This window comes from Panulirus ornatus, chromosome 52 (assembly GCF_036320965.1).
Source record: "Panulirus ornatus isolate Po-2019 chromosome 52, ASM3632096v1, whole genome shotgun sequence".
Lineage (NCBI taxonomy): Eukaryota > Metazoa > Arthropoda > Malacostraca > Decapoda > Palinuridae > Panulirus > Panulirus ornatus.
Genome location: NC_092275.1, coordinates 2,049,106 through 2,121,194, shown reverse-complemented (window position 1 = coordinate 2,121,194; position 72,089 = coordinate 2,049,106). Strand labels below are relative to the sequence as shown.

General features: G+C 40.3%; 1 protein-coding gene and 1 long non-coding RNA gene across 2 annotated transcripts in view; one reads left to right on the top strand and one right to left on the bottom strand.

Annotated features, from left to right (window-relative positions):
- The window catches only part of LOC139764995 (uncharacterized), a 26,450-nt gene extending 9,096 nt beyond the window's left edge, over positions 1-17,354 (top strand). The window contains exons 2-4 of the long non-coding RNA XR_011716539.1: positions 1,627-1,684; positions 5,497-5,899; positions 16,127-17,354. This is a non-coding gene — a long non-coding RNA (uncharacterized lncRNA). The remainder of the gene's footprint in view (positions 1-1,626; positions 1,685-5,496; positions 5,900-16,126) is intronic.
- Positions 17,355-22,906: 5,552 nt separating this feature from the next.
- LOC139764959 (uncharacterized) lies at positions 22,907-57,346 on the bottom strand. The gene is made up of 5 exons (XM_071692017.1): positions 57,249-57,346; positions 46,077-46,134; positions 42,119-42,530; positions 23,294-23,386; positions 22,907-23,049 (listed from the first exon to the last, which is right to left on the bottom strand). The coding sequence occupies exons 1-5, from the start codon at positions 57,251-57,253 to the stop codon at positions 22,907-22,909; spliced, it is 711 nt and encodes a 236-aa protein (XP_071548118.1). The 5' UTR covers positions 57,254-57,346.
- Positions 57,347-72,089: the final 14,743 nt, after the last annotated feature.

The following is a 72,089-nucleotide window of genomic DNA, read 5'->3' as shown; positions in this document are numbered from 1 at the left end:
TACAACATTGTTGGAACCACTATTCCTTCAAACATACCCATTTTTGCTTTCCGAGATAATGTTCTCAACTTCCAAACATTCTTCAAGGCTCCCAGGATTTTCGCCCCCTCCCCCACCCTATGATCCACTTCCGCTTCCATGGTTCCATCCGCTGCCAGATCCACTCCCAGATATCTAAATCACTTTACTTCCTCCGGTTTTTCTCCATTCAAACTTACCTCCCAATTGACTTGACCCTCAACCCTACTGTACCTAATAACCTTGCTCTTATTCACATTTACTCTTAACTTTCTTCTTTCACACACTTTACCAAACTCAGTCACCAGCTTCTGCAGTTTCTCACGTGAATCAGCCACCAGCGCTGTATCATCAGCGAACAACAACTGACTCACTTCCCAAGCTCTCTCATCCACAACAGACTGCATACTTGCCCCTCTTTCCAAAACTCTTATATATATATATATATATATATATATATATATATATATATATATATATATATATATATATATATATATATATATATATATATATATTCCTATGAGTCCACGGGGAAAATGAAACACGATAAGTTCCCAAGTGCACTTTCGTGTAATAATCACATCTTCAGGCGAGACACAAGAGAGAAATATATCAGTCAGTTGATATACATCGAAGAGACGAAGCCAACAACTGACTGTTATATTTCTCTCTTGTGTCTCCCTTGATGATGTGATTATTACACGAAAGTGCACCTGGGAACTTATCGTGTTTCATTTTCCGCGAGGACTCATAGGAATATCTTGATCACGCGGAAGATTGTGATATCTGGGAGTGGATCTGGCAGCGGATGGAACCATGGAAGCGGAAGTGGATCATAGGGTGGGGGAGGGGGCGAAAATTCTGGGAGCCTTGAAGAATGTGTGGAAGTCGAGAACATTATCTCGGAAAGCAAAAATGGGTATGTTTGAAGGAATAGTGGTTCCAACAATGTTGTATGGTTGCGAGGCGTGGACTATGGATAGAGTTGTGCGCAGGAGGATGGATGTGCTGGAAATGAGATGTTTGAGGACAATGTGTGGTGTGAGGTGGTTTGATCGAGTAAGTAACGTAAGGGTAAGAGAGATGTGTGGAAATAAAAAGAGCGTGGTTGAGAGAGCAGAAGAGGGTGTTTTGAAATGGTTTGGTCACATGGAGAGAATGAGTGAGGAAAGATTGACCAAGACGATATATATGTCGGAGGTGGAGGGAACGAGGAGAAGTGGGAGACCAAATTGGAGGTGGAAAGATGGAGTGAAAAAGATTTTGTGTGATCGGGGCCTGAACATGCAGGAGGGTGAAAGGAGGGCAAAGTATAGAGTGAATTGGAGCGATGTGGTATACCGGGGTTGACGTGCTGTCAGTGGATTGAATCAAGGCATGTGTATGGGGGTGGGTTGGGCCATTTCTTTCGTCTGTTTCCTTGCGCTACCTCGCAAACGCGGGAGACAGCGACAAAGCAAAAAAAAAAAAAAAATATATATATATATATATATATATATATATATATATATATATATATATATATATATATATATATATATGTAAATTTTATGAGTTTGGACATAAATAAAGGCCACAATGAAATGAGATATCATCTTCCTGCAGGATGAAGACATCTGTTGTGGCAATGTTGAAGATGATGTTCCTCCTGGTGGTGACGATGGTAAGTGAACGGTAAGGTCCTGTGACACAGAACCCTTCACTCACCACCATACATCTCACGTACTGAATGTTGTGTGACACAGAACCCTTCACTCACCACCATACATCTCACGTACTGAATGTTGTGTGACACAGAACCCTTCACTCACCACCATACATCTCACGTACTGAATGTTGTGTGACACAGAACCCTTCACTCACCACCATACATCTCACGTACTGAATGTTGTGTGACACAGAACCCTTCACTCACCACCATACATCTCACGTACTGAATGTTGTGTGACACAGAACCCTTCACTCACCACCATACATCTCTCTCTCTCTCTCTCTCTCTCTCTCTCTCTCTCTCTCTCTCTCTCTCTCTCTCTCTCTCTCTCTCTCTCTCTCTCTCTCTCTCTCTCTCTCTCTCTCTCTCATTACTGTAGAGTCTAACCCCTATTCTATCTTTCTCCAATAGAGTCTAACACCCATGCTATCTTGGTCAAGTAGAGTCCGACTCCCATACTGTCTTGCTCCTGAAAAATCTTGCTCCTATGATATTTTCCCCCAGTAGAGGCCACCTCCCATACTATGTTACTCCAGAAGAGTCCAAACCCTATGCTATCTTTCTCCAGTAGAGCCAATTCGTATACTATCTTGCTCCAGTAGAGTTCAAAGCCTATGATATCTTACTCCAGTAGAGTCCAACTCCTATACTATCTTGCTCCAGTAGAGTCCATCTATTCTATCTTGCTCCAGTCGAGTCCATTTCCTATACTACCTTGTTCCAGTAGAGTCCATCTATTCTATCTTGCTCCAGTAGAGTCCATTTCCTGTACTATCTTTCTCCAGTAGAGTCCATCTCCTACCCTATCTTGTTCATGTAGAGTCCATCTCCTACCCTATCTTGTTCATGTAGAGCCCATCTCCTATACTCTCGCTTCTCTGTATGAAGATATTCTCTTCATTCAGTTTTCCCATAATATTCTCGATCTGTAATGTTCATTCTAGCGCCCACTCATTTCTTGGAAGTTATTTCCTCAATGTCTATTTCTCAATCTATTAATTGTTAATGTGAATATATATATCTCAGAACATTATCCCTATCGTCTGTAGCCATGTTGTCGTTTCAGTCCCATGTGTTGCTCCAATATATTGGAATCCAGTAGTCCTCGCTCTTCTTACACTATGTAATCATAAGCCAGTGATACAGAGCTTCTACTTATACACATCAACACAAACTATATAAATTTTTAGGAACTAATATCTCATTGAATTATTCTCCAATGATACTACATCCCTCCTCCACCACTACATCCCTCCTCCACCACTACATTTCCCTTTACCACTACATCCCTCCTCCACCACTACATTTCCCTTTACCACTACATCCCTCCTCCACCACTACATTTCCCTCTACCACTACATCCCTCCTCCACCACTACATTTCCCTTTACCACTACATCCCTCTTCCACCACTACATTTCCCTTTACCACTACATCCCTCCTCTAACACTACATTTCCCTCTACAACTACGTCCCTCCTCCACTACTACATTTCCCTTTCACCACTACGTTCCCCTCTACCACTACATTCCCCCTCCACCATCATATTCTTCCTTCACCATTACATTCCCCCTCCACCATCATATTCTTCCTTCCACCACTACATTCCCCCTCCACCACAACATTTCCCCTCCACCACTACATTCCCCCCCCACCACTACATTCCCCACTTACGACTTCATTATCCCTACACCATTATATTTCCATGTAACACTACATTTCCCCTTCACCACTACATTTCCCTCTACCACTATATTTCCCCTCCACCACTACATTTCCCTCCATCACTACATTCCCCCCTTCACCACTACATTTTCCTCCACCACTACATTCCCCCTCCACCACTACATCCTCCCTCCACCACTACATTCCCCCTCCACCACTACATTCCCCCTCCACCACTCCATTCCCCTTCATCACTACATTTCACTCCACCATTACATTTGCCTCCACCACTACATTCCCCATTTACGACTTCATTATCCCTACACCATTATATTTCCCTGTAACACTACATTTGCCCCTCACCACTACATTTCCCCTCTACCACTCCATTCCCCTCAACAATTACATTCTCCCCTCATCACTACATTTCACTCCACCATTACATTTGCCTCCACCACTACATTCCCATCCACCACTACATTCCCCATTTACGACTTCATTATCCCTACACCATTATATTTCCCTGTAACACTACATTCCCCTTCACCACTACATTCCCCCTCTACCACTATATTTCCCTCCACCACTACATTTCCCTCCACCACTACATTCCCCCCTTCACCACTACATTTTCCTCCACCACTACATTCCCATCCACCACTACATCCCCCCTCCACCACTACATTTTCCTCCACCACTACATTCCCCATCCACCACTACATCCCCCCTCTACCACTACATTTTCCTCCACCACTACATTCCCCATCCACCACTACATCCCCCCTCCACCACTACATTTTCCTCCACCACTACATTCCCCATCCACCACTACATCCCCCCTCCACCACTACATTCCCATCCACCACTACATTCCCCTCCACCACTACATTCCCCATCCACCACTACACTCCCTTCTACCCGTACGTTCCCACTCCCACATTGCGTTCCCCCTCTACCACTACAGTTCTCCTTCACCACTACATCTCCCACTGCACCACTGCATTTCCTCCCCACCACTACATTTCCCACTGCACCACGATATTTCCCCTCCACCACTACAGTTCCCTCCACTACATCCCTCCTCTACCACTAAATCCCTCTTCCACCGCTACATTTCCAATCCACCGCTATATTTCCCTTCTAAGGCAACATTCTCCCTCCCCCATTACATTCTCCTCCACCACTGTATTACCCTTTACCGCTACATTCTCCCCTCACCACTACGTTCCCCCTCCACCTCTACATTTCCCCTGTACTACTACATTTCCCCCTTCACCACAACATTCCCCTCCACCACTACATTTCCCCTCCGCCACTATATTCCCCTTCCCCCTCTACATTCCCACTCCACCAATATGTTTCCCTCAACCACTACTTTTCCCCACCATTGCTACATTTCCCCTCCACCACTACATTCCCTCTCCACCTCTACATTCCCCTCTACCACTGCCTTCCCCCTTTACCATTCCATCCCCCCTCCACCACTGTATTCCCCTTCTACCGCTACAATCTCCCTCCACCATCACATTCTCCATCCACCACTACATTCCCCTCCACCACTACATCTCCCTTCACCACTATATTCCCCCTCCACCACTACATTCCCCCTCCACCACTACATTTCCCTCAACCACTGCATTGCCCTCCACCACTACATTCCCTCTCCACCACTACATTTCCCCTCCACCACTACATTCCTCCTCCACCACTACATTTTCCCTCCACCACTACAATAGCACAACTCTACAGTGCCAGTTTTACCACATATATCCCTACAGCCAAGCAAGAGCAATATTGATCTCTCGTCCTCAACGTTTTCTTTGAGAAGTTATCAGTAATATATAAGGAATAAGGAGTGTGGTCATCTTCTTCTCTTCATATAGATTTTCCCAGTAGGAAAAGAATGATTCTAATATGTCTGAAACAATATGACTCAAATGATGGCTTTGTATGATAGTGTGTTGTGAGCGACCATGACAAATGTATGTTCTCAGTTACAGTACATCTTCATGTTATTATTTTGTATACAAGATAAAAAAAAGTATATAGTCTAGGATGAAGTGTTCAGGGGCTAACTTGATCATTATTGTGAACACACAGAACACTGACCTCGTCCACGCAGAGGAAGAGAGGAGCCTGAGCGACAACCTCCTGTATGGTAACGGAGTACTTCACCCCAGCTTACTTGGCGTGAAGGATTACCAAGGTTTCTCATATGGTGGAAGCTCTTACACACGCCCCTCACATGGCGGGAGCTCTCACCCAGGAGTCTCATACGGTGGAAGCTCTTACACAGTACGCGACCCATATGGCGGGAGCTCTTACGTTGGTGTCTCACACGGTCGAAACCCTTACCATGGCTACGCATATGGCGGAGGCTCGCACTTAGGCTCCTTGCATGGCGGAAACTCATACTCAGTCTTCCCAGGCCACAGCACCGCAAGTGTCCCCCTCTGCGTGACTGTCGTGTGTAATGATCATACTAGAGCCTGTAGGATTCGCTGTAAGTTACCATTCAATTTGGTCGTCTGAAGTGACACTAGATTACTTTATTAGAATTCTAATCCAAATCGGTGACAAATGAAGAGATTTAGAAATGTCTGTAGGTAGTTTGGACCGTCACTGTTCTCTCCTGTCTTTTTTTTTTTTTCATGTTAGTAGAGACGGCAGGGGCAACTGGAGCCCTAATCGAGGCCGTCTTATTCACCATATTTTATTGACCAACCGCACGGGATGGATAAACAGCTGAGTTCACTGTGGACCGACTGCCACGACCAGGGTTCGAACCCATGCGCTTGTTTCAGGGCGGCCCGTAAACGTGTCATGGTCTGGAATGCTTAGCGTTACACCAAGGAGGTCCATGTATGGCTTTGTGTGCTACCCTCTTGAAATGAGTGCATATACTCTACCATAACCCATTACATTATACCTTACCATGAAGCTATTTACATGAGTTTACTTGAGAAAGACAGACAACAGGAGGTCCACATCTAGGTTATCTGAGAAAAGAAGAAAAACAGGATTCTAACAAGAAAATGTAATTCCGGTCAGCAGATTCTAAAGCTATCACAGACTCCCCGCTGCTGCAACTTATCCGTCTAGTGTCCCCGTTACCGCTGTCGCTTATACAGTTTATTTCTGGCGCTTTTCTCATAGTTTACTTGAATTTATGAAATATTTGTCTAAATATAGTCTTAGCATTCACCATGTCTGACGGTAACTTATTCCAGTGCTCAACACACCTACAGGAAAAAGTTTTTTTCTCCCACGTCTGGACTACATCTTTTAGGTTTGTTTTATTTCGTCTGTCCTGGTAACCGTATTTTCTTGTACTTCGAAAAGATGTTCGTGATTTACTTTATCGAAGTTGCTCAGAATTTTGAACGCTTGGATTAAGTCGCTGCGAAGTCTACGTTTTTGTTTTTTCCTCTTTTAAAGGAGAAGCGATCCAATCGTTTTAGCCTCTCTTCACATGCTAGATTTCTAAGGGATGGGATCAATTTCGTCGTGCGTCTTTGTACTTGCTATAATTTTTCCTCATCTTTTTTGACAGTTTGGGGACCAAATTTGTGTTGCTTGACACTGTTTAGTGTACTTCAGATTGTTGCTAATGACAGCTTCAAGGTCCCTTTCTTCATTTACTTTAGTTAGAGAGTTTCCAAATAGTCTGTAGTCGGAACGTATATTCTTGTCTCCAAAGTGCATAACTTTACACTTGTTTGCATTGAATTTCATTTGTGATCTGTCTGACCACTCTGCTGGTAAGTTAAGATCTCTTTGAATCATTTCGCAGTCCCGCCTGTTTACAGCTCTACCTCTTAGTTTAGATATGAGACTCAGTTCTAGGTCATTATAGATATGAGACCAAGTTCTAGGTCATTAATGTATATTATGAAAGGAATTGGGCCTAGGACCGACCCCTGTGGCACACCACTCATTACGTCTAGCCTATCTGAGGCTTGGCCGTTTAATACTACACGCTGCTTTCTTCCAGTAAGCCAGTTTCTGATCCATGTACAGAGTTCTTCACCGATTCCGTGTGCTTTGAGTTTATATAAAAGTCATTTGTGAGATACTTTATCAAAAGCCTTTTGGAAATCATAATGTACTTTATCAGGCGGTAAGTTTTCGTCCCAATTCCTTTAAAAATCTTGGAGCTAAGTTATCTGGGCCGTTGAATTTGTTAGGATTTAATTGGTCCAGATACGTAAGTACTTCAGAGCTCTTTCTTTCTATAACTTCTAACTCTCCTTCTTGTCTCTTCATCAGATCCTTGAAACATTTTCATTGGTTGCGGTATTCGAGATGTTTCTTCAGTTGTGAAGACGGAGTTAAAAGAATAATTTCGTATGGTAGTCATTTCCTTGTTAGTAAGTTAGTGCGTCATGTTCGTTTCGCAATGGTCCAATTCCTAATTTTACTGTCTTCCTTTGTCTTACATGTTTGAAGAATTCCTTAGGATTATTCATAATTTTCAAGGAAATTCTTTTTCTTCCTCGTGTTTATTCCATCTTATGTCCTTCTTACTCTCTTTGGATTTTGATTGATTCCTGGCGATTTTCATCAGTTCCTATTGATTTGAATTTCTTATATGTTTTCTTCTTTTAGCGAATTAGTCCTTCTCTTCTCCTGTCCATCCACGATGGTTTTGAAATATTGCAAGTTCCTAGTAATTCGTGGAATGTTATTTACGATCTTGAGTGGTATGTTTTTAGAATTATTCCACATTTCCTCTACTGTGTAAATGTCAAGAAGTTTTACCCAACTGGCACTACGAATTTTTCGTCCAATGTTTTCAAAATTTGCTCGCCTGTAACCTGGGATCAAGAGTTTGTCATGTATTTCATGATCTAGATTCATCTCTAATCTAATCCAACAGTGATCGCTGTTTGACAAACTCTCGCCCACTTCGCAAGAGTTGATAAGTTTGTGTCACTGGTGAGGACAAGATCAAGAATGGTCTTACCAAAGTTGTTTTTTTAATTAACTGTTCCAGAAAAGCGTCTTCAATCAGTTCCGTTAGTCTAGTTCCCTCTCGGTCACCTGTTAACGTGTTTATGTTTGGACTGTTGAAGTCTTCCACTATTATAACCTCTTTACTGTAGTTTTGATTTCATTGTATAACATCTTCTCGTCGTCTACTTTTTGCTTAGGAGGTCTGTAAATAACGCCGAGACGTAGTTTACTTTTGAACTTGTCGGTAACGTCAAGTGTCTGTGTCTACTTTGTTGATCTTAATAGCGCTTAGATTGTTATCAACGTAGAACAAAACTCCACCACCTAAGCTGTACAAGCGATCTTTCGTAAGTAGTCTGTATCCGGGTGTTGCTAACTCGGCGATTATTCATTTTCAGAGTTTACGCACGTTTCTGAGATTGCAATAATGTTCGGTTTTTCAGTAACTGCATAGGATGTAAGTTTATCGCGTTTCGTAATAATGCTCCCGGCATTTGTGTATATTAAACTTGTTTTCTTTCGAGTTGATTTCTGGACTGAATTGTCTTTTTTTTTCTTTTTTCTTACTGTGTGTCTGTATTGTCACTGGTAATGTCTGTGTGTGCAGCAGCGGAAAAGAGCGGTTCTCCATCTGTTTTGGGTTCGCCGCCTTACTCTGACCCTCCCCTCACTGGACCCTACCAGAATCGTTTCTAAAAGTTACCTGAGAGTTGACTTGTGCTAACCCGCCGTTCATACCGCCAATGTTGTTCCCAACTGGCCCTACTTGACCTTTCTTTGGTAATTCCTCTGCCTGTGAGGTTACCGATACTCTCCGAGGATCCCGACCGCCAAGGTGCCATCCACCCTCTACCGCTAACTTTATAGTGGTCAGACTGGACGCCTCGTTCCTCAGATCCCTTTCACACCCAGATTCCCCCCCGCACCGACCCCTCCCACATCTACCTCCTCACTGTCCCCGACTCTTCAAGTTCTTTCGTTAGCTAGACCGTGATTTGTTCTGAGTAGTTTATCGGAAAAATGCCTACTACTTTCATCCAGTACTCTGTAAGGCGGGCTTTCCCAATTCCATTTTAAATGAAGACCACCCCTAGCGTACAGAGATCTATCATGACTAAAATGTTCCCACAGGTCGATACTAAACACACAACCCTCCTCCCTACAAAGAGCTTCGATTCTTCTGTTTATCCTCAGCATTCTACTAAGGGTGCAGAAACCGACGTCATACCTTGGCAACAATCCCGATATTATAAGCATGGGGTGTTCAGTGTTATGGATGGAAATAGTGAAGAGCTTGTGGAGTTGTGTGCCGGAAACAGACAAGTGATTGGGAATACTTGGTGTACTTGTTTATAAGTTTCCCATACCTTGCTAATATTTCATCCGATCTGCCATTAACTGCATCGTTCGTCCTCACCTGAACGACAAAATCACATCCTCGGGATTGTTTGAGAGTGTGTCGTCAAACTTATCTAGGACGTGTTCTATCCTAGCCCTGACATAACACAAATTCTTCCTATTTCTACCCTTCACACAGAACTCCTGGTCCTGATATCTGACTAATAGAGTCCCCGACCAAGATGGCTATAGATTTTCCGACCAGGATGATGCTACGATCATCCTGTACTTCATCATCCAGTACGCTAAACCTATTGTGAGTGGAGAGTTCGTTCGGTTGCTCGGTAATGCGGCGACAAGTCTTCCTCGCAGGTTGGAAGGTGGAAGTATCTTCCATCTTCGTCTCAACAAAAGGAAACAGAAGGAGTCAAGCTGGGAGTGCTCATCCTCCACGAGGGTGTTGGTTGGGATGTCTGAATGTATATGGATGTAACCAAGATGAGAAGAGAGGAGAGATAGGTAGTATGTTTGAGGAAAGAAACCTGGATATTCTGGCTCTAAGTGAAACGAAGCTTAATGGTAAAGGGAAAGAATGGTTAGGAAAAGTCTTGGGAGTTAAGTCATGGATTGGTGATAGGACAAGAGCTAAGGAAGGAGTAGCAAAACTCCTGAAGCAGGAGTTGTGGTAGTTTGTGCTGGAGTGTAAGGAAGTAAATTCTAGATTGATATGGGTGAAACTGAAAGTGGATGGAGAGAGATGGGTGATTATTGGTACTTATGCACCTGGTCATGAGAAGAAAGATCATGAGAGGCAATTGTTTTGGGAGCAGCTGAGAGGGTGTCAACAGATGTGGTGAACGAAACCGGGTACTTGAGATGGGTGATTTAAATACGAAGATAAGCAATGTGGCAGTTGAGATTATATATTTGGGCGCATGGGGTGTTCAGTGTCATGAATGGAAATGGTGAAGAGCTTGTGGAGTTGTTACTGAAGACAGACAAGTGATTAGGTATACTTGCTATAAAAAGAAAGATATACTCAAGGATACGTATGTGAGTAGGAGAGATGGTCAACGGGCATTTAAATATTACGTATTGATTGATAGGCGCGTAAAAAGGAGACTTTTGGATGTATATGTGCTGAGAGGGGCAGCTGGTGGGATGTCTGATCACTATCATGTGGGAGCGAGTAGTCAAGATTTGTAGAGTTTTTCAGAAAAAATGAAACATTGTCGGGGAGAAGAGAGTGGTGAGAATAACTGAGCTTGGAAAGGAAACTTGTGTGGGAAAACACCAGGAGAGATTGAGTGTAAAATGGCAAAAGGTGACAGGAAATGAAGTGAGGGGATTGGGTGAGGAATATGAGGTAATTAGGGAAGCAGTGATGTCATGTGCAAGAGATGCATGTGGCATGAGAAAGGTGGGAGGTGGGCAAATTAGAAAGGGTAGTGAGTGGTGGATTCAAGACGTAAAGTTACTAGTGAAAGAGAAAAGAGAAGCGTGTGGACGGTAATTAAGGAAGGGGTTCATAAAGAGGGCAAATGAGAATTGGGGTGAGAGAGTATAATTAAACTTTAGGGAAAATATAAAGATGCTTTGGAAGGAGTTAAATATGTATGAAAGACAAGAGAACAAATGGGAACATCTGTGAAGGCGCCAAAGGGAAGTGATTATAGGAAATGATGGGTGAGTATTTTGAAGGATTATTGAATGTCTTTGATGATAGGATAGCAGATGTTGAGTGTTTTGCTCGGGATGGTGTGCAAAGTGAAATAGTCAGGGAGAGTGGTTTCGTGAAGAGAGAATAGGCGGTGAAAGCCGCACGGAAGATGATATGAGGCAAGGCTGCAGGAGTGGATCACAGTGAATGACGGTCTGCGGCAGGGGTGCATGATGTCACCATGGTTGTTTAATTTATTCTAGGATGGTGTGGTTAGGGAGGTAAATGCAAGAGTTTTGGAGAGAGGAGCGAGTATGCAGTCTGTTGGGAAGTGAGTCAGTTGTTGTTCGCCGATGACACGGTATGGGTTGCTGATTCAAGTGAGAAACTTCAGACATTGGAAGAGTGTGTGAAAGGAAAAAGTTGAGAGTAAATATAAATAGTGTTGCGAGATAAGTTTCTTGGAATGTAAGTTTGAATGAAGAAAAATTGTGAAGTGTTTTAGATGTTTGGGAGTGGACTTGGCAGCGAATGGAACTATGGAAGCGGAACAGAGCTAATGGGGTTTGGGAGATGGCGACGGTTGTGTGAGCGATGAAGAATATGTGTGAAACAGAGAACGTTATCTCGGAGAGCAAAAATTGGTATGTTTGAAGGAATAGTGGTTCCAACAATATTACATGGTTGTGAGGCATGGGGTAGAGATAAGGATATGCGAAGGAGGGTGGATGTGTTGGAAGATATTTGAGGATACTGTGTGGTCTTAGGTGGTTTGATTGAGTAATTAATGAAGGGGGTAAGAAAGATGTTTGGTAATAAAGAGAGTGTGGTTGAGAGAGCAGAAGAGGGGGTGTTGAAATGGTTTGGACACATGGAGAGAACGAGTTAGGAAAGGTTGACAAAGAGGATACATATATGTCAAAAGTGGAGGGAACAAGAAGAAGCGGGAGACCAAATTGCAAAAGAAAGGATAGAGTGCATTGAAACGATTGGGTATACTGGGGTCAACGTGTCGTCACTTGACTGAACCAGGCCATGTGAAACGCCCGGGGCAAACCATGGAAAGGTCTGTGAGGTTTGGATGTGAATAGAGAGCTGCGGTTTTGATGCATTGCACATGACAGCTAGAGACTGTGTGTGAACGAATGTAGCCTTTTTGTCTTTTCCTGGCGCTACCTCGCTGGAGTGTGTGTGTGTGTGTGTGTGTGTGTGTGTGTGTGTGTGTGTGTGTGTCTGTGTGTGTGGGAGGGGGGGGGGGGGCTATTCCCTGTGTGGTGGGGTAGCAAACTTTACACATCCAGGCCCCACAGACCTTTCCATGGTTTAACCCAGACGCTTCACATGCCCTGGTTCAATCCATTGGCAGCACGTCGACCCCAGTATACCACATCGTTCCAGTTCACTCTATTCCTTGCATTCCTTTCACCCTCCTGTATGTTCAGGTCCCGGTCGCTCAAAATCTTTTTCACTAATCTTTCCATCTCAATTTGGTCTCCCGCTTCTCCTTGTCCCTTCCACCTCTGACACATATATCCTCTTTGTCAATCTTTCCTCACTCATTCCCTCTATCTGTTCAAACCATTTCAACATACCCTCTTCTGCTCTCTCAACCACACTCGTTTCATTACCACACATCCATCATACCCTTACATTACTTACTTGATCAAACCACCTCACACCACATATTGTCCTCAAACATTTCATTTCCAACACATTCACCCTCCTCCGCACAACCCTATCTATAGCCCATGCCTCACAACCATATAACATTGTTGGAACCACTATTCCTTCAAACATTCCTATTTTTGCTCCCCGAGATAACGCTCTCGCCTTCAACACATTCTTCAAAGCTCCCAGAACCTTCGACCAATCCTCCCACACTGTGACTCACTTCCGCTTCCATGGTTTCATCCGCTGCTAAGTCCACTCCCAGCTATCTAACCTTAACCCTGGGGATAGGGGAGAAAGAATACTTCTCTGCGTGTCGTACAAGGCGACTAAAAGGGAAGGGAGCAGGGGGCTAGAAATCCTCTCCTCTCGTTTTTAATTTTCCTAAATAAGGAACAAAGGTGGGGCCAAGTGAAGATATTCCCTCAAAAGCTCAGTCCTCTGTTCTTAACGCTACCTCGCTAACCCAGGAAATGGCGAATAGTGTGATATATGTATATCAACTGGAACTTTAGTGAAAAGTGAGGAAACATCAAAGCTAACTAGTTTTTAGATTGCAAGGAAACAAGTTTAAGTTTAGCATATACAGAAAACCCACCAATGTATGCTCATATATCCATTATTTCTCATCTCAACATGACAGAGTTAAATTATCATCATTTCAATGTATTTTCCTTGGGGCATTACGTATTTGCAGTCCAGAGTTTATTGATGATGAGTTTGAGAGGATATATTCTATTGGATCTAAGTTAAAGTACCCTAGATCTCTCATTGACAAATCCCTTAAGTTAGCAAAGAAATCATTTTATAGAGTTAAGCCCAAACCTCCTATTGACACCAAGAATCTTTTAGTTCTCCCATTTAATAATAATTTCACTTTACTTCCCATGTTGCTTAAATCCTTCAATGTAAATGTTGCCTTTAGTAACACATAATACTATAAAGAATATCTTAATCAGAAATTCACCAGAAAATTCTCTTGGATGCATGTATAAAGTGCCTTGTGGAAATTGTGATAAATTTTATGTTGGTCAGACTGGTAAGGATCTTTCTGTTAGACTTAAGCAACATAGATATAGTATAAGAACGGGACAAGAATCAAATGCCTTGTTTAATCACGTTAAAAACTATGATCATTGTATTGACTGGAGCAATGCCATCTCAGTTATTAACTCTAACTCTATTACCAAGAGAAATATCATTAAATCTTCTATTATCAAATACACATAGAATTGTAATCTTAATATTAGTGATGGTCTATACATTACATTTATGCAATAGTCTAAGAATATGAAACATTCCTCATATAATGGAATGGATCAGATATATACAATATTCTTAATATAATGGGGTGGATCAGGTATATACAACATTCCTTATATAATGGGCCGGGTCAGGTACATACAGCCTCCACAACATCCATCCGTTCCTGGTTGGTGAACGTGAAGCACACTCCTGCACGCTTATGAGTTTTACTGTTTTCCTTTACATACCAAGTTTATTCATTAATTGCGACCAGTCTCGATTCATAACGCTGGCCACCAGAATATCAGGAAGGGACTCTTTAACGGGCTACTGCCTACAAATCACGCTGACGGCGCTTCCTTATGAATGAAACGCAGAGATTGCCATAAGAATCTTCATCCCCAGGTGTAAGCTGAGCAGCCAGACTGTGGCCAGATCAACCACAGACATTAAGTTACTGGCGCTCCTTGAGCTGACTCCTGCAGGGGATGAGACACACAAGACGTGTAGTTCACGGCAGGTGACTCTATGAAGAGTATCAGGTGTCATATACAATGACATCATACACCATGGTGTGGGTACGCGTATGGTGCTTTCACCATGTAGATCTTTATCCCTTCTCTCCACCCTTGAGACTGTAAGATTATGAGGACTTTTTAAGCGACAAGTGATGCTCCACACCACTACAGTGAAAGGTCAAACAATCCGGCTGTTTAGATGATAGACTTGTTTATTTTTCAATATAAGAGAGTCTATTTGTTCTCCTAGGACGTCTACAGTGATCTATATAATGATATTTTATATGTAGTATATTGTGTGTGGCAGCACGGGTACTGTGTGAAGATATTCTTGTCTTCGTAATGAGGTGTCCCATCGAGAGTTGTGTGAATGTTGAAAGTGTGGGAACAATGCTACAGAAGCTGTTGAAACTGACAATGACAATATGTCAGGTGAAGGTGACTGCTGAGTAGGCTGTCATTATTGTAAGTTCGGGAAACATAAATAGACTTTCCTGGGAAAACCTATGAAAATTTGACTGGATTTCTATATGACAGAAAAACTAAATACAGGTCAAAGATTAAGACACTTCAGACCAACTTTAATGTACTTTGTCAACATTAGGGAAAAGTTTCTACCGTTGAAGAATAATCTTGGTTGTAATTGAAACTCAATCTCTCAGAAAATTGAGTGAAACGTATTTCAGATATATTACAGTTACCATTTGATATTGTTAGACTATTGCATAAACGCTTCATTAAACATTAAGGACACAATGATTCTTTCAGTACAGAAAGGTAAACATTTCCGGGTAAAACACTTTACCATGAAATTGTCTTCAGTCAATATATATATAGTAATGTACTGCTCACTATGAGTTTGTTTTGATTCTATGAAGAGTAATGGAGACACAACAACAGATCTTGTGGCACATATCATTGTCATGAATATTGGAATGATTCTCACCAAAATTTGCTCTAAATTGAAACACATTTATTACATACGAATCATGGCCAAGTTGCTCAGTTCAAACAGTCATTCCGTATACACTAAATACCTTTTGTGGTACACGTAGGCCTTCACAGGGCAAGTATATATAGTATCATGGACAACAACATTTCATTAATGTGAAAATGTTCGAGAAACAGGTAAGATTATATGTGCTTTTATAGAAGCCAACAGGAGTTCTCGTTGACCCTTTTAACACTAAATTTGTCAAGATGTTCACATATCTGTATATAATTCAAAATGTACCAGATGCTCTGTGACCTTAGGGTCTTAATACAGTTGATCATAATGCCTTACCTTGTAATATTATCTTGTATCACACTAATCTTAATGAATGTATCTATTGGTAATTTTCAGGAAGACCTATTCCACACGTTGACTAAAAGTTTTAAAACTACTGATGACCATCGCCTCCCACCTCTCCAACAACGATCGCTTGTCAACCAGCCAATCATTGACAAGTAAATTTGTCAGTGTACAATCCACCGACGGCAAAGGCTCTCTACATACTTGCTCCCTCACCTACCACGGCGTCAGAGATTCATCAGTTCAGTGTCTTTCACACTTAACACCATTACCACTGGACTGCCATCATCACACTGCAGTTCAGTGTGTTTCATACTTAACACCTTTACCACTGGGTTACCATCATCTGTTCAGTGTATTTCATACTTAACACCTTTAACACTGGGTTGCCATCATCACACTGCAGTTCAGTTTATTTCACACTTAACACCATCACCACTGGGTTGCCATCATTAGTTCAGTGTGTTTCATACTTAACACCATTACCAATGGGTTGCCATCATCACACTGCAGTTCAGTGTGTTTCATACTGAACACCTTTACCGCTGGGTTGCCATCATCTGTTCAGTGTGTTTCACACTTAACACCATTACCACTGGATTGCCACCTTCAGATCAGTGTGTTTCATCTCAAACTGTTACCACTGGGTAACCATCATCATCTCAGTATCTTTCATACTTAACACCATTACCACTGGGTTTGCCAGCTTTCTCATGTTATAGCGAATGACACTTTTTACTCAAGTCACGATATGCAGTCAGTATCGTGCTTGATCAAATTTGTTGATGCTCAGCTACACCAGGTCATGTTAAGAAAAAAAGCCATGTGAACCAAAACGTCTGGTCAAACAGAGTAACAAAGTAAGCATGATGATATAAAGTAGCAAAGTGATCCTGTTCGTATAAAGTAAATAGGTAAGTCTGCTCATATATAGTGTTGAGTTTACTACATCATGTGGGGAGATAACAGTGGATGTTCTCTGTTCCTATCTTGGAAGATAATATAATACAAGAGATAGCAGTAGATGTTTCTTGTTACTCCTCCTAAATGATATGATAAGCCAGGAAATGTAATAATAACCACATCATGTGAGTTAACAGTGTGTACAATTGTCATGTGAGATGAAATGATACATTATGTCATGTGATGCCGGAGTAACCCGGGCAAGATACTGCAGTGGATGGTCCCAGCATCATACTTCAGTTATATTTGTCCTTCCTTTTGGTTGTACTCGCACTTTGCACTTGTATTTTGCAACATTATAAAGACTGTCGCATCACCAATATTGTCCTTAACCTTTCTACTGGCGGCTGTGGCAAGGTGGCCTCCATGTCATGAAAAACGGCCAAATATAATCAAGGTATCACCAAGATTCTGGGGTGTAAGGTTCAAAATAGTAAAGAATAGAGACTCATCCTGTTTTAGTTATAGCTCTTAACCATGTCTTCATCCTGACTTATCTTCAACAACTTTGGATGGTGATTCACTTGATTCTGTCAACAATATATCCCCCACTGAAAGGGTTTTCCATGAAAAGATCCATAGATGTCTCTTGGAACAATGTTTAGATTGCCACAGAGATATTGCCACTGGAGTTACACACACACACATATATGTATATCTATCTATCTATCTATCTATCTATCTATCTATCTATCTATCTATCTATATATATATATATATATATATATATATATATATATATATATATATATATATATATATATATATATTTATCCCTGGGGATAGGGGAGAAAGAATACTTCCCACGTATTCCCTGCGTGTCGTAGAAGGCGACTAAAAGGGAAGGGAGCGGGTGGCTGGAAATCCTCCCCTCTCGTTTTTTTTTTTTTAATTTTCCAAAAGAAGGAACAGAGAAGGGGGCCAGGTGAGGATATTCCCTCTAAGGCCCAGTCCTCTGTTGATAACGCTACCTCGCTAATGCGGGAAATGGCGAATAGTACGAAAGAAAAAGAAAAGAAATATATATATATATATATATATATATATATATATATATATATATATATATATATATATATATATATATATATATATATATACATATATACATATATATATATATATATATATATATATATATATATATATATATATATATATATATATATATATATATATATATATATGCAAGAGTTTTGGAGAGAGGTGCAAGTATGCAATCTCTTGTGGATGAAAGGGCTTGGGAAGTGAGTGAGTTGTTGTTCGCTGGTGACACAGCCCTGGTGGCTAATTCGGGTGAGAAACTGCCGAAGTTGATGACTGACTTTGGTAAAGTGTATGAAAGACGAAAGCTGAGAGTAAATGTGAATAAGAGCAAGGTTATTATGTTCAGTAGGGTTGAGGGACAAGTAAATTGGGAGATAAATTTGAATGGTGAAAACCTTTAAGTTTTACTCACATTAATCTAGAATTTACTTTCTTACACTGTCAAACACTACCATAACTCTTGCTTCAGGAGTAGTGCTACTCCTTCCTTAGCACCTGTCCTTTCAGTAATCCCTGATTACAACTCCCAAGACGTTTCTTAACCATTCTTCTCCTTTACTCTTGAGCTTCGTTTCACTTAGATCCACAACATCCAGGATTCTTTCCTCAAATATACAACCTTTCTCACCTTTATTCTCATATTAATTACATCCACACACATTCAGCACCCCAGTTTGAGCCTTTGAGGAGAATAAGCACTCCTCGCCGGACTCCTTCTTGTGTTTCATCTTTTAGATATTGATATACAAGAAGGGAAGGGTTTCCAAACCCCCGTTCCTGTCCAATTTATTCGCCTTACACGACACGCGGGGATAGGGAGGTAGAAATCTTTCTCCCCCACCGCAGTGAAAAGCTTTTATCTAGGATGTAAGGCATGTGTACGAGTAGCAAGAGAGGAAGGTTATTGGTTCTCAGTGAATGTTGGTTTGCGGCAGGGGTGCGTGATGTCTCCATGGTTGTCTAATTTGTTTATGGATGGGGTTGTTAGGGAGGTAAATGCAAGAGTTTTGGAGAGAGCGGCAAGTATGCAGTTTGTTGTGGATGAGAGGGCTTGGGAAGTAAGTCAGTTGCTCACTGATGATACAGCGCTGGTGGCTGATTTGGGTGAGAAACTGCAGAAGCTGGTGACTGACTTTGGTAAAGTGCGTGAAAGAAGAAAGCTGAGAGTAAATGTGAATAAGAGCAAGGTTATTAGGTACAGTAGGGTTGAGGGACTAGTCAATTGGGAGGTAAATTTGACGGGAGAAAAACTGAAGGAAGTGAAGTGTATAAGATATCTGGGAATGGATATGGCAGCGGATGAAACCATGGAAGCTGAAGTGAGTCACAGAGTGGGGGAGGGGGCGAAAGTTCTGGGAGCGTTGAAAAATGTGTGGAAGGCGAGAACATTATCTCGGAAAGCAAAAATGGGTATGTTTGAAGGAATAGTGGTACCAATAATGTTATATGGTTGCAAGGCGTGGGATATAGATAGAGTTATGCGGAGGAGAGTGGATGTGTTGGAAGTGAGATGTTTGAGGACAATATGTGGTATGAGGTGGTTTGATCTAGTAAGTAATGAAAGGGTAAGAGAGATGTGTGGTAATAAAAAGGCAGCAGAAGAGGGTGTTTTGAAATGGTTTGGTCACATGGAGAGAATGAGTGAGGAAAGATTGACAAAGAGGATATATGTGTCTGAGGTGGAGGGAACGAGGAGAAGTGGGAGACCAAATTGGAGGTGGAAGGATGAAGTGAAGAAGATTTTGAGCGATCGGAGCCTGAACATGCAGGAGGGTGAAAGGCGTGCAAGGAACAGAGTGAATCGGAACGATGTGGTATACCGGGGTCGACGTGCTGTCAATGGATTGAACTAGGGCAGGTGAAGCGTCTGGGGTGAATCATGGAAAGTTTTGTGGGGGCTGGATGTGGAAAGGGAGCAATGCTTTCGGTGCATTATACATGACAGCTAGAGACTGAGTGAGAACGAATGTGGCCTGTGTTGTCTTTTCTTAGTGCTACCTCTCGCGCATGCGGGGGGAGGAGGGTGTCATTTCATGAGTGGCGGGGTGGCGACGGGAATGAATAAGGGCAGCAAGTATGAATTATGTACATGTGTATATATGTATATGTCAGTGTATGCATATGTATGTATACGTTGAAATGTATAGGTGCGTATATGGGCGTGTGTGGACTGGGGATTGGCGGAATGCTTGCATAGTGCCATTGTACAAAGGCAAAGGGGATACATGTGTATGTAGGTGGGTTGGGCCATTCTTTCGTCTGTTTCCTTGCGCTACCTCGCTAACGCAGGAGACAGCGACAGAGTATGATAAAATAAATAAATGAAAAAAGGTGAGAACAAAGGAGGTAATGAGAGTGGGGGAGGAATTATATGTATTTAGGGAAGCAGTGATGGCTTGTGCAAAAGATGCTTGTGGCATGAGAAGCGTGGAAGGTGGGCAGATTAGAAAGGGTAGTGAGTGGTGGGATGAAGAAGTAAGATTATTAATGAAAGAGAAGAAAGAGGCATTTAGACGATTTTGCAGGGAAATAATGCAAATGACTGAGAGATGTATAAATGAAGTGCGTAAGCCAAGGGAACAAATGGGAACATCAGTGAAGGGGGCTAATGGGGATGTGATAACAGGCAGTGGTGATGTGAATGTTTGATGATAGAGTGGCAAATACAGGGTGTTTTGGTCGAGGTGGTGTGCAAAGTGAGAGGGTTAGGGAGAATGCTATGGTAAACAGAGAAGAGGTAGTAAAAGCTTTGTGGAAGATGAAAGCCAGCAATGGAGCGGGTTTGGATGGTACTGCACCGGAATTTATTAAAAAAAAGGGGGTGACTGTATTGTTGACTGGTTTGTAAGATTATTTAATGTATGTATGACTCATGGTGAGGTGCCTGGGGATTGGCGGAATGCTTGCATAGTGCCATTGTACAAAGGCAAAGGGGATAAAAGTGAGTGCTCAAATTACAGAGGTATAAGTTTGTTGAGTATTCCAGGGAAATTATATGGGAGGGTATTGATTGAGAGGGTGAAGGCATGCTCAGAGCATCAGATTGGGGAAGAGCAGTGTGGTTTCAGAAGTGGTAGAGGATATGTGGATCAGGTGTTTACTTTGAAGAATGTATGTGAGAAATACTTAGAAAAGCAAATGGATTTGTATGTAGCATTTATGGATCTGGAGAAGGCATACGACAGAACTGATAGAGATGCTCTGTGGAAGGTATTAAGAACATATATATATATGGTGTGGGAGGCAAGTTGTTAGAAGCAGTGAAAAGTTTTTATCGAGGATGTAAGTCATGTGTACGTGTAGGAAGAGAGGAAAGTGGTTGGTTCTCAGTGAATGTTGGTTTGCGGCAGGGGTGCGTGATGTCTCCATGGTTGTTTAATTTGTTTATGGATGGGGTTGTTAGGGAGGTGAATGCAAGAGTTTTGGAAAGAGGGGCGAGCATGCTGTCTAATTGGGATAAGAGAGCATGGGAAGTGAGTCAGTTGTTGTTCGCCGATGATACAGCTGTAGTGGCTGATTCGTGTGAAACCTTCAGAAGTTGATGACTGAATTTGGAAAATTTTGTGAAAGGAAAAAGTTGAGAGTAAATGTGAATATGAGCAAGATTATTAGGTTAAGTAGGGTTGAGAGACAAGTAAATTGGGATGTAATTTTGAATAGAGAAAAATTGGAGGAAGTGAAGTGTTTAAGATATCTGGGAGTGGTCATAACAGCGGATGGAACCATGGAAGCGGAAGTGAGTCACAGGGTGGGGGAGGGGGCGAAGGTTGTGGGAGCGATGAAGAATGTGTGGAAGGAGAGAACGTTATCTCGGAAAGCAAAAATGAGTATGTTTGAAGAAATGGTAGTTCCAACAGTGTGTGTGTGTGTGTGTGTGTGTGTGTGTGTGTGTGTGTAAGAGGATAGTATTGTTGAAGAAGGCGAGATTTGATTGTGTGCATAAGTTATCGCAAAACAAACACAGACGGAGTCACTCAACAAGGAAGCAGATGGTTGCCAGTGTTGTCATATCTCTCTAACCTATATAGTATCCTTGACTTCTACTTGTTATTTGATGTTGGGAATATTATATCTTAAAACTAAGAATATACATTATTACTAGAGGAGGGAGATCATATGTTGGTTGATCGGTGCCCCGGGTCAACAGCGAGGGGCCGACACCACCTACTGATCCCCCCCATCCCTCCCGCGGCTGTGGGATAGGGTGGGGGGAAGATGCCAATTATAGGTACTCTTGCACTGATGTTTAGCTAGTAAGGATATTGTAAGAATAATGTGAGAAATTAGCACGTAAAGCAACCGTGGCATGTACCATAAGTATAGCTGTAGGTTGATTATAGAAATTAAGCTGTTCGGGACATGTCCTCGTTCATTGCAGTTTCCATATAGGATTACGCCAAGTGCAAAAGTGTGCTGTTTACCTTGATCAGTTACGAAGATACAGTTTGATACAGTTTCAAATAATGTCACCACGACAATGTATCGAGTGTGGAAAAGTGACAAACCGACATTGTAAAGTAATTAACCAGGGAAACTGAAATGATCGCCTTGGCAACTCAACATGATTTCAAGTCACGCAGTAAGCAGACGAGACGCAGTGTCAGTCGGTTGAATACCCAACCTCCTTGGAGACAGTGACCCATCCCAGGAGGGAATAGCATTCAACATCCACTAAGAAATTCCGGGCAGCTTGTGTGAGGCGAGGAGTGCAGTTTTTGTGGGACGAGCAAGTTGTGGAAGTCGAGGAGTTGTAGTATTAAGGACTTGCTTCTGGCGAGATTGATCCAGCGCCGTTGTAGGAAACGAAAACACGGACCGACCTTACGTGTAGGGCGAAGGTCCATTGCTTGGCCACAGACTCTTCACGCCCAGAGACCTGGCTGCAGTCCAGCTAAGAATCCAACTAAGACCATGTGTTACACACTCAAGTGAACTTTCAGCACCAGAGGACATGAACTCCCTTGCTATTGTGAATTAGGATGTTTAGTTACAATTAGCATTTGTGTTAGGATGTATGCCACAGTATTTCTGATACGGTGAGTTGTCTTAGACTAATATCTAATATTAAGTAAACGTTCTTGGACCCTTGAACAATGATTATGTTAGTAGGGTTGCAACTAGTCAGATAGCAAGATTCTAGTCACCCCATGCTTACACATGTTTGATTGTAAGGTTATGTGTATCCATGTCATTCTATTTAGGTATTACATGTGAAAAGCTTATTGGCTTTTCCTTTGCCCACAGGAATGTGAGTAGTCAAAGTAAGTTTGTCAGTCCATTGGCCAGTTGGGTCATCAATGTCTGAGTTAAGGGGTTTTACTTAAACCATGGCTATGGGCCTCCATGGTAATCTCACTTGAACATCTACTATCAAATGATAATATCTAGTAAGTACTACTAGCAATAATAACGTAATAACGACAGTATCTTCTTGTATCTGTTTCGTATCTCTTTTTTTTTTCCCTATTTTTCGAACCCTTTGTATAATGCACCGAATCCTCCTCTCCTTACTCGAATCCAAGCCCCACAGATCTTTCCATAGTTTTCCCAGACGTTTCACATACCCTGGTTCAGTCCACTGACGGTATGTCGACCCCAGTTTATCTCAAAGTTCCAATTCACTCTTTTCCTTGCTCGTCTTTCACGTTCTTGCATGTTCAGACCCCGATCGTTCAAAATATCTTTCACTCTATCCTTCCACCTCCAATTTGGTCTCCCGCTTCTACTTGTTCCCTCCACCTCTGACACATATATCCTCTTTGTTAACCTTTCCTCAATCATTCTCTCCATATTCAAAAACCATTTAAACACACCCTCTTCTGCTCTCTCAACCACACTCTTTTCATTACACACGTCTTTCTTACTCTTTCATCACTTAATAAAACCACCTCACACCACATATTGTCCTCAAACATTCCGCACAACCCTATCTATGGCCAATGCCTCGCAACCATACGACATTATTGGAACTGCTGTTCCTTCAAGCAAACAGATTTTTGCTTTTAGAGATAAAGTTGCCTCTTTTCACACATACTTCATCGTTCCCAAAACTTTCATCCCCGTCTCCTACCCGAAGACTTACGCTTCTATGGTTCCATTCGCTGCTGAGTCCGCTCCCTGATATCTAAAACACTTCATTTCCTCCAGTTTTTCTCCATTCGAACTTACATCCCAATTAACTTGTCCCTCAACCCTACTGAACCTAATAACCTTGATCTTATATTCACTCTCAACTTTCTCCTTTACTAAGGGTGGAAGGCATGTGCACGAGTAGTCAACGATACAGCGTTGGTGGCTGATTCGAGTGAGATACTGCAGAAGCTGGTGATATATATATATATATATATATATATATATATATATATATATATATATATATATATATATATATATATATATATATATATATATATATATGTATAATGAGAGGCAAGTGCTTTAGGAGCAGCTGAGTGAACGTGTTGGCACCTTTGATGTACGAGACCGGGTTATAGTTATGGGTGATTTGAATGTAAAAGTGAGTAATGTGGCAGTTAAGGGTATAAGTGGCGTACATGGGGTGTTCAGTGCTGTAAATGGAAATGGTGAAGAGCTTGTAGAATTGTGTGCTGGAAAAGGACTGGTGATTGGGAATGCCTGGTTAAAAAAAAGAGATATACATAAGTGTACGTATGTAAGTAGGAGAGATGGTTAGAGAGCGTTATTCGACTACGTGTTAATGGATAGGCACGTGAAAGAGAAACTTTTGGATGTTACTGTGCTGAGAGGTGCAACTGGAGGGATGTCTGATCATTATCTTGTGGCGGCGAAGGTGAAGATTTGTAGAGGTTTTCAGAAAAGAGAGAATGTTGAGGTGAAGAAAGTGGTGAAAGTGAGCTTGGAAAGGAGATTTGTTTGAGGAAGTACCAGGAGAGATTGAGTGCAAAATGGAAAAAGGTGAGAGCAAATGATGTAAGGGGAGTGGGGGAAGAATGGGATGTATTTAGGGAAACAGTGATGGCTTAGGCAAGAGATACCTGTGGCATGAGAAAGGTGGGAGGTGGGCAGATTAGAAAGAGTAGTGAGTGGTGGGATGAAGAAGTAAGATTGTTAGTGAAAGAGAAGAGAGAGAGAGAGGCATTTCGACGACTTTCGCAGAGAAGTAGTGCGAATGACTGGGAGATATATAAAAGAAAGAGGCAGGAGATCAAGAGAAAGGTGTAAGAGGTTAAAATGAGGACAAATGAGAGGTGGGGTGAGAGAGTATCATTAGATTTTAGGGAGAATAAAGAGATGTTTTAGAAGGAGGTAAATAAAGTGCGTAAAACAAGAGAACAAATGGGAACATCGGTGAAGGGGGCTAAGGGGAGGTAATAACAAGTAATGGTGAAATGAGAAGGAGATGGAGTGAGTATTTTGAAAGTTTGTTGAATGTGTTAGATGATAGAGTGGCAGATATAGTGTGTTTTGTTCGAGGTGGTGTGCGAAGTGAGAGGGTCAGGGAGAATGGTTTGGTAAACAAAGAAGAGGTAGTGAAAACTTTGCGGAAGATGAAAGCTGGCAAGGCGGTGGATTTAGAAGGTATTGCTGTGGAATTTATCAAAAAAGTGGGTGACTGTGTTGTTGACTGGTTGGTGAGGATATTCAATGTATGTATGGTTCATGGTGAAGTGTCTGAGGATTGGCGGAATGCGTGCATAGTGCCATTGTACAAAGGCAAAGAGGATAAAGGGGAGTGCTCAAATTACAGAGGTATAAGTTTGTTGACTATTCCTGGGAGATTACATAGGAGGGTATTGACTGAGAGGGTAAAGGCATGTACAGACCATCAGACTGGGGAAGAGCAGTATGGTTTCAGAAGTGGAAAAGGATGTGTGGATCAGGTGTTTGCTTTGAAGAATGTATGTGAGAAATATTTAGAAAAACAGATGGAGTTGTTTGTAGCATATATGGATCTCAAGAAGGCATATGATAGAGTTGATAGAGATGCTCAGTGGAAGGTATTAAGAGTATATGGTGAGGGAGGTAAGTTGCTAATAGAATTGGGAGGTTTTTGTCGAGGATGTAAGGCATGTGTACGAGTAGGAAGAGAGGAAAGTGATTGGTTCCCACTGAATGTCTGTTAGTGGCAGGGGTGCGTGATGTCTCCATGGTTGTTTAATTTGCTTATGGATGGGGTTGTTAGGGATGTGAATGCAAGAGTTTTGGAGAGAGGGGCAAATATGCAGTCTGTTGTGGATGAGAGGACTTGGGAGGTGAGTCAGTTGTTGTCCGCTGGTGGCTAATTCGGGTGAGAAACTGCAGATGTTGGTGACTGAGTTAGGTAAAGTGTGTGAAAGAAAGGTGAGAGTAAATGTGAATAAGAGCAAAGTTATAGGCTTCAGTATCGTTGAGGTGCAAGTAAATTGGAAAGTAGGATTGATTGGAGAAAAACTGGAGGTAGTAAATTGTTTTACATGTCTGGGAGTGGATTTGGCAGCGGATGGAACCATGGAAGCGGACGTCAGTCACAGGGTGAGGGAGGGAGCGAAGGTTCTGGGAGCGTTGAAGAATGTGTCGAAGGCGAGAACGTTATCTCGGAGAGCAAAAATGGGTATGTTTGAAGGAATAGTGGTTCCAACAGTGTTATACGGTTGCGAGGCATGAGTTAGATAGGGTTCTGCGGAGGAGGGTGGACGAGTTGGAAATGAAATGAGTGGTTGAGCGAGCAGAAGAGGGTGTATTGAAATGGTTTGGTGACATGGAGAGAAAGAGCGAGGAAAGATTGACAAAGAGTCTATATGTGTCAGAGGTGGAGGGAACGAGGAGAAGTGGTAGACCAAATTGGAGGCGGAAGGATGGAGTGAAAAAGATTTTAAGTGATCGGGGCCTGAACATACAAGAGGGTGAAAGGCTTGCAAGGAATAGAGTGAATTGGAACGATGTGGTATACCGGAGTCGACGTGCTGTCAATGGATTGAACTAGGGCATGTGAAGCGTCTGGGCTAATCCCATGGAAAGTTTTGTGTGGCGGGTTGGCGACGAGAATGGATGAAAGTAGCAAGTATGGATATGTACATGTGTATATATGTATATGTCTGTGTATGCATTTGTATGTATACGTTGAAATGTAAAGGTATGTATATGTGCGTGTGTAGGCGTTTATGTATATACATGTGTATGTGGGTGGGTTGGGCCATTCTTTCGTCTGTTTCCTTGAGTTACCTCGCTAACGCGGGAGAGCGACAAAGTATAATAGATAAATGAATATTATATATATATATATATATATATATATATATATATATATATATATATATATATATATATATATATATATATATATATATATAAATATATAAGAAAGAAAACGAGAGGGGAGGATTTCCAGCCCCCCGCTCCCCCCCATTTTAGTCGCCTTCTACGACACGCAGGGAATACGTGGGAAGTATTCTTAATCCCCTATCCCCTATCCCCTCGTTTTTTTTTTTTTTTTCCAAAAGAAGGAACAGAGGGGGCCAGGTGAGGATATTCCAAAAAAGGCCCAGTCCTCTGTTCTTAACGCTACCTCGCTAACGCGGGAAATGGCGAATAGTTTAAAAGAAAGAATATATATATATGATACACACACACACACACACACACACACACACACACACACACACACACGAATACAATACTGATGAATGCACATTTTCATGGAACATATAACACCCCCCAAAAATCAAGATTCGAAGACAGGACCTGGATCGTGGTATACGAGAACTCTAATAGGTAGGCTATGATTGCCCCTAATAGTGAAATGACTATTCGATGAGCAACGGGGTCTACTCCAGATAAATCCCATCAGGCTCACATTACCAACAGTTAGCATTTTATAGAACCTTACTGTACAAACGCGGAGATGTATGTACACGAATATAGTGCATATGAACACCACTTTCATAGAACGCATAATACCATCCAAGAAGCCAGGATTCAAACCCAGGACCTTTTGCGTGGTAGACGGGAACTCTAAACGGCTAGGCTATGACCGCCTCTAACAGGAAATGACTATTCGATTACAAGTAATCGAATACCATTCGTCTCACATGCATAAACAACGGGGTCTACACCGGTCGAATCCCATCAGGCTCAAAGTACCAGGAGCTAGCATTTTACAGAACCATACTGTACAAACGCAGAGGTATATGAACAAGTATATGACAAGAATGTAGTGCATATGAACGTGCACTTTCATAGAATACATAATACCTTTCAACAGCCAGCACTCGAAGCCAGGAACTTTGCGTGGTATTCGGGAATGTAACAATTAGGCTATGATCGCCCAGGTATAAACCCATTGCTTATGGATGCGAGACGAAGGGTATTTGAATACTTGTAATCGAACAGTCATATCCTTATAATGGGCGATCATAACCTAACTATTAGCGTTCTCGTCTGCACTGAAATGTCCTGTGTTCGAGTCCAGGCAATTGGAAGGTACTGTGTATTCAATGAAAGTGCGCGTTCATATGCACTATATTCGGGTTCATATACCTCCACGTTTGTACTGTAAGGTTCTGTAAAATGCTAACCGCTGGTAACATGAGCCTGATGGGATTTGACCGATGTAGACCCTGTTTCTCATGAACGTGGGACAAAGGGTATTCGTTTACTTGTATCCTAATCGAATAGTAATTTCCGTATTAGGGGTGATCGTAGCCTTGCCGTTGGCACTCCCGTCTACTACGCAATAGGTCCTGGGTTCGAATTCTGGCAGTTGGAAGGTATCATGTGTTCTATGAAAGTGCATGTTCACATGCGATATCATATTATATTCGTGTTCATGTACCTCCGAGTCTGTACAGTAAGGTTCTGTGAAATGCTGACTGCTGGTAATATGAGCCAGATGGGATTTAACCGCTCTAGATACCGTTGCTCATGGATGTAAGACGAAAGGTATTCGAATAGTCATTTCCCTATTCGGGGCGATCATAGCCTAGTCGGTGCAGGTAAGGCACAACAAAGTAACGCTACAGTGTAATACACCGGAAGCATTCATCGAATCTAATACTGAAAAATATTGATTTTGAAAATATAAAGTTTACAAGCTTCGATATCAAAGCTTTATTTATTAACCTACCGGTGGAAGGAGCTACTGGTATCAAAAACAAACTATGTGGAATTAGTGTCTCTTGTGTGTAAGTCTTTGAGCATTTACGTTCATCGAGGAAGAGTACAGAAAGTACAGCGGCCTAGCCATGGCTTCCCATTTAGTGTTGGCGAAGTATGCCTATATAGAGAAACTTTGGAGATTGACAGTAACCACAAGTTCATGGCAAGGGGTGTCACATGGTACAATACGTGAATGACGCAATGATGATAGTTCTTAAGGAAACCAACAAGGACAGCAAATCAAGAATTGAGCGCAGATTTATAGTTTACAGAAGAAGAGAATGGAGAATTATCCCTCGTGGTTCCGGTAATATGGAGGTCTGACCAGGGTCCATAGTTCGCAGTGCATGATGAAAATACCAGTCAGAATGAGTCTGTTCACTTTATTTTGGCCTATAACGAAAGAACAAAGTCTTGAGTATTGATTGGTTCTTTTCACTGCAGATCAGATAATGCAGTGATGAGCGTATGGAGGGAGAGAATAGATATGTGAGACATTCGTTCAGAGTTGTGTTACCCTAAAGAATTGTTAATCAAACTCAAGAAGAAGGTTAATAGCGCAATGAATATGCGAAGAAGGAATGTTGAGCACAGAAGAGTGGCAAATGTGAGCTTTATCATTGCGCCTATTTCAAGGAAGGCCTCGAATGAAGATAGATACTTATAAAGGATGGAAATAAATGTTCTTCCCTCATCAGGGATGAAGTGAGGTGATGTATTAAAAGAAGTAAAAGTATTAACAACGACATCTTGATATACAGTACACCATGTTCTGGATGTCCGGCCATACACTATTGGGAAACAGGGCGACGTACGGCCAGAAGGATTGGCGGATATAAAGTTAATATTCGTCATTGCAGGATATCGAATACATTAGTTATCTACAAAGGTAAGCTTGGACACCTACCAAGGTGGCAGGAGGTTAAAGAAATTATTTTAAGGCCTATTCAGGCAAGTGAGCATAGCCTTGGAAGCAGCCTACATATGCACAGAAGAATTGATCAACAGTCGTGGGGGCTTTCTACGAGGAGACAGAACAGAGGTAAAAGTGGCGGTCACAGACAGAATGTTTGGGGACACACTGGGGGAAGTGTGGGAGGCGACCGACCGTAGGGAGGAGGGACGCGGTGCGGCGCGCGTCCGGCGAGGAACTCGCTGTTGAGGGGTTGTGCAGACGAGTAGCCTTGTGTCTTATAGGTCATTTGATGAAGACTTCTGCACAAGCGTAAACGTTAGAAGAATGACTTAAAAGCTCTCGTATGTGTTTTACTCACCATCCCATGTCGTAACGAACTGTTCACACACACACACACACACACACACACACACACACACACACACACACACAGGCAAGCATATATCACAGTGGAGGAAGCTATATCCCCAACATAAGGGAGATGGAATAGGAAGGAGGTTACAGCTGCTAACAGAAAGGTTAAGGACAACATTGGAGATGCGGCAGTCTTTATAATGTTGCAAAATACAAGTGCAAAGTGCGAGTACAACCAAAAGGAAGGACAAATATAACTGAAGTATGAAGCTGGGACCATCCACTGCAGTATCTTGCCCGGGTTACTCCGGCATCACATGACACATAATGTATCATTTTATCTCACATGACAATTGTATACACTGTTAACTCACATGATGTGGTTATTACGTACATTTCCTGGCTTATCATATTATCATTTAGGAGGAGTAACAAGAAACATCCAGTGTTATCTCTTGTATTATATTACCTTCCAAGATAGGAATAGAAAACATCCACTGTTATCTCTTGTATTATATTACCTTCCAAGATAGGAATAGAAAACATCCACTGTTATCTCTTGTATTATATTACCTTCCAAGATAGGAATAGAAAACATCCACTGTTATCTCTTGTATTATATTACCTTCCAAGATAGGAATAGAAAACATCCACTGTTATCTCTTGTATTATATTACCTTCCAAGATAGGAATAGAAAACATCCACTGTTATCTCTTGTATTATATTACCTTCCAAGATAGGAATAGAAAACATCCACTGTTATCTCTTGTATTATATTACCTTCCAAGATAGGAATAGAAAACATCCACTGTTATCTCTTGTATTATATTACCTTCCAAGATAGGAATAGAAAACATCCACTGTTATCTCTTGTATTATATTACCTTCCAAGATAGGAATAGAAAACATCCACTGTTATCTCTTGTATTATATTACCTTCCAAGATAGGAATAGAAAACATCCACTGTTATCTCTTGTATTATATTACCTTCCAAGATAGGAATAGAAAACATCCACTGTTATCTCTTGTATTATATTACCTTCCAAGATAGGAATAGAAAACATCCACTGTTATCTCTTGTATTATATTACCTTCCAAGATAGGAATAGAAAACATCCACTGTTATCTCTTGTATTATATTACCTTCCAAGATAGGAATAGAAAACATCCACTGTTATCTCTTGTATTATATTACCTTCCAAGATAGGAATAGAAAACATCCACTGTTATCTCTTGTATTATATTACCTTCCAAGATAGGAATAGAAAACATCCACTGTTATCTCTTGTATTATATTACCTTCCAAGATAGGAATAGAAAACATCCACTGTTATCTCTTGTATTATATTACCTTCCAAGATAGGAATAGAAAACATCCACTGTTATCTCTTGTATTATATTACCTTCCAAGATAGGAATAGAAAACATCCACTGTTATCTCTTGTATTATATTACCTTCCAAGATAGGAATAGAAAACATCCACTGTTATCTCTTGTATTATATTACCTTCCAAGATAGGAATAGAAAACATCCACTGTTATCTCTTGTATTATATTACCTTCCAAGATAGGAATAGAAAACATCCACTGTTATCTCTTGTATTATATTACCTTCCAAGATAGGAATAGAAAACATCCACTGTTATCTCTTGTATTATATTACCTTCCAAGATAGGAATAGAAAACATCCACTGTTATCTCTTGTATTATATTACCTTCCAAGATAGGAATAGAAAACATCCACTGTTATCTCTTGTATTATATTACCTTCCAAGATAGGAATAGAAAACATCCACTGTTATCTCTTGTATTATATTACCTTCCAAGATAGGAATAGAAAACATCCACTGTTATCTCTTGTATTATATTACCTTCCAAGATAGGAATAGAAAACATCCACTGTTATCTCTTGTATTATATTACCTTCCAAGATAGGAATAGAAAACATCCACTGTTATCTCTTGTATTATATTACCTTCCAAGATAGGAATAGAAAACATCCACTGTTATCTCTTGTATTATATTACCTTCCAAGATAGGAATAGAAAACATCCACTGTTATCTCTTGTATTATATTACCTTCCAAGATAGGAATAGAAAACATCCACTGTTATCTCTTGTATTATATTACCTTCCAAGATAGGAATAGAAAACATCCACTGTTATCTCTTGTATTATATTACCTTCCAAGATAGGAATAGAAAACATCCACTGTTATCTCTTGTATTATATTACCTTCCAAGATAGGAATAGAAAACATCCACTGTTATCTCTTGTATTATATTACCTTCCAAGATAGGAATAGAAAACATCCACTGTTATCTCTTGTATTATATTACCTTCCAAGATAGGAATAGAAAACATCCACTGTTATCTCTTGTATTATATTACCTTCCAAGATAGGAATAGAAAACATCCACTGTTATCTCTTGTATTATATTACCTTCCAAGATAGGAATAGAAAACATCCACTGTTATCTCTTGTATTATATTACCTTCCAAGATAGGAATAGAAAACATCCACTGTTATCTCTTGTATTATATTACCTTCCAAGATAGGAATAGAAAACATCCACTGTTATCTCTTGTATTATATTACCTTCCAAGATAGGAATAGAAAACATCCACTGTTATCTCTTGTATTATATTACCTTCCAAGATAGGAATAGAAAACATCCACTGTTATCTCTTGTATTATATTACCTTCCAAGATAGGAATAGAAAACATCCACTGTTATCTCTTGTATTATATTACCTTCCAAGATAGGAATAGAAAACATCCACTGTTATCTCTTGTATTATATTACCTTCCAAGATAGGAATAGAAAACATCCACTGTTATCTCTTGTATTATATTACCTTCCAAGATAGGAATAGAAAACATCCACTGTTATCTCTTGTATTATATTACCTTCCAAGATAGGAATAGAAAACATCCACTGTTATCTCTTGTATTATATTACCTTCCAAGATAGGAATAGAAAACATCCACTGTTATCTCTTGTATTATATTACCTTCCAAGATAGGAATAGAAAACATCCACTGTTATCTCTTGTATTATATTACCTTCCAAGATAGGAATAGAAAACATCCACTGTTATCTCTTGTATTATATTACCTTCCAAGATAGGAATAGAAAACATCCACTGTTATCTCTTGTATTATATTACCTTCCAAGATAGGAATAGAAAACATCCACTGTTATCTCTTGTATTATATTACCTTCCAAGATAGGAATAGAAAACATCCACTGTTATCTCTTGTATTATATTACCTTCCAAGATAGGAATAGAAAACATCCACTGTTATCTCTTGTATTATATTACCTTCCAAGATAGGAATAGAAAACATCCACTGTTATCTCTTGTATTATATTACCTTCCAAGATAGGAATAGAAAACATCCACTGTTATCTCTTGTATTATATTACCTTCCAAGATAGGAATAGAAAACATCCACTGTTATCTCTTGTATTATATTACCTTCCAAGATAGGAATAGAAAACATCCACTGTTATCTCTTGTATTATATTACCTTCCAAGATAGGAATAGAAAACATCCACTGTTATCTCTTGTATTATATTACCTTCCAAGATAGGAATAGAAAACATCCACTGTTATCTCTTGTATTATATTACCTTCCAAGATAGGAATAGAAAACATCCACTGTTATCTCTTGTATTATATTACCTTCCAAGATAGGAATAGAAAACATCCACTGTTATCTCTTGTATTATATTACCTTCCAAGATAGGAATAGAAAACATCCACTGTTATCTCTTGTATTATATTACCTTCCAAGATAGGAATAGAAAACATCCACTGTTATCTCTTGTATTATATTACCTTCCAAGATAGGAATAGAAAACATCCACTGTTATCTCTTGTATTATATTACCTTCCAAGATAGGAATAGAAAACATCCACTGTTATCTCTTGTATTATATTACCTTCCAAGATAGGAATAGAAAACATCCACTGTTATCTCTTGTATTATATTACCTTCCAAGATAGGAATAGAAAACATCCACTGTTATCTCTTGTATTATATTACCTTCCAAGATAGGAATAGAAAACATCCACTGTTATCTCTTGTATTATATTACCTTCCAAGATAGGAATAGAAAACATCCACTGTTATCTCTTGTATTATATTACCTTCCAAGATAGGAATAGAAAACATCCACTGTTATCTCTTGTATTATATTACCTTCCAAGATAGGAATAGAAAACATCCACTGTTATCTCTTGTATTATATTACCTTCCAAGATAGGAATAGAAAACATCCACTGTTATCTCTTGTATTATATTACCTTCCAAGATAGGAATAGAAAACATCCACTGTTATCTCTTGTATTATATTACCTTCCAAGATAGGAATAGAAAACATCCACTGTTATCTCTTGTATTATATTACCTTCCAAGATAGGAATAGAAAACATCCACTGTTATCTCTTGTATTATATTACCTTCCAAGATAGGAATAGAAAACATCCACTGTTATCTCTTGTATTATATTACCTTCCAAGATAGGAATAGAAAACATCCACTGTTATCTCTTGTATTATATTACCTTCCAAGATAGGAATAGAAAACATCCACTGTTATCTCTTGTATTATATTACCTTCCAAGATAGGAATAGAAAACATCCACTGTTATCTCTTGTATTATATTACCTTCCAAGATAGGAATAGAAAACATCCACTGTTATCTCTTGTATTATATTACCTTCCAAGATAGGAATAGAAAACATCCACTGTTATCTCTTGTATTATATTACCTTCCAAGATAGGAATAGAAAACATCCACTGTTATCTCTTGTATTATATTACCTTCCAAGATAGGAATAGAAAACATCCACTGTTATCTCTTGTATTATATTACCTTCCAAGATAGGAATAGAAAACATCCACTGTTATCTCTTGTATTATATTACCTTCCAAGATAGGAATAGAAAACATCCACTGTTATCTCTTGTATTATATTACCTTCCAAGATAGGAATAGAAAACATCCACTGTTATCTCTTGTATTATATTACCTTCCAAGATAGGAATAGAAAACATCCACTGTTATCTCTTGTATTATATTACCTTCCAAGATAGGAATAGAAAACATCCACTGTTATCTCTTGTATTATATTACCTTCCAAGATAGGAATAGAAAACATCCACTGTTATCTCTTGTATTATATTACCTTCCAAGATAGGAATAGAAAACATCCACTGTTATCTCTTGTATTATATTACCTTCCAAGATAGGAATAGAAAACATCCACTGTTATCTCTTGTATTATATTACCTTCCAAGATAGGAATAGAAAACATCCACTGTTATCTCTTGTATTATATTACCTTCCAAGATAGGAATAGAAAACATCCACTGTTATCTCTTGTATTATATTACCTTCCAAGATAGGAATAGAAAACATCCACTGTTATCTCTTGTATTATATTACCTTCCAAGATAGGAATAGAAAACATCCACTGTTATCTCTTGTATTATATTACCTTCCAAGATAGGAATAGAAAACATCCACTGTTATCTCTTGTATTATATTACCTTCCAAGATAGGAATAGAAAACATCCACTGTTATCTCTTGTATTATATTACCTTCCAAGATAGGAATAGAAAACATCCACTGTTATCTCTTGTATTATATTACCTTCCAAGATAGGAATAGAAAACATCCACTGTTATCTCTTGTATTATATTACCTTCCAAGATAGGAATAGAAAACATCCACTGTTATCTCTTGTATTATATTACCTTCCAAGATAGGAATAGAAAACATCCACTGTTATCTCTTGTATTATATTACCTTCCAAGATAGGAATAGAAAACATCCACTGTTATCTCTTGTATTATATTACCTTCCAAGATAGGAATAGAAAACATCCACTGTTATCTCTTGTATTATATTACCTTCCAAGATAGGAATAGAAAACATCCACTGTTATCTCTTGTATTATATTACCTTCCAAGATAGGAATAGAAAACATCCACTGTTATCTCTTGTATTATATTACCTTCCAAGATAGGAATAGAAAACATCCACTGTTATCTCTTGTATTATATTACCTTCCAAGATAGGAATAGAAAACATCCACTGTTATCTCTTGTATTATATTACCTTCCAAGATAGGAATAGAAAACATCCACTGTTATCTCTTGTATTATATTACCTTCCAAGATAGGAATAGAAAACATCCACTGTTATCTCTTGTATTATATTACCTTCCAAGATAGGAATAGAAAACATCCACTGTTATCTCTTGTATTATATTACCTTCCAAGATAGGAATAGAAAACATCCACTGTTATCTCTTGTATTATATTACCTTCCAAGATAGGAATAGAAAACATCCACTGTTATCTCTTGTATTATATTACCTTCCAAGATAGGAATAGAAAACATCCACTGTTATCTCTTGTATTATATTACCTTCCAAGATAGGAATAGAAAACATCCACTGTTATCTCTTGTATTATATTACCTTCCAAGATAGGAATAGAAAACATCCACTGTTATCTCTTGTATTATATTACCTTCCAAGATAGGAATAGAAAACATCCACTGTTATCTCTTGTATTATATTACCTTCCAAGATAGGAATAGAAAACATCCACTGTTATCTCTTGTATTATATTACCTTCCAAGATAGGAATAGAAAACATCCACTGTTATCTCTTGTATTATATTACCTTCCAAGATAGGAATAGAAAACATCCACTGTTATCTCTTGTATTATATTACCTTCCAAGATAGGAATAGAAAACATCCACTGTTATCTCTTGTATTATATTACCTTCCAAGATAGGAATAGAAAACATCCACTGTTATCTCTTGTATTATATTACCTTCCAAGATAGGAATAGAAAACATCCACTGTTATCTCTTGTATTATATTACCTTCCAAGATAGGAATAGAAAACATCCACTGTTATCTCTTGTATTATATTACCTTCCAAGATAGGAATAGAAAACATCCACTGTTATCTCTTGTATTATATTACCTTCCAAGATAGGAATAGAAAACATCCACTGTTATCTCTTGTATTATATTACCTTCCAAGATAGGAATAGAAAACATCCACTGTTATCTCTTGTATTATATTACCTTCCAAGATAGGAATAGAAAACATCCACTGTTATCTCTTGTATTATATTACCTTCCAAGATAGGAATAGAAAACATCCACTGTTATCTCTTGTATTATATTACCTTCCAAGATAGGAATAGAAAACATCCACTGTTATCTCTTGTATTATATTACCTTCCAAGATAGGAATAGAAAACATCCACTGTTATCTCTTGTATTATATTACCTTCCAAGATAGGAATAGAAAACATCCACTGTTATCTCTTGTATTATATTACCTTCCAAGATAGGAATAGAAAACATCCACTGTTATCTCTTGTATTATATTACCTTCCAAGATAGGAATAGAAAACATCCACTGTTATCTCTTGTATTATATTACCTTCCAAGATAGGAATAGAAAACATCCACTGTTATCTCTTGTATTATATTACCTTCCAAGATAGGAATAGAAAACATCCACTGTTATCTCTTGTATTATATTACCTTCCAAGATAGGAATAGAAAACATCCACTGTTATCTCTTGTATTATATTACCTTCCAAGATAGGAATAGAAAACATCCACTGTTATCTCTTGTATTATATTACCTTCCAAGATAGGAATAGAAAACATCCACTGTTATCTCTTGTATTATATTACCTTCCAAGATAGGAATAGAAAACATCCACTGTTATCTCTTGTATTATATTACCTTCCAAGATAGGAATAGAAAACATCCACTGTTATCTCTTGTATTATATTACCTTCCAAGATAGGAATAGAAAACATCCACTGTTATCTCTTGTATTATATTACCTTCCAAGATAGGAATAGAAAACATCCACTGTTATCTCTTGTATTATATTACCTTCCAAGATAGGAATAGAAAACATCCACTGTTATCTCTTGTATTATATTACCTTCCAAGATAGGAATAGAAAACCTTTAAACAGTGGCACTATACATGCATTTACCAACCAATCAACAATATAGTCACCCACTTTCTTAAAAAATTCAACTACAATACCATCTACTCCCGCCGCCTTGCCACATTTCATCCTACGTTGGGCATTCACCACATCTTTCCTCACCAAACCACTCTCCATGACTCCCTATATCCGCCACTGTCATCGAACGCATTTAACACCCCTTCAAAATACTCACTGCATCTCTTCACTATACCACTACCTCTCATCACTTCACCCTTTGTCCCCTTTACCGATGTTCCTATTTGTTCTCGTGTCTGATGCACATCTTTTACATCTTTCCAGAACTTCTTATTCTTCCTGAAGTTAGATCATACTCTCTCGCTCCAACTCTTATTTGTTCTCTTTTTTAACTCCTACATCTTCCTCTTGACTTCCTGCCGCTTTCTCTTATACAAATCCCAATTATTTGCACTCCTTCCATGTAGATACCGGCCAAACGCTTCTCTCTTCTCTTTCACTAGCAACTTTACCTCTTCATTCCACCACTCACTATTCTTATCAGTCTGCCCACCTCCCACCTTTCACATGCCACATGTATCTCTTGCGCATGTTAGAACCGCTTTCCTAAATACCTCCCATTCCGCACCCAATCCCCTCACTTTATTTGCTCTCACCTTTTGCCATTCTACGATCAAATTCTCCTGGTATTTCTTCACAAAAATCTCTTTTCCAGGCTCATCTACTCTCACCATTCTTTTCTTCCCGACATTTTATCTTCTTTTTTGAAGACCTCCACAAATCTTCACCTTCGCCTACAAAAGATAGTGATCAGACATCCCACAGCTTCGCCTCTGAGCACATTTATGAAGACCTCCACAAATCTTCACCTTCGCCTCCAAAAGATAGTGATCGGACATCCCACAGCTTCGCCTTTTAGCACATTTACATCAGAAGTCTCTTACACACGCCTATCAGTTAATGCGTAATCCAGTAATGGCCATCAACCATCTCTAATACTCACATTCGTATTCTTGTGTGTATCTCTCTTTTTAAACCAGGTATTCCCAGTCACCAGTCTTTTTTCATCACACAACTTCACAAACTGTTCATCATTTCCATTCATAACACTGAATACCCCGCATGTATATCAACTCTTTCATAAGGCAGATACCCGTTTTAAGGACCAGTCACTAAGGGAAGATGAACACCTGGATGAACTATGGACCAGCTGCCGCGACCAGGATTGGAACCTATGTGGACACGACTCCGGGCGGCCCTTGAATGCATCATGGTCAGCAACGATGACCACTACACTAAGGAGATAAGGTATATCTATTCTAATGGGTTGTGGTAAGATACGTTCTAATGGGTAATCGGAAGCTATATTCTAAAGGGCTATGGAAAGACATATTCTAATGAATTAAGGCAAGGTGTATGCAAATAGGTTATTGCAAAGTATATTCTAATGGGTTATGGTAATGTACATTCTAAATGGCTACGGAAAAGTTATTCTAATGGTTATGGTGATGTACATTCTAAAGAGCTATGGTAATGTTCTAATGGTTATGGTAATGCATATGCTAAATGGCTATGGTAAAGTATATTGTTATGGGTTATGGTAATGTACATTCTAAATGGCTATGGTAAATTATATCATAATGGGTTATGGTAATGTACATCTAAATGGCTATGGTAAATTATATCATAATGGGTTATGGTAATGTACATTCTAAATGGCTATGGTAAATTATATCATAATGGGTTATGGTAATGTACATCTAAATGGCTATGGTAAATTATATCATAATGGGTTATGGTAATGTACATTCTAAATGGCTATGGTAAAGTATATTATTATGGGTTATAGTAATGCACATCTAAATGGCTATGGTAAAGTATATTGTAATGGGTTATAGTACCATGTACTTCTGTATGGTAAGGGAATGAGTTATAGTATATCATGTCGTCGCTGAGACATTGTTGATCCTCTGGTGTTGATAACACAGGATTGTTGAAGATCATCCACCACAAGGCCTGCCAGGTATATGTGACCATTTCTATTCTATCCAGGAAATATCCACTTATATTGCACATTCCATACTTAAGTACATACTTCTTAACCTATTTAAGATATTCCAGTCAACACTGGAAAACTCAGGTTAGTCCAGTAACGGTCCATATTGCCTATCGATATTTTCAAATCTCTTAATTTTTACCGATTTAAATAAGGACTTTGATAAGGTAATGTCGATTTGAATAAAGACTTTGGTAAGGTAATGTCGATTTAAATAAAGACTTTGATAAGGTAATGTCGATTTAAATAAGGACTTTGATAAGGTAATGTCCATTTGAATAAGGACTTTGATAAGGTAATGTCGATTTAAATAAGGACTTCGATAAGGTAATGTCGGTTTAAATAAGGACTTTGATAAGGTAATGTCGATTTAGATAAGGACTTTGATAAGGTAATGTCGATTTAAATAAGGACTTTGATAAGGTAATGTCGATTTAAATAAGGACTTTGATAAGGTAATGTCGATTTAAATAAGGACTTTGATAAGGTAATGTCGATTTAAATAAGGACTTTGATAAGGTAATGTCGATTTAAATAAGGACTTTGATAAGGTAATGTCCATTTGAATAAGGACTTTGATAAGGTAATGTCGATTTAAATAAGGACTTTGATAAGGTAATGTCGGTTTAAATAAGGACTTTGATAAGGTAATGTCGATTTAGATAAGGACTTTGATAAGGTAATGTCGATTTAAATAAGGACTTTGATAAGGTAATGTCGATTTAAATAAGGACTTTGATAAGGTAATGTCGATTTAAATAAGGACTTTGATAAGGTAATGTCGATTTAAATAAGGACTTTGATAAGGTAATGTCGATTTAAATAAGGACTTTGATAAGGTAATGTCGATTTAAATAAGGACTTTGATAAGGTAATGTCGATTTAAATAAGGACTTTGATAAGGTAATGTCGATTTAAATAAGGACTTTGATAAGGTAATGTCGATTTAGATAAGGACTTTGATAAGGTAATGTCGATTTAAATAAGGACTTTGATAAGGTAATGTCGATTTAAATAAGGACTTTGATAAGGTAATGTCGATTTAGATAAGGACTTTGATAAGGTAATGTCGATTTAAATAAGGACTTTGATAAGGTAATGTCGATTTAAATAAGGACTTTGATAAGGTAATGTCGATTTAAATAAGGACTTTGATAAGGTAATGTCGATTTAAATAAGGACTTTGATAAGGTAATGTCGATTTAAATAAGGACTTTGATAAGGTAATGTCGATTTAAATAAGGACTTTGATAAGGTAATGTCGATTTAAATAAGGACTTTGATAAGGTAATGTCGATTTAAATAAGGACTTTGATAAGGTAATGTCGATTTAAATAAGGACTTTGATAAGGTAATGTCGATTTAAATAAGGACTTTGATAAGGTAATGTCGATTTAAATAAGGACTTTGATAAGGTAATGTCGATTTAAATAAGGACTTTGATAAGGTAATGTCGATTTAAATAAGGACTTTGATAAGGTAATGTCGATTTAAATAAGGACTTTGATAAGGTAATGTCGATTCCCTCCAGATCACCAGAGTTAATGTAAACTTACCAGCAAAGGTGCAGATTCCCTTCCCTGTAGAACAAGTCAATTTCAAGCAGGTAGGGACGGCTTTGAAGGTGGGAAGGTTCGCACCATGTGAGAACCCATGGTAAGAGCTTCCGCCGTGCGTGTAGCCATGGTGAGGGCTTCCACCGTGTGAGACGCCCGGGTAAGAGCTGCTTCCAAATGAGTAGCCTTGGTAAGAGCTCCCGCCATGAGGGTCGCGTGTGTAAGAGCTTCCACCGTATGAGACGCCTGGGTGAGAGCTCCCACCATGTGAGGGGCGTGTGTAAGAGCTTCCACCATATGAGAAACCTTGGTAATCCTTCACGCCAAGTAAGCTGGGGTGAAGTACTCCGTTACCATACAGGAGGTTGTCGCTCAGGCTCCTCTCTTCCTCTGCGTGGACGAGGTCAGTGTTCTGTGTGTTCACAATAATGATCAAGTTAGCCCCTGAACACTTCATCCTAGACTATATACTTTTTTTATCTTGTATACAAAATAATAACATGAAGATGTACTGTAACTGAGAACATACATTTGTCATGGTCGCTCACAACACATTATCATACAAAGCCATCATTTGAGTCATATTGTTTCAGACATATTAAAATCATTCTTTTCCTACTGGGAAAATCTATATCAAGTGAAGAAGATGACCACACTCCTTATTCCTTATATATTACTGATAACTTCTCAAAGAAAACGTTGAGGACGAGAGATCAATATTGCTCTTGCTTGGCTGTAGGGATATATGTGGTAAAACTGGCACTGTAGAGTTGTGCTATTGTAGTGGTGGAGGGGAAATGTAGTGGTGGAGGAGGAATGTAGTGGTGGAGGGAATATGTAGTGGTGGAGAGGGAATGTAGTGGTGGAGGGCAATGCAGTGGTTGAGGGAAATGTAGTGGTGGAGGGGGAATGTAGTGGTGGAGGGGGAATATAGTGGTGAAGGGAGATGTAGTGGTGGAGGGGAATGTAGTGGTGGATGGAGAATGTGATGGTGGAGGGAGATTGTAGCGGTAGAAGGGGAATACAGTGGTGGAGGGGGGGATGGAATGGTAAAGGGGGAAGGCAGTGGTAGAGGGGAATGTAGAGGTGGAGAGGGAATGTAGTGGTGGAGGGGAAATGTAGTGATGGAGGAGGAATGTAGTGGTGGAGGGGAAATGTAGTGATGGAGAGGGAATGTAGTGGTGGAGGGCAATGCAGTGGTGGAGGGAAATGTAGAGGTGGAGAGGGAATGTAGTGGTGGAGGGGAAATGTAGTGATGGAGGAGGAATGTAGTGGTGGAGGGAAAATGTAGTGATGGAGGAGGAATGTAGTGGTGGAGGGGAAATGTAGTGGTGGAGAGGGAATGTAGTGGTGGAGGGCAATGCAGTGGTGGAGGGAAATGTAGAGGTGGAGAGGGAATGTAGTGGTGGAGGGGAAATGTAGTGGTGGAGGAGGAATGTAGTGGTGGAGGGGAAATGTAGTGGTGGAGAGGGAATGTAGTGGTGGAGGGGGAATGTAGTGGTGGAGGGGGAATGTAGTGGTGGAGGGAAATGTAGTGGTGGAGGGGGATGTAGTGGTGGAGGGGGAATGTAGTGGTGGAGGGGAAATGTAGTGGTGGAGGAGGAATGTAGTGGTGGAGGGGAAATGTAGTGGTGGAGAGGGAATGTAGTGGTGGAGGGGAATGTAGTGGTGGAGGGGGAATGTAGTGGTGTAGGGAAATGTAGTGGTGGAGGGGGATGTAGTGGTGGAAGGGAATCTAGTGGTGGAGGGGAAACGTAGGGGTGGAGAATGAATGTAGTGGTGGAGGGGGAACGTAGCGGGGGGGGGGGTAACGTAGGAGTGGAGAATGAATGTAGTGGTGGAAAGAAAATGTTGTGGTGAAGGGAAATGTAGTGGAGGAGGGGGATTGTAGTGGTAGAGGAGGAAATTTCACACTGGAGGAGGGAATTTAGTGGTTGAGGAAGAATGTAGTGGTGGAAAGGGAATGTAGGGGTGGAGGAGGGAATTTAGTGGTGAAGAGGGAACGTTGTGGTGGATGGAGAATGTAGTGGTGGAGAGGGAATGTAGTGGTGGAGAGGGGGTGTAGTGGTGGAGGGAAATGTAGTGATGAAGGGGAATGTAATGGTAGAGAAGGAATGTAGTGATGAACGGGGAGTGTAGTGGTGGAGGAGGGGGGATGTAGTTGTGGAGGGATTTGGTAGTGGAAGGGGAATGTAGTGGTGGAGTGGTAAAGTATTGGTTGAGGAGGAATGTAGTGTGGAGGAGGAATGTAGGGGTATAGGGGGAATTTAGTGGTGGAGGAGGGGAATATAGTGTTGGAAGGGGAATATAGTGGTGAAGGGAAATTCTTATATCAGTGGAGGAGAAATGTAGTGGTGGAGGGGGAATGAAGTGGTGGACGGGAGAATGTAAAGGTGGAGGGGAATTTATTGGTGGAGGGGAATGTATTGGTGGATGAAGAATGTAGTGGTGAAAGAAAATGGAGTGGTGGAGGGGGACTGCAGTGGTAGAGAGGGAAAGTAGCGGTGAAGAGGAATGTACATAGAATGCTAAGACTTTGTCATAGGCTTTATAGAAAGTCTATTCTTGTTCATCTACTCTTAGCTTGCCCCTACTTTGGAGTAGGATATACTCTAACGTCTACTTTGAGGAGTATTTGTACTGATTACAAAGTACTACTGATTAAACACCTATTGACGCACTTATGATTACATAGTGTAAGAAGAGCGAGGACTATTGGATTCCAATATATTGGAGCAACACATGGGACTGAAACAACAACATGGCTACAGACGATAGGGATAATGTTCTGAGATATATATATTCACATTAACAATTAATAGATTGAGAAATAGACATTGAGGAAATAACTTCCAAGAAATGAGTGGGCGCTAGAATGAACATTACAGATGGAGAATATTATGGGAAAACTGAATGAAGAGAATATCTTCATACAGAGAAGCGAGAGTATAGCAGATGGGCTCTACATGAACAAGATGGTGTAGGAGATTTACTCTACATGAACAAGATGGTGTAGGAGATGGACTCTACATGAACAAGATAGGGTAGGAGTTGGACTCTACTGGAGAAAGATAGTACAGGAAATGGACTCGACTGGAGCAAGATAGAATAGATGGACTCTACTGGAACAAGATAGTATAGGAAATGGACTCGACTGGAGCAAGATAGAATAGATGGACTCTACTGGAGCAAGATAGTATAGGAGTTGGACTCTACTGGAGTAAGATATCATAGGCTTTGAACTCTACTGGGGCAAGATAGTATACGAATTGGCTCTACTGGAGAAAGATAGCATAGGGTTTGGACTCTTCTGGAGCAACATAGTATGGGAGGTGGAATCTGCTGGAGGATAATATCATAGGAGCAAGATTTTTTAGGAGCAAGACAGTATGGGAGTCGGACTCTACTTGACCAAGAGAGCATGGGTGTTAGACTCTATTGGAGAAAGACAGAATAGGGGTTGGACTCTACAGTAATGAGAGAGAGAGAGAGAGAGAGAGAGAGAGAGAGAGAGAGAGAGAGAGAGAGAGAGAGAGAGAGAGAGAGAGAGAGAGAGAGAGAGAGAGAGAGAGAGAGAGAGAGAGAGAGAGAGATGTATGGTGGTGAGTGAAGGGTTCTGTGTCACACAACATTCAGTACGTGAGATGTATGGTGGTGAGTGAAGGGTTCTGTGTCACACAACATTCAGTACGTGAGATGTATGGTGGTGAGTGAAGGGTTCTGTGTCACACAACATTCAGTACGTGAGATGTATGGTGGTGAGTGAAGGGTTCTGTGTCACACAACATTCAGTACGTGAGATGTATGGTGGTGAGTGAAGGGTTCTGTGTCACACAACATTCAGTACGTGAGATGTATGGTGGTGAGTGAAGGGTTCTGTGTCACACAACATTCAGTACGTGAGATGTATGGTGGTGAGTGAAGGGTTCTGTGTCACAGGACCTTACCGTTCACTTACCATCGTCACCACCAGGAGGAACATCATCTTCAACATTGCCACAACAGATGTCTTCATCCTGCACGAAGATAATAGCTCATTTTATTGTGCATAATATCACATCAGCCATAAATGTGACCTATTTTGTATTACAAATTACATAATCTCTCTCTCTCTCTCTCTCTCTCTCTCTCTCTCTCTCTCTCTCTCTCTCTCTCTCTCTCTCTCTCTCTCTCTCTCTCTCTCTCTCTCTCTCTCTCTCTCTCTGTATATCATCCGTGGAATAGGGGAGAAAGAATACCTCCCACGTATTCCCTGCGTGTCGTAGGGGATTTAATGGCTGGGGGGGTTGGGGCGCTGGAGATCCTCCCCTCGAGTTTTTCCTCTTGCAAAAGAGCGAATGGAGGAGGCCAAGAAAGGAATTTCCCTCTAAGGCTCAGTTTAAGATTTTACTATACTTTGTCGCTGTCTCCAGCGTTAGCGAAGTAGCGCAAGGAAACACGAGAGAATGGCCCAAAACCCACACACATACACGTGTATATGCATGAACGCCCACACACGTACATGTACATACCTATACATTTCAACGTATACATACATATACATACACAGACATATACATACATACACACGTACATATTCATACTTGCCGCCTTCATCCATTTTCGTCGCCACCTCACCACACATGGAATGGCACCCCTCTCCCCACGGGCGCGTGCGAGGTAGCGCTAGGAAAAGACAACAAAGGCCACATTCGTTCACACTCAGTTTCTATCTGTCATGTGTAATACACCGAAACCACAGCTCCCTTTCCACATCCAGGCCACATAAAACTTTCCATTGTTTACGCCAGACCCTTTACATGCTCTGGTTCATTGCATTGACAGCACGTCGACCCCGGTATACCACATCGTTCCAATTCACTCTATTTCTTGCACGCCTTTCACTCTCCTGTATGTTCAGGCCCCGATCGTTCAAAATCTTTTTCATTCCATCCTTCTACCTCCAATTTAGTCTCCCAGTTCTCGTTCCCTCCACCTCTGACACATTTATCCTCTTGGTCAATCTTTCCTCACTCATTTCTCCATGTGACCAAACCATTTCAGCACACCCTTATCTGCTTTCTCAACCACTCTTTTTATCACCACACATCTCTCTTACCCTTTCAGTACTTACTCGTTGGACAAGGAGAGATCTGACTGTCTGCATAAGTCATCGCAAAACAAACAGACGGAGTCAACAAGGAACCAGATGGTATCCAGTGTTGTCATATCTGTCTAACGTGTATGATAGTTTAGTATTATCTACGTATAGTTGCTTCTTGATATATTGGGAATGTTATATCTTGCAAGTGAGCGTATAGTATACATTATCACTAGAGCTACTGTATGGGGAAAGATGCCAGTTATGGGTACTCTTGTAAGACGGTTTAGCTAGTAAGGAGCAAACCATCAAATCATAAGAATAAGGTAAGGAATTAACGCGTAAAATAATTCATGGCATGTATCATGAGTATAGCTGTAAGTTGATAATAGAGATTAGATTGTTAAAGTCTCAAGGGACATGTCCTCGTCCATAGCTGGTCCCACATAGGATAATGCAAATTGCAAAAGTTTACTATTTACGGTGTTCTAATATGAACATAAAGTGAGACAGTTTCAAATTATGAACGTTGTCCGTTCATAGTCCTTGTAAGGGAGAGTGATTAAGGGAGGGGCGGGATCAGATGGTTGGGGGTTGACCTAAGTAGCTGGGTGTGTCTTGAACAACTTTTCATGTTTTCGTGTTTTGTCAACTCTCTCATAATGATTTAATTCATGCGAGGATCGGCCTTAAAATTGCCTGGAGATAAATTAAGGTCATTGATATTAGCAACTAAGACAGATTCATTGACGTTACGTGTGGCATAATCAGCAGAGGGGTATAGAATAACGGGATTTTCAAGATCTATGGGGGTGATAATTTTCAGGACAATGTTTAGCAATTGCATTTTTGTGGTCTTCCCTGCGTACTGAATGTCCGTGCTAATAACACGTCTCCGTTACATTTTTACCAATCTGGCCGACACAAATATAGTGGTCCTAATTCTCAACAAAATTAAACGGAGCATTTGATTCTTGTCCTGTTCTTACACTATATTCCTTTTGCTTAAGTCAAACATAAAGATCCTTACCTGTCTGCCCAACATGAAACATATTACAGTTTTTACAGGGGATTCTGTAAGCACAACCTGCAGAAATTTCTGGTGAATTTTAAATTAAGATATTCTTTGTAGTATCGTTACCACTGAAGGCTGAATTTATATAAAAGGATTCAAGCAACCTGGGAAGTAATGTAGAATTATCACTAAAAGGGAGAACTAAAAGTTTTTTGGTATCAAGGTATCAAGGGGAGGTTTAACTCTCTAATGTTGAGGTGAGTAATGATGAAGATAAAAACAAACATTGGTGGGTTTTCTGTATATGCTAAACTTAAACGTGTTTCTATCCCTATGGATCATGTAAAATAAAAATAGCAACGCACAAATACCTTCCATTTCCATAGTAATTTTGATACAAGGTACTAAATTGTTAAGTAAAGGGAGAAATGTTTGTAGATTTTCGTTTGTTGGCCAAGCACAAAGAACATCATCTGCATACCAAAATCAAATTGCCTTAGAGGGTGAGATATCCCCTCGTACTTTTGTTTCAAAGAATTCCATGTAAAGATTACTTAATACTAGTGAGAGAGAGATACCAATTGCCATACCCAATTTCTGAGCTTAATATTCTCCATTAAATTGAAATAAACGCAATTGTATCAATTCAATAAACACAGAATCTGAAACAGGTGAATCAAGATTATCCAAGACATCAATAAAAAATATTCTAAGAGGTCATCAAGTGGAACTTTTGTGAACAAGGATGAAACATCAAAACTTTGTTTGTAATCAAAATCACCATGGATATCACTAAGCTTAACTAAATTTACATTCTTCATGATTTTAGAATTTGATATCTTACCTACGAGTGAGCTTAATAAAGAAACTAACCATTTTGATGATTCATATGAGATAGGACCCAGTGAGCTCACTTTAGGTCTTGCTGGAAAGTTTGGCTTATTTATTTTGATAAGTTCATACATATATAGGAATGAAGGGAACAATGATGAAAAACCTTTGATGAGAGAATCATTATCTTTCAACAACAACTTCAGTTTTCTATTAAAGTAAGAATCAACTACTTCCAGGGGATTTTACTGAGTTTAAAGTATATTGTGTCATCACATAAACGCAATTCATTTTTAATTAATGATTAATTTCGTCCTAAATGACAACTGCGTTGGCCAAAATAGCTTTAATTATATGTATTTCATCATCTTATTACAAATTGTTAATAGCACTGATTAATCTTTTTGGACAATTTGGAACAGCTATTTTGACAAACTGGCATACACTACACTTTTACAAATGTTCACATCATCATTAGATGATTTACTGTACATTTCCAAATTATGAAAGATCTTGCAATATCAACACAATTAACTTCTTTGTTTGAACAAACAAGACTTATCCCATAGTCTATGCCACTCAAAGAATCCTTGTCAAGTTGTTAATTGGAAAGAATCACAACAAAGGAATCACTGCTTTCATTAAAGTCGTTTAACTTACAGCGAACGGAACCATGGAAGCGGAATTGAGTCATAGGGTGGATAAGGGGGCGAAGGTTCTGGGAGTATTGAGAAATATGTGGAAAGAGAGGTCATTATATGAGACGGCGAAAATGGACATGTTTGAAGGTGTAGTAGTACCAACGATGTTGTATGGATGTGAAGCATGGGCTATGAATGAGGAAGTGCGGAGGAAGTTGAATGTGCTGGAATAACGTTACGATAACACTATGTGGTGTGAGATGGTTTGATAGATTAATGCAAGAGGTATATTAATAAGAAGAGTGTGTTTGAGAGAGCTGAAGAGTGTTTGCTGAAATGATTTAGATATATGCAGAGAATGAGTGAGGAAAGGTTGACCAAGAGGATATATGTGTCAAACATGGAGAAGACAAGGAGGGGGGATGAAATTGGAGGTGGAAGGATATACTGAAAAAAAGTTTGAGTTATCGTGGTCAGAACATGCAGGGGGGTGAAAGGCTTGCACGGTATAAAGTGAAGTGAAACGATATGGTACTGCAGGAAGTCGACGTGCCGTAAATGAATTGAACCAAAGTATGTGAATCGATCTAATGAAGATGATGGAAAGGTGTGTAGGGTCCGGCTGTGGATAGGGAGGTGTGGTTTCGGTGCATTACACACGACAGCTAGAGAATGGATGAGAACGTATGCGGCCTTTCTTCGCCTGTTCCTGGCGTTACATCGCTACAGCGGAAAACGGCGATGAATGTGAAGGCGATCCAAAGGGGGCGGGAGCGGGGGGACTCGTAACCATCCCATTCTTGTGTTTAGATATCTAAAAAGGGAAACAGAAGAAGGAGTCAAGCGAGGAGTGCCCATCCACCTCGAAGGCTCAGATTAGGGTGTCTGAATGTTTGCGGATGTAAGCAAGATGAGAAGAAAGGAGAGATAGGTAGTATTTTTGAGGAAAGGAACGTGGATGTTTTGGCTCTGAGTGCAACGAAGCTCAAGGGTATAGGGGAAGAGTGGTTTGGGTAAGTCTTGGGAGTAAAGTCAGGGGTTAGTAAGAGGACAAGAGCTAAGGAAAGAGAGGCACTACTCCTGAAGCAGGAGTTGTGGAAGTATGTGACAGAGTCTAAGAAAGTAATTTTTAGATTGATATGGGTAGAACTGTAAGTGGATGGAGAGAGCCGGATGATTATTGGTGCCTATGCACCAGGTCATGGGAAGAAAGATCATGAGAAGGAAGTGTTTTGGAAGCAGTTGAGTGAGTGTTAGCAGCTTTGATGCACGAGATCGGATTATAGTGATGGATGATTTAAATGCGAAGGTGAGTAATGTGGGAGATGTGGATATGATTGGTGTACATTGGGTGTTCAGTGTTGTAAATGGAAATGGAAGAGCTTGTGAATTTGTGTGCTGAAAAAAGACTGGTTATAAGGAATACCTGGTCTAAAAAGAGAGATATACATAAGTATACGTATGTCAGTAGGAGATATTGTCAAAGGGCATTACTGGATTACGTGTTAATTGATAGGCATGTAAAAGAGAGACTTTTAGATGTTGATGTGTTGAGAGGGGCAGCTGGAGGGATGTCTGATCACTATCTTGTGGAGGCGAAGGTGAAAATTTGTGGAGGTTTCCAAAGAAGAGAGAATGTTGGGGAGGAGAGAGTGGCGAGGGTAAGTGAGCTTGGATAGGAGACTTGTGTGAGGAAGCACCAGGAAAGATTGAGTGTAGAATGGCAAAAGGTGAGAGCAAATGACGTGAAGAATGGGTTGTATTCAAGGAAGCAGTGATGGCTTGCGCAAAAGATACACGTGGCATGAGAAAGGTAGGAAAGGGGCAGTGAGTGGGGGGATGAAGAAGTAAGGTTGATAATGAAAGAGGAAAGAGAGTTGTTTGGATGATATTTGCAGAGAAGTAGTGCAAATGACTGAGAGATCCATAAAAGAAAGTGGCAGGAGGTCAAAAGAAAGGTGCAAGAGGTGACAAAGAGGGCAAGAGAATTTGGGTGGGAGAGTATCATTAGATTTCAGGTTCAATAAAAGGTGTTTTGGAAGGAGGTAAATAACGTGCGTAAGACAAGAAAACAAATGGGAACATCGATGAAAGGGGCAAGTGGGAAGGTTGTAATAGGTAGTGATGAAGTGAGGAAGGGATGGAGTGAGTATTTTGAAGGTTTGTTGAATGTGTTTGATGATAGAGTGGCAGATCAGATATAGATTGTTTTAGTCTGGATGGTGTGCGAAGGGAAAGGGCCAGGAAGAATGGTTTGGTAAACAGAGAAGAGGTAGTGAAAGCATTGCGGAAGATGAAAGCCGGCAAGGTGGGTTTACAGTGGAATTTATCATAATCACTGTATGTATGGATCATGGTGAAGTGCCTGAGGATTGGCGGAATGCCATTGTACAAAGGCAAAGGGGATAAAGATGAGTGTTCAAATTACAGTGGTATAAGTGTACCGAGTATTTCTGGGAAATTATATATGAGGGTATTGATTGAGAGGGTAAAGGCATGTACAGAGCATCAGACTAGGGAAGAGCAGAGTGGTTTCAGAAGTGGTAGAGAACGTGTGGATCAGGTGTTTGCTTTGAAGAAAGTATTTGAGAAATACGTAGAAAAAACTGATGGATCTGTATGCAGCATTTATGGATCTGGAGAAGGCATAAGATAGGGTTGATAGAGATAATTTGTGGAAGGCTTTAAAAGTATATGGTGTGGGAGGTAAGTTGCCAGAAGGAGTGAAAAGTTTTTACCAAGGATGTAAGGCATGTGTACGAGTAGGAAGGGAGGAGAGTAACTGGTTCCCAGTGAATGTCGGTTTGCGGCAGGGGTATGTGATGTCCCCACGGTTGTTTAATATGTTTATGGATGGGGTGGTTTGGAAGATAAATGCAAGAGTTTTGGAAAGATGGGCAAGTATACAGGCGATTCAGCGACGTAGCACCAGGAAAACAGACAAAAACGGTCACATTAGTTCACACTCAGTCTCCAGCTGTCATGTGTAATGCACCGAAACCACAGCTCCCTATCCACATCCAGGCCCCACAGACCTTTCCATGGTATACCCCAGACGTTTGACATGCCTCGGTTCAGATCATTGACAGCACGTCGACCCCGGTATACCACAACCTTCCAATTCACTTTATTCCTTGCACTCCTCTCACCCTCCTGAATGTTCAGGCCCCGATTGCTCAAAATCTTTTTTCACTCCGTCTTTCCACCTCCAATTTGGTTTCCCGCTTCTTGTTCCCTCCACCTCTGACACATATATAACCTCTTTGGCAATCTTTCCTGTCCAAACCATTTCAACACACCGTCTTTTGCTCTCTCAACCACTCTCCTTTTATTTCCATCTTTCTAACCCTTTCATTACTCACACGATCAAGTCACCTCACCACATATTGTCCTCAAACATTTCAATTCCAACACATCCACTCTTATCCGTACAACCCTATCTATAGCCCATGCCTTGCAACCATATAAGATTATTAGAACTATCATTCCTTCAAATATACCCATTTTTGCTCTCCGAGATACGTTCTCTCCTTCCGCACATTCTTCATCGCTCCCACAACCTTCGCTTCCACCCCCACCCTGTGACTCACTTCCGCTTCCATGGTTACATCCGCTGCTAAGTCCACCCCAAGATATCTAAAACACCTCACTTCCTCCAGCTTTTTTCCATTTAAGCTTACATCTCAATTAACTTGTCCCTCAACCCAACTGAACCTAATAACCTAGCTCTTATTCACATTTACTCTCAACTTTCTCCTTTCACACACTTTTCCAAGCTCAGTCACCAAGCTCTGCAGTTTCTCACATGAATCAACCACTTGAGCTGTATCAGCGGCGAACAACAATTGACTCACTTCCTAGGCCCTCTAATCCACAACAGACTGCATACTTGCCCCTCTCTCCAAAACTTGCATTTACCTCCCTAACCATCACATCTATAAACAAATTAAACAACCATAGAGACATCACACACCCCTGCCGCAGACCGACATTCACTGGGAACCAATCTTTCTCTCTTTCTACTCGTATACATGCATTGGTAAAAACTTTTCACTGCTTCTAGCAACTTACCTCCACACCATATACACGTAAATCCTTCCACAAAGCATCTATAATAACCCTATCATATGCCTTCTCCAGATCCATAAATGCTGCATACAAATCCATAAGGTTTTCTAAGTATTTCTCTCGTACATTCTTTAAAGCAAACACCTGATCCACACATCCTCTACCACCTCTGAAACCACACTGCTCTGTATGTGCCTTCACTCTCTCTGTCAATACCCTCCCATATAATTTCCCAGGAATACTCAACAAACGTATGCCTCTGTAGTTTGAACACTGAACTTTATCCCCTTTGCCTTTGTAAAATGGCACTATGCATGCATTCCGCCAATCCTCAGGCACTTCTCTGTGATCCATCTATACACAACCGATTAACAACAGTCACCACCTCTTATACTAAATTCCACTGCAATACCATCCAATCCCGCCGCCTTGCTGGATTTCATTTTCTGCAAAGCTTTCACTATTTCTTCTCTGTTTACCAAATCATTCTCCCTGACCCTCTCACTTCGCACACCGCCTCGACCAAAACACCCTATATCTGCCACTCTATCATCAAACGCATTCAACAAACCTTTAAAATACTCACTCCATCTCCTTACTTCATCACTACCTGTTATTACCTTCCCAATTGCCTCCTTCACATTTTTTCCCATTTGTTCTCTTGTCTTACGTTATTTACCTGATTCCAAAGTATCATTCTACTTTCCCTAAAATTTAATGATACTCCCTCACCCCAACTCTCATTTGCCCTTTTTTCACATTGTACACCTTTCTTTTGACCTCCTGCCGCTTTCTTTTATACATCTCCCAGTCATTTGCACTTCTTTCCTGCAAGTATAGTCTAGATGCCTCTCTTTTCTCTTTCACTAACAACTTTACTTCTTCATCCCACCACTAACTACCCTTTCTGATCTGCCCACCTCCCATCTTTCTCATACCAAATGCATCTTTTGCGCAAGCCATCACTGCTTCCCTAAACGCATTCCATTCCTCACCCACTCCCCTCACTTCATTTGCTCTTACCTTTTGCCATTCTACACTCAATCTCTCCTGATACTTCCTCACACAACTCTCCCTTTCAAGCTCACCTACTCTCATCACTCTCTTCTCCCAACATTCTTCTGAAAATCTCTGCTAATCTTCATCTTCGCCTCCAAAACGTAGTGATCAGACACCCCTCCAGCTGCCCCTTTCAGCACAATAACATCCAGAAGTCTCTCCTTTACTCGCCTATCAATTAACTCGTAATCCATCAATGTCCTTTGACCATCTCTTCTACTCGCATACGTGTACTTATGTATATCTCTGTTTTTAAACCAAGAATTCCCAGTCACCAGTCTTTTTTCATCATACAAATCGGCACGTTCTTCACCATTTCCATTTACAACGCTGAACACCCCATGTATACCAATTATACCCTCAACTGCCACATTACTCAACTTCGCGTTCAAATCACCCATCACTATAACCCGATCTCGTGCATCAAAGCTGCTAACACACTCACTCAGCTTCTCCCAAAACACTTACCTTTCATGATTTTTCTTCTCATGACCAGGGGCATAGGCACCAATATTCACCCATCTTTCTCCATCCACTTTCAACTTATCCACATCCATCTAGAATTTACCTTCTTACACTCTAATCTCATACTCCCACAACCCCTGCTTCAAGAGTATTGCTACTTCCTCTTTTGCTCTTGTCCTCTCACCAACCCCTGACTTTACTCCCAAGACTTTCCTAAATCACTCTTCCCCTTTAAGCTTGAGCCAGAACACCCAGGTTTATTTCCTCAAACATACTACCTATCTCCCCTTTCTTCTCATCTTGGTTACATCCACACACATTCAGACACCCCAATATGAGCCTTCGAGGAGGCTGAGCACTCCCCGCTTGACTCATTCTCTTCTTTCCCTTCTTAGAAATTTAAATACAAGGGGGGGGGGGGGGTTCCAGTCCCCCACTCCATCCTCCTTTAGACGCCTTGTACCACATGTGGAGGAATACGTGGAAAGTATTCTTTCTCCCCTCTATACTTTGAGCGATCGGAGCCTGAACATACAGGAGGGTGAAAGGCATGCAAGGAATAGAATGAATTGGAACGATGTGGTATACCGGGATCGACGTGCTGTCAATGGGTTGAACCAGGGCATGTGAAGCATCAGGGGGTAAACCATGGAAAGTTTTGTGGAGCCTGGATGTAGAAAGGGAGCTGTAGTTTTGGTGCTTACACATGACAACTAGAGACGGAGTGTGAAAGAATGTGGCCTTTGTTGTCTTTTCCTGGCGCTACCTCGCGCGCGCGCGGGGAGAGGGAGGTGCTGTATCATGTGTGGCGGGGTGGCGACGAGAATGGATGAAGGCAGCAAGTATGAATATGTACATGTGTATATTTGTATATGTACGTATATGTCTGTATACGTGGATATGTATAGATATGTATATATGCGTGTGTGGGCGTTTATGTATATACATGTGTATGTGGGTGGGGTGGACCATTCTTTCGTCGGTTTCCTTGCGCTATGTCGCTAACGCGGGAGACAGCGGCTAAGTATAATAAAGATAGTAAGTATTATATATTCTTTTTTTCTTTCATACATATTCGCCATTTCCCGCATTAGTGAGGTGGCACCAAGAATAGAGGACTGAGCCTAAGAGGGAAAATCCTTACTTAGCTCCCCCTCTATTCCTTTTTTTTTGGCAAAATAAAAACGGGGGGTGAGGATTTCCAGCCCCCCGCTCCCTCCCCTTTTAGTCTCCTATCTCTAGGGATAAAATATCATATATATATATATATATAAATATATATATATATATATATATATATATATATATATATACATATATATATATACATATATATATATATATATATATATATATATATATATATATATATATATATATATATATATATATATATATATATATATTCATATATATATATATTCCTGTGAGTCCACGAGGAAAATGAAACAGGAAAAGTTCCCAAGTGCACTTTAGTGAAATAATCACATCATCAGGGGAGACACAAGAGAGAAATATAACAGTCAGTTGATATACAACGAAGAGACGTAGCTAGGACGCCATTTGGTAAAAGATTGCCAAAGTCTAGTTTGAACACCACTTTTCTCTGACTGACTGCTACCAGGCTGGTGGGTCAGCGTAATGTGTGCTATGCCACATACCACTGGCCAGTGTCAGGTAGGCTGGGAGGTCCAGAGTGTGGCATGCCAACTGTCAGGGTCAGTATGGCCGTCATTATCAAGTTATAACCACCAGTCGAAAAGAAATAATATTCTTCAAGTGATAAAGATAATTACGGTATGTGTGGCCATTGGTTACACATAGAAAACGTGATCTCATAAAATGTAATCTACTGTTCACTCTAGCAACTCCAGTTGGTTATGCCAGTGACCAATACTCATGATGCTGTTCTAATTCATATTAGAAGAAATAGAAACATCCGAGGTTTAAATAGCAGAATAAGTTACTTACTTCATCAGCAGACACAACAGTGTTCGGACAGTAGTTCAGCGGCTGGTGATGTGCGATCACCTGGGAGTCTGACGGAGCACTGATGGAGCGACCCCTGGCGGGGGGTTTATGTATCTACTGTAGGTGATGGGCGGGGCCTCCCAGCAGTCAGAGCCAGAGTCACGGATCACTTTGATTAACTTTGTAATATTTTGTTCATATTTACATAGATATACGAGTGTTCTGATGTTTTTGTTTGTGCGGAATAAAGGAGGAAGGAGCGGGGGAGGGGGCTGGAAATCCTCTCTTCTTGTATCTCGATTTCTAGAAGAGGAAACAGAAGGGGTCATGCAGGGTGTGCTCATCCTCCTCGAAGGCTCAGATTGGGGTGCCTAAATGTGTGTGAATGTAACGAAGATTAGAAAGGAGGAGAGGTAGATAGTATGTTTGAATTTCTGGCTCTGAGTGAAACAAAATTCTATGGTAAAGGGGAAGAATGGTGTGGAAATGTGTTGAGAATAAAGTCAGGGGTTTGTGAGAGGACAATATCCAAGAGAGGCGTAGCATTGCTCCTGAAGCAGGAGTTGTGGGTGTGCGTGATAGAGTGCAAGGAAGTAAATTTTAGATTGATGTGGGTAAAACTGAAAGTGGACGGCGAGAGTTATGTGCTTAAGCACCCTGGCCATAAGAAAAATCATGAGAGGCAAGTGTTTTAGGAGCAGTTGGGTGTCAATGATGGGTGATTTAATTGTGAAGGGTGAGAATGTGGTAGTTGAGAGTAATACTGGGGAGCAAGGGGTATTCAGAGTTATGAACAGAAATAGTGAAGAACTTGTGGAGTTGTGATCTGAAAAAGGACTGGTGATTGGGAACACCTGGTTTAAAAAGGGAAATATACACAAGAATGCGTATGGAAGTAGGGACGATAATGAGCGGGATTACATATCAATTGATAGGCGCGTAAAAGAGAGACTTTTAGACGTACATGTGCTGATAGGGGCAGCTGGTGGGATGTCTGATCACAATCTTGTGGAGGCGAAGTTGAAGATTTGTGCAGGTTTATCGAAAAAGAGGAAACAATATCGGTGCGAAGCGATTGGCAAGAATAAGTGAGCTAGGAGGAGACTTGCTTGAAGAAATACTGGGAGAGACTGAGTGTAGAATGGCAAAAGGTGAGAGTAAATGAGACAGGGAGAGTGGGTGCTGGTATATGGCATTCAAAAAGGTGGGCGGTAGGCAGGTTAGGAAGGGTAGTGAGTGGTGGGATGAAGTAAAGTTGCTAGCGAAAGAGAGAAAAAAAAGGCATTTGGGCGGTACTTGTAGAGAAGGAAGTTAATTGACTGAGGATTGCATAAGAGGAAACGGCAGAGGTTAAAAGGAGGGTACATGGGTTGAAAAAGAGGGCAAATGAAAGATGGGGTGAGCGAGTATTAAAAAACCTGAGAAAGAATAAGATGTTCTGAAAGGAGGTAAATAATGTGCGATCGACAAGAAAACAAATCAATAAAAGAGATAAAAGGGGAAGCGATGACAGGGAGTCATAAAGTGAGGACGCGATGGAACGAGTATTTTCAAGAACTGTTAAATGTGTTTGAAGATAGAATGGGAGCTGTAGGGTGTTCGGATAGGGCTAGTATTCCAAGTCAGTGCGTCATGGAGAGTGGTTTAGTGAAGCGAGACGAAGTGGTGAAAGCCTTGTGTAAGATGAAATGTGGCAACGATCCTAGAGTGGACTGTATTACAGTTGAAATTATTAAGAAAGGGTGTGGCTGTGTTGTTGACTGGTTAGTAAGGGTTTTTAGTGTATTTATGGATCGAGGTGAGGTGACTGAAGGTGTATAAAGATAAGTGGGATAAAGGTGAGTATTCAAACTACAGAGGGTATGATGTGTGTTGAGTATACCTGGTAAGTTGGATGGGAAAGGTATTGTACAGAGGCATGTACATGTGCGAAGCATCAGATGGGTAGGAACAGTTTGGTTCAGAAGAGTTAGAAGAGCATGTGTGGATCAGGAGTTTACTTTAAAGAATATGTGTGAGAAATATTTAGATTTTATGTGGCAGCTATGGATTCGGAGAAAGCATATGATAGCGTTGATGTAGGTGGTTACAGAAGGTCTTGAAAATATATGGTGTGGAAGGAAAGCTGCCAGAAGCAGTGAGAAGTTTTTATCAAGGGTGTAAGGCTTGTGTACGAGTAAGAAGAGAGTAGAGTGAATGGTTCCTAATGAAGCTTAGTCAGCTGTGATGTCAACAAAGTTGTCCTTTTTGTTTATAGATGAGGTGTTGAGGTAGGTAAATATGCGAATTTTAGACAGGGAGCGGGTATGCAGTGTGTGGGGATAAGAGGGCCTGGGAAGTGAGTCAGCTGTTATTTGTTGATGATACAGCACCGGTGGTGGATTCGAGTGAGAAACTTTGCTTAAATCCTTTAAACTGGCAAAGAAACCATTCTATCGAGTTCAACCCAAACCTCTTCTTGATACCAAGAACATTTTAGTTCTACCTTTTAATGATAGTTTCATTTTACTCCCCAGGTTGCTTAAATCCTTTAATGCACATGTAGCCTTCAGCAATAACAGCACTATAAAGAACATCTTAATAAAAAATTCGCCAGAAAATTCTGCTGGCTGTGTTTACAGATTACCTTGTAAAAGCTGTAATATGTTTATACTGGGCAGACTGGGAAGGATCTCCATATCAGACTTAAACAACATAAACATAGTATAACAACAGGACAAGAATCAAATGTTTGTTTAATCATGTTAAAAATATTGACCATTGTATTGACTGGAGTAACGCTAATTCAGTTACCTGTAACTCCTTGGCAAAAAAGAATATCATTGAATCTTATGTCATTAAACGCGCAAAGAATTATCAAACATGAATAAGAGTGAATGTTCTATACAAACTGGATAGCTTTGTTATAGGTAAGATTTGTAAACAAGTGTCTGTCCTGTCCAGATAAAATTTTATGACAGGCATGTTGCCAGACCCGAACACCACCAAATGGAAACACTTGTTTACCAATGGCGTATTAGCTTCGATTTTTCTTTGTATATCAACTGATTATTCTACGCCTTAGATTCATTCATGTATGTCCCCTGACGATGTAATAATTACACGAAAGTGCACTGGGGAACTTATCGTGTTTCATTTTTCCTAGTGGGCATTATGCATATCTTTGTTCACGCGCACCACTGTGACCTCTTGCAATATATATATATATATATATATATATATATATATATATATATATATATATATATATATATATAAATATATATATATATATATATATATATATATATATATATATATATATATATATATATATATATATATATATATATATATATATATTTTTTTTTTTTTTTCATACTATTCGCCATTTCCCGCGATAGCGAGGTAGCGTTAAGAACAGAGGACTGGGCCTTTGAGGGAATATCCTCACATGGCCCTCGTCTCTGTTCCTTCTTTTGGAAAATTAAAAAAAAAAAAAAAAAAACGAGAGGGGAGGATTTCCAGCCCCCCGCTCCCTTCCCTTTTAGTCGCCTTCTACGACACGCAGGGAATACGTGGGAAGTATTCTTTCTCCCCTATCCCCAGGGAATATTTGCCATATATATATATTTGCCATATATATATATATATATATATATATATATATATATATATATATATATATATATATATATATATATATATATATATATATAAATCATATATTTTGAAGGTTTGTTGAATGTGTTTGATGATAGAGTGACAGATATAGGGTGTTTTGGTCGAGGTGGTGTGCAAAATAAGAGGGTTAGGGAAAATGATTTGGTAAACAGAGAAGAGGTAGAAAAAGCTTTGCGGAAGATGAAAGCCGGCAAGGCAGCAGGTTTGGATGGTATTGCAGTGGAATTTATTAAAAAAGGGGGTGACTGTATTATTGACTGGTTGGTAAGGTTATTTAATGTATGTATGACTCATGGTGAGGTGCCTGAGGATTGGCGGAATGCGTGCATAGTGCCATTGTACAAAGGCAAAGGGGATAAGAATGAGTGCTCAAATTACAGAGGTATAAGTTTGTTGAGTATTCCTGGTAAATTATATGGGAGGGTATTGATTGAGAGGGTGAAGGCATGTACAGAGCATCAGATTGGGGAAGAGCAGTGTGGTTTCAGAAGTGGTAGAGGATGTGTGGATCAGGTGTTTGCTTTGAAGAATGTATGTGAGAAATACTTAGGAAAGCAAATGGATTTGTATGTAGCATTTATGGATCTGGAGAAGGCATATGATAGAGTTGATAGGGATGCTCTGTGGAAGGTATTAAGAATATATGGTGTGGGAGGCAAGTTGTTAGAAGCAGTGAAAAGTTTTTATCGAGGATGTAAGGCATGTGTACGTGTAGGAAGAGAGGAAAGTGATTGGTTCTCAGTGAATGTAGGTTTGCGGCAGGGGTGTGTGATGTCTCCATGGTTGTTTAATTTGTTTATGGATGGGGTTGTTAGGGAGGTGAATGCAAGAGTTTTGGAAAGAGGGGCAAGTATGAAGTCTGTTGGGGATGAGAGAGCTTGGGAAGTGAGTCAGTTGTTGTTCGCTGATGATACAGCGCTGGTGGCTGATTCATGTGAGAAACTGCAGAAGCTGGTGACTGAGTTTGGTAAAGTGTGTGAAAGAAGAAAGTTAAGAGTAAATGTGAATAAGAGCAAGGTTATTAGGTACAGTAGGGTTTAGGGTCAAGTCAATTGGGAGGTGAGTTTGAATGGAGAAAAACTGGAGGAAGTGAAGTGTTTTAGATATCTAGGAGTGGATCTGGCAGCGGATGGAACCATGGAAGCGGAAGTGGATCATAAGGTGGGGGAGGGTGCGAAAATTCTGGGAGCCTTGAAGAATGTGTGGAAGTCGAGAACATTATCTCGGAAAGCAAAAATGGGTATGTTTGAAGGAATAGTGGTTCCAACAATGTTGTATGGTTGCGAGGCGTGGGCTATGGATAGAGTTGTGCGCAGGAGGATGGATGTGCTGGAAATGAGATGTTTGAGGACAATGTGTGGTGTGAGGTGGTTTGATCGAGTGAGTAACGTAAGGGTAAGAGAGATGTGTGGAAATAAAAAGAGCGTGGTTGAGAGAGCAGAAGAGGGTGTTTTGAAATGGTTTGGGCACATGGAGAGAATGAGTGAGGAAAGATTGACCAAGAGGATATATGTGTCGGAGGTGGAGGGAACGAGGAGAAGAGGGAGACCAAATTGGAGGTGGAAAGATGGAGTGAAAAAGATTTTGTGTGATCGGGGCCTGAACATGCAGGAGGGTGAAAGGAGGGCAAGGAATAGAGTGAATTGGAGCGATGTGGTATACCGGGGTTGACGTTCTGTCACTGGATTGAATCAGGGCATGTGAAGCGTTTGGGGTGAACCATGGAAAGCTGTGTAGGTGTGTATATTTGCGTGTGTGGACGTATGTATATACATGTGTATGGGGGTGGGTTGGGCCATTTCTTTCGTCTGTTTCCTTGCGCTACCTCGCAAACGCGGGAGACAGCAAAAAAAAAAAAAAAAAAAAAAAAAAAAAAAAAATATATATATATATATATATATATATATATATATATATATATATATATGTATATATATATATATATATATATATATATATATATATATATAAATATATATATATATATATATATATATATATATATATATATATATATATATATATATATATATATATATATATATATATATATACATATATATATATATATATATATATATATATATATATATATATCTTTCTTCTTTCTTTTCTTTTTTCTTTCAAACTATTCGCCATTTCCCGCATTAGCGAGGTAGCGTTAAGAACAGAGGACTGGGCCTTTGAGGGAATACCCTCACCTGGCCCAATTCTCTGTTCCTTCTTTTGAAAAAAAAAAAAAAAAAAAAAAAAAAAAAACGAGAGGGGAGGATTTCCAGCCCCCCGCTCCCTCCCCTTTTAGTCGCCTTCTACGACACGCAGGGAATACGTGGGAAGTATTCTTAATCCCCTATCCCCAGGGATAAATATATATATATATATATATATATATATATATATATATATATATATATATATATATATATATATATATATATATATATATATATATTGACTTGACCCTCATCCCTACTGTACCTAATAACCTTGCTCTTATTCACATTTACTCTTAACTTTCTTCTTTCACACACTTTACCAAACTCAGTCACCAGCTTCTGCAGTTTCTCACATGAATCAGCCACCAGCGCTGTATCATCAGCAAACAACAACTGACTCACTTCCCAAGCTCTCTCATCCACAACAGACTTCATACTTGCCCCTCTTTCCCAAACTCTTGCATTCACCTCCCTAACAACCCCATCCATAAACAAATTAAACAACCATGGAGACATCACACACCCCTGCCGCAAACCTACATTCACTGAGAACCAATCACTTTCCTCTCTTCCTACACGTACACATGCCTTACATCCTTGATAAAAACTTTTCACTGCTTCTGACAACTTGCCTCCCACACCATATATTCTTAATACCTTCCACAGAGCATCTCTATCAACTCTATCATATGCCTTCTCCAGATCCATAAATGCTACATACAAATCCATTTGCTTTTCTAAGTATTTCTCACATACATTCTTCAAAGCAAACACCTGATCTACACATCCTCTACCACTTCTGAAACCACACTGCTCTTCCCCAATCTGATGCTCTGTACATGCCTTCACCCTCTCAATCAATACCCTCCCATATAATTTACCAAGAATACTCAACAAACTTATACCTCTGTAATTTGAGCACTCACTCTTATCCCCTTTGCCTTTGTACAATGGCACTATGCACGCATTCTGTTTGAAGGAATAGTGGTTCCAACAATGTTGTATGGTTGCGAGGCGTGGGCTATGGATAGAGTTGTGCGCAGGAGGATGGATGTGCTGGAAATGAGATGTTTGAGGACAATGTGTGGTGTGAGGTGGTTTGATCGAGTGAGTAACGTAAGGGTAAGAGAGATGTGTGGAAATAAAAAGAGCGTGGTTGAAAGAGCAGAAGAGGGTGTTTTGAAGTGGTTTGGGCACATGGAGAGGATGAGTGAGGAAAGATTGACCAAGAGGATATATGTGTCGGAGGTGGAGGGAACAAGGAGAAGAGGGAGACCAAATTGGAGGTGGAAAGATGGAGTGAAAAAGATTTTGTGTGATCGGGGGCCTGAACATGCAGGAGGGTGAAAGGAGGGCAAGGAATAGAGTGAATTGGATCGATGTGGTATACCGGGGTTGACGTGCTGTCAGTGGATTGAATCAAGGCATGTGAAGCGTCTGGGGTAAGCCATGGAAAGCTGTGTAGGTATGTATATTTGCGTGTGTGGACGTATGTATATACATGTGTATGGGGGGGGTTGGGCCATTTCTTTCGTCTGTTTCCTTGCGCTACCTCGCAAACGCGGGAGACAGCGACAAAGTATAATAAAAAAAAATAATAAAATATATATATATATATATATATATATATATATATATATATATATATATATATATATATATATATACATATATATACATATATATATATATATATATATATATATATATATATATATATATATATATATATATATATATATATATATATATATATATATATATATATATTTTTTTTTTTTTTTTTTTTTTTTTCCAAAAGAGGGAACAGAGAAGAGGGCCAGGTGAGGATATTCCCTCAAAGGCCCAGTCCTCTGTTCTTAACGCTACCTCGCTATCGCGGGAAGTGGCAAATAGTATGAAAAAAAAAAAAAAAAATATATATATATATATATATATATATATATATATATATATATATATATATATATATATATATATATATATTATCCATAAATGCTACATACAAATCCATTTGCTTTTCTAAGTATTTCTCACATACATTCTTCAAAGCAAACACCTGATCCACACATCCTCTACCACTTCTGAAACCGCACTGCTCTTCCCCAATCTGATGCTCTGTACATGCCTTCACCCTCTCAATCAATACCCTCCCATATAATTTACCAGGAATACTCAACAAACTTATACCTCTGTAATTTGAGCACTCACTCTTATCCCCTTTGCCTTTGTACAATGGCACTATGCACGCATTCCGCCAATCCTCAGGCACCTCACCATGAGTCATACATACATTAAATAACCTTACCAACCAGTCAACAATACAGTCACCCCCTTTCTTAATAAATTCCACTGCGATACCATCCAAACCTGCTGCCTTGCCGGCTTTCATCATTTTTTTTTTTTTTTCCAAAAGAAGTAACAGAGAAGGGGGCCAGGTGAGGATTTTCCCTCAAAGGCCCAGTTCTCTGTTCTTAACGCTACCTCGCTAACGCGGGAAATGGCGAATAGTTTGAAAGAAAAGAAAAGATATATATATATATATATATATATATATATATATATATATATATATATATATATATATATATATTTTTTTTTTTTTTTTTTTAAACTATTCGCCATTTCCCGCGTTAGCGAGGTAGCATTAAGAACAGAGGACTGGGCCTTTGAGGGAATACCCTCACCTGGCCCAATTCTCTGTTCCTTCTTTTGGAAAATTAAAAAAAAAATGAGAGGGGAGGATTTCCAGCCCCCCGCTCCCTCCCCTTTTAGTTGCCTTCTACGACACGCAGGGAATACGTGGGAAGTATTCTTAATCCCCTATCCCCAGGGATATATATATATATATATATATATATATATATATATATATATATATATATATATATATATATATATATATATATATATATATATATATATATATTTTTTTTTTTTTTTCTTTTTTGCCGCTGTCTCCCGCGTTTGCGAGGCAGCGCAAGGAAACAGACGAAAGAAATGGCCCAACCCACCCCCATACACATGTATATACATACACGTCCACACACGCAAATATACATACCTACACAGCTTTCCATGGTTTACCCCAGACGCTTCACATGCCCTGATTCAATCCACTGACAGCACGTCAACCCCGGTATACCACATCGATCCAATTCACTCTATTCCTTGCCCTCCTTTCACCCTCCTGCATGTTCAGGCCCCGATCACACAAAATCTTTTTCACTCCATCTTTCCACCTCCAATTTGGTCTCCCACTTCTCCTCGTTCCTTCCACCTTCGACACATATATCCTCTTGGTCAATCTTTCCTCACTCATTCTCTCCATATGCCCAAACCATTTCAAAACACCCTCTTCTGCTCTCTCAACCACGCTCTTTTTATTTCCACACATCTCTCTTACCCTTAGGTTACTTACTCGATCAAACCACCTCACACCACACATTGTCCTCAAACATCTCATTTCCAGCACATCCACCCTCCTGCGCACAACTCTATCCATAGCCCACGCCTCGCAACCATACAAAATTGTTGGAACCACTATTCCTTCAACCATACCCATTTTTGCTTTCCGAGATAATGTTCTCGACTTCCACACATTCTTCAAGGCTCCCAGGATTTTCGCCCCCTCCCCAAATCCACTCCCAGGTAAGTAAAAACACTTCACTTCCTCCACTTTTTCTCCATTCAAACTTACCTCCTAGTTTACTTGTCCCTCAACCCTACTGTGCCTAATAACGTTGCTCTTATTCACATGTACTCTCAGCTTTCTTCTTTCACACACTTTACCAAACTCAGTCACCAGCTTCTGCAGTTTTTCATCCGAATCAGCCACCAGCGCTGTATCATCAGCGAACAACAACTGACTCACTTTCGAAGCCCTCTTATCCACAACAGACAGCATACTTGCCCCTCTTTCCAAAACTCTTGCATCCACCTCCCTAACAACCCCATCTATAAACAAATTCAACAACAGTTGTGACATCACGCACCCCTGCCGTAAACCAACATTCACCGAGAACCAATCATCTCTCTCTCTCTCTCTCTCTCTCTCTCTCTCTCTCTCTCTCTCTCTCTCTCTCTCTCTCTCTCTCTCTCTCTCTCTCTCTCTCTCTCTCTCTCTCTGGAATTTATTAAAAAAGGGTGATGGCTGCCTTTTTGACTGGTTGGTAAGGATATTTAATGTATGCATGACTCATGGTGAGGTGCCTGAGGATTGGCGGAATGCATGCATGATGCCATTGTACAAAGGCAAAGGTGATAAAGGTGAGTGCTCAAATTACATAGGTATAAGTTTGTTGAGTATTCTTGGGAAATTATATGCGAAGGATTTGATTGAGTGGGTGAAGAATGTGCAGAGCATCAGATTGGGGAAGAGCAGTGTGGTTTCAGAAGTGGTAGAGGATGTGTGGATCAGGCGTTTGCTTTGAAGAATGTATGTAAGAAATACTTAGAAAAAGAAATGGATTTGTGTGTAGCATTTATGGATCTGGAGAAAGTTTATGAGAGAGTTGATAGAGATGCTCTGTGGAAGGTATTAAGAATAAATGGTGTGAGAGGCAAGTTGTTAGAAGCAGTTGAAAAGTTTTTATCAAGGATGTAAGGCATGTGTACGAGTGGGAAGAGAGGATAGTGATTGGTTCTCAGTGAATGTAGGTTTGCGGCAGGGGTGTGTGATGTCACCATTGTTGTTTAATTTGTTTGTGAATGGGGTTGTTAGGGAGGTGAATGCAAGAGTTTTGGAGAGAGGGGCAAGTATGCAGTCTCTTGTGGATGAGAGAGCTTGGGAAGAGAGTCAGTTGTTCGCTGATGATATAGAGCTGGTGGCTGATTCATGTGAGAAACTGCAGAAGCTGATGACTGAGTTTGGTAAAGTGTGTGAAAGAAGAAAGCTGAGAGTAAATGTTAATAAGAGCAAGGTTATTGGGTATAGTATGGTTGAGGGTCAAGTCAATTGGGAGGTAAGTTTGAATGAAGAAAAATTGGAGGAAGTGAAGTGTTTTAGATACCTGGGAGTGGATTTGGCAGCGAATGGAAGTGTGGAAGCGGAAGTGAGTCACAGGGTGGGGGAGGGGGCGAAAGTTCTGGGAGCGTTGAAAAATGTGTGGAAGGCGACAATATTATCTCGGAAAGCAAAAATGGATATGTTTGAAGGAATAGTGGTTCCAACAATATCATATGGTTGCTAGGCGTGGGCTATAGATAGAGTAGTGCGGAGGAAGGTGTATGTGTTGGAAATGAGATGTTTGAGGACAATATGCGGTTAGAAGTGATTTGATCGAGTAAGTAATGAAAGGGTAAGAGAGATGTGTGGTAATGAAAAGAGGGTGGTTGAGAGAGCAGAAGAGGGTGTTTTGAAATGGTTTGGTCACCTGGAAAGAATGAGTGAGGAAAGATTGAAAAAGCGGATATATGTGTCAGAAGTGGAGGGAACGAGGAGACGTGGGAGACCAAATTGGAGGTGGAAGGATGGAGTGAAAGAGATTTTGAGCGATCGGGACCTGACAAAGAGGATGTATGTGTCAGAAAAGGAGGGAACGAGGGGAAGTGGGAGACCAAATTGGAGGTGGAAGGATGTATTGAAAAACATTTTGAGCGATCGGGGCCTGAACATGCAGGAGGGTGAAAGGCGTGCAAGGAATAGAGTGAATTGGAACGATGTGGTATACCGGGGTCGACGTGCTGTCAATGGATTGAACCAGGGTATGTGAAGCGTCTGGGGTAAACCATGGAAAGTTTTGTGAGGCCTGGATATGGAAAGGGAGCTGTGGTGTCGGTGGTGCATTATACATGACAGCTAGAGACTGAGTGTGAACGAATGTGGCCTTTGTTGTCTTTTCCTAGCGCTACCTCGCGCGTATGTGGGGGGAAAGGGGTGTCATTTCATGTTTGGCGGGATGGCAACGGGAATGAATAAAGATAGCAAGTATGAATTATGTATATGTGTCTATATGTATATGTCTGTGTATGTATATATATGTATACGTTGAAATGTGTAGGTATGTATATGTGCGTGTGTGGGCGTGTATGTATATACATGTGTATGTGGGTGGGTTGGGCCATTCTTTTGTCTGTTTTCTTGCGCTACCTCGCTAACGCAGGAGACAGCGACAAAGTATATTAGATAAATAAGTAATGTATATACGAACAAAGTGTATATAAACGTGCAATTTCATAGAACATACACACCTCCAACAGCCAGGATCGCTGGCTATGATCGCGCCTAAAAAGCTATCTGCTGATTGTATGAGCCTGATGGGAAATAACTGGTCGAGACCCCGTTGCTCACCAACGTGAGACGAAGGGTATTCGGTTACAGAGGACTCGAATAGTCATTTCCCTATTAGGGACGATCATAGCTTAGCATTAGCGCTCCCCCCTGCCACGCAGGGGTCCCGGATTCGATCCTGGCTGTTGGAGGTTTGTATGAAGGTTGCATGCGTGAAGGTTAAAACAACACTTCTTGGAGACATTGTGATTTAATTTCAGAGAGAATAATAAAACGGAAAAAGAAAAGACGAGGGAAAGTACGAATTTTTGAGATGTGAAAAACCTGTCTTTTAAATATGGCAGGTTATAGTTACTGGGAAAGACATGAGAAGGTAAAGAGTTCCAAAGCTTCGACGTGCTGGGAAAGAAGTAGATATCAAAACGATTGAGAGAAGAGGAAGCAGAATTGGACGATGTGGATGAATGCAGTGTTGCGTGGTGAGCGTATGAGTGCATTGGATTATTTGTGGTGGAGAGGAAATCGCTGAAAAAAAGGATAAAAAATGTGGGGGACAGAACCGTGGGGGGGGGGGGGGGATGATCCATTAACAGAGATAGATCGGCCAGAGAGGAAGCTGAATATGAAGGAGCAAAGTGAGGAATGGAAGCCAAAAGAGGGGAGCTTAGAGATGAGACCCCAAGCCACACCGTGTCAAAAACCTTAGATATGTCAAGGTTGATTGCACATGACTCCCCAAAATCTTTCAGGGATGATGACCAGACATTAGTAAAATGGGAAAGAATATCACCAGTGACTCTTGCCCTACGGAAGCCATACTGGGGATCAGAGAGAAGATTGTGATTTTTGAGGTGTCTAAGGTTATAGGAGTTGAGGAGGGATTCAAAGACTGCGGAAATGGTAGATGTCAATTCAGTCGGATGATAGTTAGAGGGGGTCAGGACGGTCACCATTCTTAGAGATGAAATATATCAATACATGCTTCCAAGAAGAAGGAAATGTTTTGGTTTTTAAACAGAAACGGAGCAGACGAGTAAGCACAGGTGCATGTTCAGAGACACACTCTTTCAGTACCCTGGGATGAATGCCATCAGGACCATAAGCCTTGCTTGTGTTCAGAGAAAGTGTTTATCGAACAATCCGAAAAGAGATTGCGGAAAGAGGCACAAAACTAGTAAGAGGAGCACCAGGGGGTGAAGGAATGTTAAAGTCATCCAAGGTGGAGTTATAGGGGAAAAGAGAACCAAAGAGCGTTGCTATGTCTACAGGAGAGACAGCTATAGTACCGTTAGAACGGAAAAGTGAAGGAAAGGTAGAGCGACAGAAGTTGTCAGAGATGCCCTTCAGCTAAAGACCAGAAAGAGCTATCAGCAGATATAATATCGGATTTTTCACTAGTCCTTCTCAGTTGAAATGACAACTGAAACAGAGAACTAGGTTTGATAAATCTATGTTTAACTTAATCATTAGATTTTAAAACGATGATACAGTTGTTGAAATCAAAACTAAGATCAAAGTCCCTTTTGTGTGCGAAAACATCTTCGTTTCCCATTGTCACACTTCTCTTATATTCATAGATTCGTTAATTGACGCCTCTTTTCCGTTTCTCCGACATTAACATCATCATGACAATCCTTGCACGGTATTACATATACACCTAGGTCTACATCATGTACAGGTTTGTTCTTTACTAATATAAGCCTTCTAGTTGCTACATTCAAATGTTACATTAATGCTTAAGTCTTGGCATGTTTTTCTGAGTTCTATCAGACTTTTATTGTAGGAAAGGACAATGTTCTGAAAACTGTTGTCAGTAATTTCCCTACCAATACAGCAAGTCTTCCTCTTTACCAAATAGGCACTGAAGATGAGCTATTAGGATAACACAATCCTTCAAATATATCATCAGTTCTTTGTTTTCATCATCAATAACGCTTATGAGTAACGCCAATATACCTCTCTTTTGTGTTTCACCAGTAACTTTTCTTCGTTATCGTACCACTTCGTTTTCCCACTAACCTCTTTAACCTGCCTACCTCCATCCTAACACATGCCACTCCTCCAGCTTCGTTTACTCTCACCTTTTCCCACGCTACACTCCATCTCTCCTGATATCTATTCACCAGTCGCTTTTCCAAGCTCACTTCACCAGTCTCTTTCACCCTCAATGTTTCCTCTTTTCCGAAAACCTTTACAAATCTTCACACTCGCTTTCACCAGGAAATGATCAGACATCCCACCAGCTGCTCCTCTCAGCACATTTACATCCAAAAGTCTCTCTTTTGCACGCTTGCCATTTAGTATGTAATCGAATGATAACCGCTGGTCTACCTATACTTGTGTATGTCCCTGTTTTTCAACCAAGTATTCCCAATTACCAACCCTTTTTCGGCAGACAGCTCTACAAGTTGTTCATCATTTTCATTCACTTTATCGAATGCCTCAGGTCTAACAATAATGCCCTCGCTTGCCACGTTATTCACCTTCGCATTCAGACCACCCATCACTAGTACACGGTCTCTTACATGAAAACTGCTGACACAGTCACTCAGCCGCTCCCAAAACACTTGTCTCTCATGATCTTTGTTCATGGCCAGGCATCAGCGCTAACAATCAGCCATCTTTCGCAATCCACTTTCACTTTTGCCCACATCAGTCTTAAGCTCACTTCCTTACGCTCTTTCCCACATTCCCACAACTCCTGCTGCAGTAGCAGTGCTACCCCTTCCT

Excerpts from the sequence above, each read along its gene's own strand:
- LOC139764959 (XM_071692017.1), bottom strand. Across the intron at positions 23,387-42,118 it reads GGGAATCTGCACCTTTGCTG|ACATTGATGACCCAACTGGC; the intron begins GTAAGTTTACAT and ends CCCTTAACTCAG. Across the intron at positions 23,050-23,293 it reads AGCCAATAAGCTTTTCACAT|CAAGGGAGTTCATGTCCTCT; the intron begins GTAATACCTAAA and ends AATTCACAATAG.